This window comes from Haliotis rubra, unplaced genomic scaffold (assembly GCF_003918875.1).
Source record: "Haliotis rubra isolate DU_JTF1 unplaced genomic scaffold, ASM391887v1 Scf211, whole genome shotgun sequence".
Classification (NCBI taxonomy): domain Eukaryota; kingdom Metazoa; phylum Mollusca; class Gastropoda; order Lepetellida; family Haliotidae; genus Haliotis; species Haliotis rubra.
Genome location: NW_025766126.1, coordinates 333,182 through 394,129, shown reverse-complemented (window position 1 = coordinate 394,129; position 60,948 = coordinate 333,182). Strand labels below are relative to the sequence as shown.

General features: G+C 41.9%; 1 protein-coding gene across 3 annotated transcripts; it reads right to left on the bottom strand.

The window, feature by feature from the left end:
• Positions 1-5,703: 5,703 nt before the first annotated feature.
• Positions 5,704-44,620, bottom strand: LOC124276685. Of its 3 annotated transcripts, none has more exons than XM_046712326.1 (5): positions 44,471-44,620; positions 19,978-20,083; positions 16,408-16,503; positions 6,703-6,838; positions 5,704-6,081 (listed from the first exon to the last, which is right to left on the bottom strand). In XM_046712326.1, the coding sequence occupies exons 2-5, from the start codon at positions 20,077-20,079 to the stop codon at positions 6,071-6,073; spliced, it is 345 nt and encodes a 114-aa protein (XP_046568282.1). In that variant the 5' UTR covers positions 20,080-20,083; positions 44,471-44,620; the 3' UTR covers positions 5,704-6,070. The 3 variants fall into 3 exon arrangements, with proteins under 3 accessions (XP_046568282.1, XP_046568280.1, XP_046568281.1); XM_046712324.1 differs by lacking the exon at positions 44,471-44,620 and adding an exon at positions 25,960-26,051; XM_046712325.1 differs by lacking the exons at positions 5,704-6,081; positions 44,471-44,620 and adding an exon at positions 25,960-26,051 and having other exon boundaries at positions 6,695-6,838.
• Between the last annotated feature and the right edge of the window lie 16,328 nt (positions 44,621-60,948).

Below are 60,948 nucleotides of genomic sequence, written 5' to 3'. Positions count from 1 at the left end.
CTCGCGGTGACACGTTCCAGGTGCTCACCATGGCACAGTGTCTGCATTATATTTAAATACATTGACAAAAGGCGTTTAAGCAGAAGGGACGGGGATAAGGGGTAAAGCTCTCTTAGCGCTAAGACTGTCGTAAGTTAATGTTAATGTATGGCACTTACGACTATCTTAGCGCTAAGAGAGTTTCGAAAACCTAGGCCCTAGTTCCCCGCACAAAATTCTGGGTTCGATTCTTTGACTGGGCATGATGAATGAAACCTTTGTCCATTGAAATATCTGGATCTATAGTCCAGATCAGCGCAAATCTATTGTTTAACATGCACTGAACAATATCCCTGCTTTATATCCCCGGTGGTCTTGAAATAATGGAATGTGGACCAGGCAATCCATTGACTGACGCCACGAACATTGATCTACACAATTGGGAGACGATGACAAGCATGTGTCAGTTTAGCGACCCCGACATACGATACATGACCTTTTTCGACAAGAACTGCTTGCTGAAGATCAGTTAGAACGCTGATCTGACGAGTAGATCTACAGGGTATAAAGGTATGTGTCGTGTTGCTATAGTTACAGTATCAACAGTCGTGAGACTTAGATCCTCCGGCTGGGTGGGCGTGCGGCTGTGTCCCGGGAATAGATACCAATACGACTTGTCGGAATCAATATTTCATATACCTTCAGAGAAAACCAGCTCTGTACTGTTGTGTTCAGCTACAAATATGTATAAGGAATAGTTCAATTTACCCGCTACACAGTTTCCAGAACTCTATTCACTGGAACCCAGACCGTTTGTTTTGTCTAAATTAACTAAAGTATCCCTTGAGTAATAAATATTCCAATCTGTTTTAACAGGTTTAAAAGTGGAAGCTTCCAAGTAGCGTTAAATATCTATTTCAATTTCGGAACTGCATACTATCCAAATACTGTAGATTGCACTTACAAGTGTGTACGGATGAGCGACTTAATGATTCACAGCCGTTGTTGTATTAGAGTCTACACCGTGATGTCCGCTCGGTTGATCATCAACACTAACACTACGTATTAGAAATGGGTGTACTTTTCTGTGTAGTATGCAGAAACGAAGTCAATAGTTCATTTACTGATATTACAAAATGAATTATTTATACAATTAGTTCAAAATTTTATGATGTCATAAAACTTTAATTGGTGTCGCAAATGTTGACATTTTGATGTCAATAAATGAATATATGATGTCTTAAAGCATTTGATAATAAATCAATAACTTATTTCACTTCAAAACAACATGTTAATATAGCTAAATATCTTAATTTTTTATGTTTCTTTAATTAATTTCGAATTTGTTGTATCATTTATTTCCCCTTTTACAATAATTGTTCCCCTGATTGTGTTCCCTCGGGAGTGTGGGGAGCTTAAGTTAAATGTCATGTTGATCATATCAATAGACATAAAGCCTTGAAAGCTATCAATAATAATTCACACACAAACACAAAGCAATGTGACCATGAATTTAAATGCGTGGTATGCATGAAGGCCAATATGGCTTACCTCTAGCTCATTTACATGCATTGAAGGATAATTCATTACCTTCCTGACCCTGGGTGTGAAGAATTATTGATTTAATAAATTGGATTTTTAGATATGAATTTGCCAAATCTAATGAACCATATCCACAATTCATGTTTTTAATGTTGCTTATTCGATTTATTGATACCAAAAAGATATAAATGCATTAATTACAATTACGAAATCAAATGTGTGATAAAATATGGAATAAATACTGAAACGGCAACTCGTGAATCAGTTCGACATGGTATTACCTAATCAAGCGTTCAAAACATTTCTGGTTTCAATCTCAGACTTGTGGTTCCAGAGATTGGGAAACTCAGATCGGTTTATCAATAATTTTGTATTTCTCATGCTAATGTGGACGATAGGCAAGACAGGTCACTACTGACGTTCAATAAGAGCAGTGTTGTTTACTTATGTGCCCCTCAGGAGCAAGGATGCCCTTGTTGTGGGTTCGAATCCTTCATCGACTTGTTAGATGGTTTGGTTATTATAACCGACGGAGCTAGCAAGTAATATGTTCGTGTATTGAGTGAGTGAGTTTAAACAGGTCTTTATACCGCAGTGTTTGGGGCTGGTAACATGCTGCATGCTGGAAACCAGGAGCACGGCTGTTGTGTGACACTCTGGGCATGATATAAGGGACAATAGATACCAATACGACTTGTCGGAATCAATATTTCATATACCTTCAGAGAAAACCAGCTCTGTACTGTTGTGTTCAGCTACAAATATGTATAAGGAATAGTTCAATTTACCCGCTACACAGTTTCCAGAACTCTATTCACTGGAACCCAGACCGTTTGTTTTGTCTAAATTAACTAAAGTATCCCTTGAGTAATAAATATTCCAATCTGTTTTAACAGGTTTAAAAGTGGAAGCTTCCAAGTAGCGTTAAATATCTATTTCAATTTCGGAACTGCATACTATCCAAATACTGTAGATTGCACTTACAAGTGTGTACGGATGAGCGACTTAATGATTCACAGCCGTTGTTGTATTAGAGTCTACACCGTGATGTCCGCTCGGTTGGTCATCAACACTAACACTACGTATTAGAAGTCGGTGTACTTTTCTGTGTAGTATGCAGAAACGAAGTCAATAGTTCATTTACTGATATTACAAAATGAATTATTTATACAATTAGTTCAAAATTTTATAATGTCATAAAACTTTAATTGGTGTCACAAATGTTGACATTTTGATGTCAATAAATGAATATATGATGTCTTAAATCATTTGATAATAAATCAATAACTTATTTCACTTCAAAACAACATGTTAATATAGCTAAATATCTTAATTTTTTATGTTTCTTTAATTAATTTCGAATTTGTTGTATCATTTATTTCCCCTTTTACAATAATTGTTCCCCTGATTGTGTTCCCTCGGGAGTGTGGGGAGCTTAAGTTAAATGTCATGTTGATCATATCAATAGACATAAAGCCTTGAAAGCTATCAATAATAATTCACACACAAACACAAAGCAATGTGACCATGAATTTAAATGCGTGGTATGCATGAAGGCCAATATGGCTTACCACTAGCTCATTTACATGCATTGAAGGATAATTCATTACCTTCCTGACCCTGGGTGTGAAGAATTATTGATTTAATAAATTGGATTTTTAGATATGAATTTGCCAAATCTAATGAACCATATCCACAATTCATGTTTTTAATGTTGCTTATTCGATTTATTGATACCAAAAAGATATAAATGCATTAATTACAATTACGAAATCAAATGTGTGATAAAATATGGAATAAATACTGAAACGGCAACTCGTGAATCAGTTCGACATGGTATTACCTAATCAAGCGTTCAAAACATTTCTGGTTTCAATCTCAGACTTGTGGTTCCAGAGATTGGGAAACTCAGATCGGTTTATCAATAATTTTGTATTTCTCATGCTAATGTGGACGATAGGCAAGACAGGTCACTACTGACGTTCAATAAGAGCAGTGTTGTTTACTTATGTGCCCCTCAGGAGCAAGGATGCCCTTGTTGTGGGTTCGAATCCTTCATCGACTTGTTAGATGGTTTGGTTATTATAACCGACGGAGCTAGCAAGTAATATGTTCGTGTATTGAGTGAGTGAGTTTAAACAGGTCTTTATACCGCAGTGTTTGGGGCTGGTAACATGCTGCATGCTGGAAACCAGGAGCACGGCTGTTGTGTGACACTCTGGGCATGATATAAGGGACAAATCTTGAATTGGTATCTACGGTCATCATGATTCTGGCACGACTTAGAGAAGCAGACCTGGAGATCTCCAGACGCCGCAGGATTACCCCATCTTCCAGACTTTCGGCATCTACAGTGTTCCAGACTTGACATAATGTGAGTGAGACCATTTAGTTTTATTCCAGCAAATTCCAGCAAATATCACGGTGGGGAACACCAGAAATGGGCTTCAGACATGCATTCATGTGGGGAATCGAACCCACGTCTTCGGCGTGAAGTGTGAACGCTTTAACCACTAGGCTATCCCACCACTCCCTTTACATAATGAAGGCAACAATAGAATACACTTAGTATCACAATGAGAATTTATTAACTACACTTGGTGAATTATGGATTGGGTTTGTGCCGTGTTTATCATTAGCATCACAGTGGGGAAATCAAGGACGGTGTACTGAATAGCTAGCAACCAAACCTATGTATTTTGCGGTACCTATTCTGTAGGCAAAAAGGGGCACAGAGGCCTATACTTACATTTACTCAACGTTAGTGTTATCGTACGACTTAGACAACATTACATTTTACATATACTGGTTAATATACTCGTATATTCATATGAATAGACTCATGAAAAATGAAAATAATTATTTGTATATTATATGGTTGGGATCCCCCCAAAGTGTCCTTGAAATACTGTTTAAAAGCCATTCACAGATATGAATCTTTGTCAATTGAATCAATTCAGGGTATCCATTCGCTAGTCAGCGAGCTACGCCATTAAATAACCACCAGGCTGTCCTAACCGCCTCGCTCCACACAGACGGCCGTGTTCCATCCAGTCCCAGACAGGCATATCCAATCCCACGCCATCACTGCTCCCCAGACACATGTACCGGTACTCAATATTTTGAGACTTTGAAATTAAGATTTAGAGACAAATCCAAAACTTCTCTATTATAAGACATATGAAGTTGCTGAGAGCCTTAATGGATTTATAGGGCGGTGGTGTAGCCTAGTGGTTAAAGGGTTCGCTCGTTGCACCGAAGACCTAGGTTCAATTCCCCACATGGGTACAATGTGTGATGTGATGGCCCCCGCCGTGATATAGCTGGAACATTGCTAAGAGCGGCGTAAACCATACTAACCTCAATCAGTCACTCACTTAATAGATTTATGACACAGTCGTTAAAGGCGACGCAAGTCTTTATGCAGAGTTACGTCCCTTGGTCTCCAATTATGTCACCAGGTGTCAGCACCATACCTGTGCTCGTCGTTTCACCTAAGTAGTAAACGTGTGAGACAAGCGTCACCCCGAGCTGTCCTCACACATTTACCCCGTGTCATGGCTGGAAAACCGTTCCAAGCAGTGTCAAACCACGAGTTACACACTTCTACATAATTCTGTACCCTGAAACCTTCTGTTACACAGCTTACTCTGTGTCCTTCATCTGACGTATTCACAATCAGGCTCTTTCTGAAAGACTTCGTTCTGAGTCATATGGGCTTTCAGTCCATGTTGATCTAACTGCCAACAACATGACCGAAATATTTTCAAACCAGTGTCACTCATGAAATGTATTTAATAATGTATTAATTGATGTATTATATTATGGAATCAATGTGGTTGAGCTAAATTCCCAAAGGTTTGTTGCATAAAGATACGTTGACGGAATATTTTATTAGTGTTTGAACCACTATCATATACCATTTTTGATGATCCTCAAAACAGAACTAATCCTGTTCGTTTTAATAGGTTTTACCCATGGGTGACATGTATTTACCCTCTCTTAGTGCTGGAATATTTGATGAAGGCTCTTACAGCTACGGCCACCAAACTGCCGTTGTCATCTTTCCCCATCAACAGAAAGTGTGCATCATAAATTATGAATCACGAAATGAAGTTCTCGTTCTATAAGAGTGAAAGGCAGTGCGACACTTTAACAACAATTCACAACATAACCCATACATAGTGACGCAAAACAATGCTTTATTAACAATGACAAACTCTCAATGAGGCGTATTAATACAGAGGCTTAACGAGAGCGACAGGTCAAAGTGGGTCAAGTTCAAGGTCATCCGATGTTGTTATGACGTCGGCTGTAACACACTCCGTTCTGGACTTTCCTCTTTAGATGCAGCTTTTTGTTACTCCTATTGTTGTAGATAAATATGTATGTGAAATATTTAATGAATCGATGGGGTTATTGCGGCAGTCCTTTACTTCAGTCAGATGTACTTTCATGACAGTTGGAGAAAGATGGCGAAATATACACACGAGACAGGAAGTGACGTAATAGAGAACTGATATGTCATTAATTTGGTGCAGCCACTACCTCATTTGCGGCCTGAAATAAATAAAATACACATGATATAATTTTTATTTAGTCATGATATGAAAATATACTCATGGCAAAAATACAAACTCTACGTAAATGAGAACGAGGCTTAAATGTAACGTGTCAATTCGATATTGGGTAACAGTGAAGACAGGTCCCCAGCTGAGTAAATTTATCGTTAAAACCAAATGTCAAAGCATAGTGGTAATATGAGACATTGCACTCGCATGGTGTATCGTGATAATTATTCATGATATTTTCGAATTTATTTTGATCTCAAATTTGCTCCAAGTCCATGTCTACAGTTGGCCTAATATAAAAAACACGTCTGTCAACACCCATCCCCACCCTTATCAGCCCTGCGCCACCCGATCCACCCTACTGACACGTGAATTGATCTTCAGCAGCCCATGGTAAGAGGTAAGAGGCGACTAACGGGATCGCATGGTCAGGCTCGCTGACTTGGTTGACACATGTCATCGTATCCCAATTGCGTAGATCGATGCTCATGCTGTTGATCACTGGACTGTTTGGTCCAGACTTGATTATTTACAGAGCTCCGCCATATGGCTGGACTATTGCTGAGTGCGGCTATAAACAACAAGCAAACAAACAAATCACGCTACTGACCACTCCTCATGCATGGGTATGGGATGAAGTGGTTGTGTGACTGCCGCATGCAGATTCCCATGTACATCCTCTTCTCAACGGTCTTGCCCTGTCCTCCGGCAAGCACACTGGGGTTCAACTTGCCTTCCTGAACCAGCTGGAACACAACAATACCTTCAAGTATACCACAGACAGACACATCATAGACAATATTACTGAAATCTATATCACAGACAATATTACTGAATCCTACACCACAGACAAGCCTGTACACCCAGCAGTGTATGACAATATATCACTGAATCCTACACCACAGACAAGCCTGTACACCCGGCAGTGTATGACAATACATCACTGAATCCTACACCATAGACAAGCCTGTACACCCGGCAGTGTATGACAATACATCACTGGATGCTACACCATAGACAAGCCTGTACACCCGGCAGTGTATAACAATACATCACTGAATCCTACACCATAGACAAGCCTGTACACCCGGCAGTGTATGACAATACATCACTGGATTGCCGGGGTGCCATAGGGATTGTTCCAGTTATCATCTTTCTACCAGACCGAGATGTTTGCTGGTAAACTTTTATGTCAAGAAATATACTGACAGAAACAAATAGAGGATCACAGGAACGTTCAAGCGTTCCCTTAATATTTTTCCAGCTTTGAATACCGCTGTGGTGATAAAACCTAGAAAATAAGAAAGGAACGCTTGAATTTTCCTATGGTCCTTTATTGGTTTCTCACATGTATATGTAAAACTTATGTATGTTTCAAATAAATCTCTTTGTGATTTATCCTATGTGTATCAAAAGAAAAATGTGAGTTATAAAACTGTTTCAATAAGACTAACAAGTAACGTTGACGGTAAGATATTGTTCCATGATGCGGCTGTCGATATGAATCGTCCATAGTCGGATACAGAACAGGAATAGTGGCTTTTCTAATTAATGTATACTGAGTGAAACAAATAACAGAACACCACTTCATCGTAGTAATCCTTTATCTATTCTCAGAGATTTTCAACCACAGTGTAATACAAAGCTTGTGAAGAAACCTGGAAAAGAACGAAGGAACACTTTTACTTTCATGCGTTCCCTTATTTGTTTCCCTCAGTATATAAACAAGTTACAGATCACCCACAGTTCCAAGGCTAGTGTTGCAATACCCGTCTGCCATCATTAACTATAGAATGAAAACACAGATGTTCTTTAACCTCTCGTGAGTGGTATGTTACAATCACTGTTTGGTCTGACTATGTCAATGCAAGCGAAGGGTATGGCTCTACCTTGAAGTGTAACAGGACATTCGTCTGTCTGCAACACTGACAGAGTGTCACGAACATGAAACAGTCATGTATTATAATGCACCAATTCTGCGGTTTCCTCTTTACAACTAGTTCTATTCCCCTGAAACTAATCAAAAGCTTTTTAAATTAAATCTAGTCGAGCGACAAGACAAACTCGGCGTATGTGCAATAGCTGCGAGAAAATGGAGCGCGGTGCTAACACCATGCTGCTTTATGACATATTATCACATGGTATGTTGATGCCATGTCCCTGTGCCACGATATTAATTGACATTGCAGGCCCATACAAGCTAAAAGGGCACCGGTCGGGATACTAGACATTAACGTGATGAAGTCGCATAAAAATGCAGAGGTTTTCTCACATCGGAGTGGAATTACTTGCTCGCCGAATACAGTTAGCCTTTATATTCAACTCGTAATTTCTGCGTGAATAGTTTGGTGTCAATGGTATCATCAGGTGGCGTGTTCGTTCTGACAACTCAAACAGTTCGGCGTCGATTGTTTCATGAGGCGCCGTGTTCAGTGTGACAACTTATCACACAAGGCTCTACAGCTCCATTGTATAAAAGTGATTTGGGACCTGCTGTTTCGGGCCTTTGTTGTTTACGTCACGGATTTATGTTTGACGTATGTGACGTGTGCACATAAAACAGATCACGTGACCAATAGTCGCTCGTCTCTTGGGTATTTTGTCATTGATTTATGTTCCTATGCACACTTGTTTGATTACGATGGTGAAAAAGTCCACCGTACTGTGTTGACATGATTCTCACGGGACTTCCATTATCAGCGATAGCTGTATCGAGCGGAGCTGACGACATCAAAATCAGGAGGTTTGGTCTGCTCATCGAGCTTATTCATTGCCATCCGATAACACTTTGCCAGTTAAGATATTGTCAATTGTTTTCTCGGCATAACCTTTGGAAACCGGAAAGGTTCATGTGGCCTCACTCACAGTTTCCATGGGAGATTCCTTACAACGAAATGGAGGAAGTCAGGGCAAGGGAAACCAAAGGATCAACAGAGAACATATGATATCTTTGTTGTCAGATTACTTCTGTGAGCTGGTATAAGAGACACCGTTTGATGACACTACTTCAGCTCTACCATCGCTTCTGTGGGGGATTGCAGCATTATTTCATTAGATCATATTTAAACCATGTTACTTCCTAACTTGTCTCCAGAGCAACGGGGTCACCATGACACGATTCCGCATTGAATAAAGAATTTATAAGGTCATAAATGAGTTCTATAAAATATCTATTTCTAATAGATCACTGCATTCTCATCAACACCCCTAGGTCCCATTGGCAAAATGTGATAATTCCATCTCGTGATTCATTATGTTTCTTTCAATGTTTCTCTTTTCAACAGACTAGTTATGTACAGCTTGTTGTCGATAATCATTGCCAGCAGTGCCACGGGCTTTCTCCTAATAACTATGGTGAATACAGCCGACAGAATACAACACCATTCAAATGCTAATCTGAACGTTGTCAGTCAACACCGCTACAAGAGTATTTGGCTGATTCCATGTTTATACCGATAACAGCAATAAAACATTGCTCTAATTGGATTTGTATAGCATTTCTCATTGCTTGACACACGCATGCGTTTGCGCATATGAACTACGTACCCAGTGCAGCAGTGAACTTATATCCTAATCTATCCAAGATACTTCACTATGTAACGCGAAACTCTGTCAAAAGAAACGCAACCCCTGTCCTCAGATATGAAAAATTCGTTTGAATGAAGTTATTGCTTCAAACTAAATTTTATTCGAATGTATTGAAATGATACACGTAATTAATGAAGATTACCATCCAAACAACTGCATTTGTACGCATAAGTGTATTTTATTGCTTATTCCGTCACAACGCATGAAATGACCCTCATGGTGACTTCGCACAAAAACACATGCAAATCATGAAAATGGCAGTTAATGTAGGGGTGTATAAAAGCCCATGTGCTTCCGTATTATATTCATTCATTTGTCGCCGAAAGCTGTGTTAAAATGCCACGATTGAGTGCTGCCGACCGAAATATCGCCATTGGTCGTGTTCAAGCCGGAGAAAGTTTTGGAACTGTTGCACGGCACCTAAATGTTCACAAAACAACGATATCCCGACTTTGGAGCCGCTACAACAACTTCAATTTGACCAACGATCGCCCGAGAAGTGGAAGGCCAAGAATCACGACCCCCTTCAAGATCGGTACATCCGGGTCCATCACCTGCGTAATCGGCATGCCCTACCAACCGTGACTGCCACACAAATACCAGGTTTGAGGAGAGTGTCAGCTCAAACGATTAGGAACCGTCTGAAGAAGCGGGTTTACGTGCCTGTAGACCAGTTGTTGGACCTGTACTACGCCCCCTACATCGACGCCGACGACTCAGGTGGTGCAACAACGTAAGGATACGGACTTTACAAAACTGGAGGCGAATCTGGTTTTCTGATGAATCACGTTTTCTTTTTGCAACGTCACGACGGAAGACAGCGTCTGTATAGGAGACGTCATAAACGTTTTGCGCCCATCTGCGTCCGACAGGTGGACAGATTTGGCGGAGAAAGCGTCATGGTTTGGGGAACCATCTCATACAACCAGAAATCAGACTTGGTGATCGTTCCAGGGAACCTGACAGCCCAACGTTACATCAACCACGTGTTAGAGCTTCACCTTCTCCCGATTATTGACCAACAGACACAGATTTTCAACGGGACAACGCCCGGCCTCATACTGCACGTGCAACAATGAACTTTCTGCAGAATTCCAACGTCAATGTCTTGCCATGACCCTCTAAATCACCAGACCTCAACCCTATTGAACACCTGTAGGATGTCTGGATACTCTGGATCGACGCGTACGTCAACGTCAGCCGCCGCCACAGACGCTGCAACAGCTCGCCGTTGCACTGCAGGAGGAGTGGAGAGCCATTCCCCAGGAAAAATGAATCCGGCGTCTTATCCGTTCTTGTCCAAGGAGATGCCGTGCAGTGATTGCAGCGCGTGGTGCTCATACGAGATACTGAAAAGACGCCCCCTGGTGACAAACTGGTGTCTGTGAGATGACTTTTGAAATGACAATTTTAAACATGCCCATCTGGGTTATTATTCTGCCAAATTTCAGACTTCTGTCTTAAATAATAAAAATGCCGTGTCGTCCTAAAACTTCAGATCAAAATCTCTAAAATACAGGGGTTGCGTTTCTTTTTGACAGAGTTTATATCCGTAATAAAGGAGATTAAGCTGTTCGTTATTCATATTTCGAATTGTCATGATGAACAATTTTAATTTCACAATGTAATTATATAATACACTTATCACAGACAAATGATTTTGATTAAAAATTGTTTGTATTTGTATATATTTCGGCTTAAAGATAAAGGGATGATAAACACTAGATTGAAACATTATGATGTGTGTTGCCAGTAGCAGATATACAGAAATGAACATTCCGTGAAGTGTAAAGAGGCCTCTTAATATAAGTTCTACAAACTTGATATGGGAATACATTTAGATAGTGTCATGTTGTCAAAACAAACAAATATATCAGTGTTCTCCATCTCACACAGAGGCACACACATGGTTCATGCATGCAGGAAAGAACTAGTCTCATTTCAACATGGGAACATGGGTTGTCTTACACTTTCTTCAGTTTATTCATTTTCAGAAGCTCATCATGCGATTAGGTCGAAGAGAAATCACCGAGATCTACTAAAAACATTAGATGAAGAAAAAAGCCACATGCCATTCAACCAAGTCCAACAAACACTGTGTGATGCATTAAAAGAAAACACAACCTGCAATTAAGCGAGTTTAAGAGGCATTTATCTTCCAATTGATACCCCGAGACGTGTAGTAACGCAAACACAACTTAAGGTGCTTAAGCCATGGAGAACCCACCCATCGGTAAGTTGACAGCCAAAGACGTGAACATGTCGAAAACAGCGACAAGGGATTGTTTGTAGTTGTATCCGACATCGCTTCTGTCTCAGGGGGACTTAAGGAAACACGTTTAGTAGGGATAAGGCGATTTGTGTACCATTAAAAGATTGGGAGGCAAAGATTAGGCCAGTAAGTGGTGGATGGGAAATCTTTGGTTTCACAGACTGACATGAAGTCATGATGTCGCACGCGGGCTCCAAGGGGTTGATGAGGGTGCGAAATCTCAGGTTTCAGAGGGGGTGCCTGGGTAGCCTAGTGGTTAAAGCGTGTGCTCGTCGCTTGCCGAAGACCCGGGTTCAATTCCCCACATTGGTACAATGTGTGAAGGCCATTTCTGTTGTCCCCCGGCGTGATATTGCTGTAATATTGCTAAAAGGCGGCGTAAAATCAAACTCACTCACTCACTCACTCAGGTATCAGAAACCGATATTTAGTCCGAGCTGTTGTTCAAATGATCAAATGTGATTTCATTCAGTTAATACACACTACCAATGCACTATAGCTACTAATGCAGGTGAATGTAGTTAGCGACCTTTTGCTTCATTCATACAAAGCGTATGGTAGACGTGGTCGGTTCACTTGTCTTCACACTAAAATGACTGTTTTCTCTCAAAGCGACTGCAGCGCTGTGGCGACCGACATGATGTGTACACACGTGACTAACTGCAGTCCCTGCACTGAGATTGAAACTGTGAAACTGGGTGCAAATTTTCACATTGTTTTGATATTATTACTACTTGGAAATTGTACCATAACCACATTAAAACAATCAACTATTTATGCCTTAACCTGTTTTACAAACATTAGGATGTTCAAACAAAATTCTGAATTTGTCTAATGTGCTCATAATAGTCTCCGTGAGAATTAGAGCAGAATGAAATATCGAGCGTTCAAAAACATGATCCCTCAGCAAATAGGACATTTGCTGATATCTGATAGTGACGGAGTTGATGCACTTATAAAAGATTCTGCATTATCCTTCTACATAATGCTTCTGACGCTGATCACTGTTTGGAGGATACTTATAATTGCCAGTGTGTCTTATGATCAGCGTTCGAACATGGGTCCTTAGTCCCCAAACCGACTGAAAACCACTCGGACCCACAGATTTTGTTTTTTACAGGTCCTTAAGGCCGACAGCTTTTTATCCCCATTATTTCCATATTACAATATCGGACCTACACATTCTGATCAGGACCCGCAACTTCCTTAGACCTGCAGCTTTGTTATGGGTCTGGGTCCTTAGACCTGCAGCTTTGTTATGGGTCTGGGTCCTTAGACCTGCAGCTTTGTTATGGGTCTGGGTCCTTAGACCTGCAGCTTTGTTATGGGTCTGGGTCCTTAGACCTGCAGCTTTGTTATGGGTCTGGGTCCTTAGGCCTGCAGCTTTGTTATGGGTCTGGGTCCTTAGGCCTGCAGCTTTGTTATGGGTTTGGGTCCCTAGACCTGCAGCTTTGTTATGGGTTTGGGTCCTTAGGCCTGCAGCTATGTTATGGGTCTGGGTCCTTAGACCTGCAGCTATGTTATGGGTCTGGGTCCTTAGACCTGCAGCTTTGTCATGGGTCTGGGTCCTTAGACCTGCAGCTTTGTTATGGGTCTGGGTCCTTAGACCTGCAGCTTTGTTATGGGTCTGGGTCCTTAGACCTGCAGCTTTGTTATGGGTCTGGGTCCTTAGGCCTGCAGCTTTTCAGGCTTAAGGGCAAGCACTTGTGATATATGACTGAGTCTTGCACTTCCATCTTAGACTAAGCAGTGTTCAAGTCGGACTGATTGCCGACAGCTCCATTGCAACAATCCATGCATTTTCCCCGTTTAACATTATTGGCTAAACACAACGTCATGCTTATGTGAGAATGTTTAAGTCTAAGTTAAGGAACATTAATGGCTAAACACGCGCTTATGTGAGAATGTTTAAGTCTACTTTACAGTGGATGTTATGGAACATTATTGGCTAAACACGTACCTATGTGAGAATGTTTAAGTCTACTGAACAGTGGATGATACGGAACATTATTGGCTAAACACGTACCTATGTGAGAATGTTTACGTCTACTGAACAGTGGATGTTATGGAACATTATTGGCTAAACACTTACCTATGTGAGAATGTTTACGTCTACTGGACACCGGATGTTACGGAACATTATTGGCTAAATACGTACCTATGTGAGAATGTTTAAGTCTACTGAACAGTGGATGTTATGGAACATTATTGGCTAAACACGTACCTATGTGAGAATGTTTACGTCGACTGTACAGTGGATGTTACGGAACATTATTGGCTAAACACGTACCTATGTGAGAATGACGAATGTTTATGGAACGTCTACTGAACCTATGTGTGGATGTTGGATGGAACATTATTGGCTAAATACGTACCTATGTGAGAATGTTTACGTCTACTGAACAGTGGTTATGGAACATTATTGGTTAAACATACCCATGTGAGAATGTTTACGTCTACTGACACCGGATGTTACGGAACATTATTGGCTAAATACGTACCTATGTGAGAATGTTTACGTCTAACTGTACATTATTGTGGTTCCTATGTGAGAATGTTTACGTCTACTGTACAGTGGATGTGGAACATTAAACACGTACCTATGTGAGAATGTTTACGTCTATTGAACAGTGGATGTTTACGTCTAACATTATTGGCTAAATACGTACCTATGAACAGGTTCCTATGTGAGAATGTTTACGTCTACTGTACAGTGGATGTTACGGAACATTATTTGCTAAACACGTGCTTATGTGAGAATGTTTACGTCTACTGTACAGTGGATGTTATGGAACATTATTGGCTAAACACGTACCTATGTGAGAATGTTTAAGTGTACTGTACAGTGGATGTTATGGATCATCTGATTATATACGAAACACATTCCAGCTTCTCGGATGACTCCCTCCTCCCGTGAGAGTATTTGCCGACCCGATTTCAAATGTCTAATTCATCTAATGCACAAAGCAAGTCTAAACATAGCTGACATGGGACTGGGACATCCAGAACATTATCTGTGTACGTGAATTATTGACGACGTGACATCTAATACGCATCATTGATGGATGTGGTATTGTGTACAGAGTGGTTGTCTGATGAGACACGAAGAACGCATGGCTAGACACCCCATGACCAAGAGAATCCGAGAGGGATCGTGACACACAGACACTGAAACCCATTCAGGGGGGCATTCAGAACAATTGTATGAGTCATTATGATCTATTAATTTACGCACATCAGTTACTACACGATTCGTCATTGTGACATTCTAGAGAAACAAAATAACATAATGAACACACCAGGGAGTTGAGGACTGTTGTATTATGCCGCAGTCAATATTTAAGCCATGTCACGGTGGCCATAAACGATCGCTCGATGACACGCAGTCTGTCAAGGTCTATTGCACAAAGTGACCTTAGCTCTCCGATTGTCGTAAGTCTATGTCAAGGTATGACAGTTACGGTCACCTTAGCACTAAGATCGCTCTGTGAAGAGTTGCATACGCCCAACTAGGTGAAGTTACTTTTGAAGGTGTTCATAATTTTAGTTTGACACCATGAGTATATTTGGTTTTTACGCCACTGTTAGCAATCGTGTGTTGGGAATCGAAACAAATCGCTTTTGGTGAGACGAGCCATCGATTTAACAGTTATATCCGCTCGGCTATCACGTGCCCGTGTCAGAATAGGGCCCGTATGTAGGTTATGGCACTTCGCGAGACCTTACGTTGTTTAGTACTTCCGGTAACAAACAATGTTTTATACCTTTTCTAATGGTCTCATGGTGATCAGTTGACAGTAAGGAACCTATAATCCCTGCAAGATTAACAAATTTCCGATCTAACCATCCACAAACCATCCGATCTAACGATGGTTGTACACTTGGTCCGGTCTAGTAAAGTCATATTTGCCGGTCCAGAACCAGAGCTGGTTCTTGAATATACTGACTGACTGACTGAGTTTGGTTTTACGCCGCTTTAAGCAATATTCCAGCAACATCACGGCGGGGAACACCAGAAATGGGCTTCACTCATTGTACCCATGTGGGGATTCGAACCCGAGTCTTCGGCGTGACGAGCCAACGCTTTAACCACTAGACTACCCCACCGCCCTCTTGAATATACGCTTGTCACCGGTAACCTGGTACAGGAAGTAAGCTGGGCCCCGCAAAAGAAGCCTGGAACCAGCTTAGTACCGGAAGTGTCGCCTCCCGAGACTTACAGGCCCTTTTCGGAAGCCATTCATCACCTTCCTCGGCTCTCGTGCAAACATGGCGAACGCTGCGAACACTGTTAACACTGTGCGAACACTGCGCGTACACCTGCCTGTTATGAAAAGGTCTTCCGGTAAAGGCTCATCCATCAAGGTGAATTTACGGATGTCCTGAATACGACACGTAAATACAACTTTAGGAGAGGAATATATCTGTAGACAGTAATTGATTGTGTCAGCTCACCTCTTCCATGGCTATCAAAACTGTCTGCTTGACCATCTCGAAGTCCTCCTGGCGTGTGTCCATGTACTTTGGTCGCTTCTCTGCTGCCAGGCTAGCCTGTTGAGATAACAAAGCAAACATGTAGATATATATGACACAACGGAGTGGCAGCAAACCCTATGGATATCACAGTGGTTGTTCTATGTACAACTGGTTGTGCCACTGCTGCTACTACTAGTATTTGGTTTTTTAGTTTGTTGTTTAAAACTGCACGCAGCAATATTCCAGCTATATGGTGACGGTTGCTAAATAATCAAGTCTGGACCAGACAATCCAGTGATCGATAGCATGAGCATGGATCTCCGCCATTGGGATACGATGACATGTGTTTACTTCTAGTACCTGTCGCTATTACCATATCGTCTCCTACAAACACTACCGCGGCCATCCATTTACAAACATGGATGCCTTACATTGGATAATGACATTTAAATTGGATGAAACAGGCAAAAACCTCTACCGTCGGGGTGCACGTCACCAGTCAGGATTGTGACAACTGAAGTCTCGATCTAGTCGAAGCCTGAGGGCCAAAATAGCTCACAATGATATATACTTTGTGAAATCAGTGCTTGTGAGTGGTTTCTGCGATACCTGCCATTGACGACTAACACTGCATATACAACTGTCACCATTCATGATTAACCACAACTGACCAGTCACTATTACCAGTTATGACTTTATATAGGATACAGCTGATTGCCGCTTGTCCTATTGCTGACTACACACGACTGGCTACCACAAATATCCGGTCACTGACAACTCCAACCACTTCTGACCCTCAACTGTTAACTTTAACTCTAGTGTCGCTGTCAATAATCACTGTTCAACGTTATACCGGAACCACTGTCTTCAACAACCTTGTCTCACCACAAACTACCTCCTTTAACCACAGCTATATCAACAAATGGTTGATCTCCCGCTTTAATCCTACCTCTGACATCCAGTGCCATAGCACAAGTCTTAGGTTGGTTGGTTTGTTGCTTACTTTGTCTCGACTCTCACCCAAATAACTTTACTTGTAGTGGAGTTTGGCGCGTTACAAATTCACTTTTAAATTTAACTTTCATTAACGCCACACTCAGCAAGATTCCAGCTATATGACGACGGTCTGTAAATAATCAAGTCTGGACCAGACAATCCAGTGATCAGCACCATGTGCATCGATATACACATTTGGGAACCGATGACATGTGTCAACCAAGTCAGCGAGCCTGACCACCTGATCCCGTTAGTCGCCTCTCACACAAGTCTTAGGGAAGTCTACCCAAAGCAATAGATGTTGAGAAAATGACTTGATATCGTGAAATTTGAATTCATTTACTGCAAACCACTTTACCTATTTACAGGTACATGTGTTTGGAGCAATCCACTTTGTAATAATACATGTTTTAAAATGGAAGTCGGGTATGAAGAACATCATTCTCAGCTGCGGATACAGCACATGCTTGGTGCAGAAGTTCTGCGGGAAGGATTTACGGATTTGTAGTAGGCAGTGACGAACGATTCCGCTGAGATCCTACGATCATTCGATGACAAGAAATGATCACTCTTTAAAATACACGATGACACGATACTTGCTATACTCCTTTGATGAATGAGCATTTAACAACACTGAAACAAAACGATTATGAATTTGCCAAAAAACGTCCTTTTAACTTTGCCGAGGTGCGATGTAAAGAGTGTTGAATATGTTCTTAATGGGAAGTAAAACCGTTCGTGTGCTGATCTGTCCATTTATATAGATCTTTAATTGCTTGTAAAATACGGCGTTTGTCACGTGTAATCCTAGCGACTGATGCACCATCACATACGATCAGGATGTGATTAATGCAAGGACAAGGTAACAGTGAAACCAGTTCTGTTCTGCTGGACGCCATGCTAACTACAGGACAGGGAAGAGGGTCTGTCTCTGTGTTGACATACCAGTTACCTATGTACTAGCGGTATGTGGTGGTGTGTGGTCTTGTGCATAGAGCGCAGGTCACAAATAGGGTGAAGTTACGTAACACTGGTCACGGAGAGTCCTTGGATGGGTGACCGTGTTTGGCAGCTGGACTCCTGAGAGTTTCAGAGACTACTGTCCGGCCCCACAACGAAGCACCTATGTGGTCACACCTTAGGCAAGTGAGTTTGTTCAAAATTGCCTCTGTTCACCCAGCAGAAAATGGGTACCCGGTGGTATTAGTCATATGACTATTAACCGTCTAGCTCCTCACAGGCAGCTTCGGTTATCAGGGGTAAAATATAATGACCAGCATGTTGTATACGCTTAGAGCATGTCCCAGCGGCGTGGAGTTCAACGCTGTAGAGGTGGCCTTATTACTATTACTGCAATGTAATTAATTTACTGAGGCATTCAATTCAACTATTTCTGATTTCTTCCATTTTAAAGCCTTTTCATGACCTGATTATATATTACATATAATCGCAGGTGGGAGTCAAACACACAAAGCCATTAACACACGAATTGCAATTGGCAATTTGTGCAATGGCGCTAGTGGCATATATATTTTGCGATGTCAGAATTCTATTCCACATAAGAACATAAGAACCGTGCAGACTGTGACACTGACAACGTACGGTGTCTGTGACAGCCTTATCCGTATTGAATGATTGGTGTGAGTCCCTGTAGGCCACTCACCTCGCCCTGGAGGATCGGTGTCTGTGCAAGAAAATTGGGATAGGCAGCAAAACATTATGTCTTCACAATAAACCACCTCCCAGCAAATAATGCATAAGCGTATCGGTTGACTGTAAGCTTGTTACTGCGCATCTGGTCGTAAATATTCAATTTCAAGCGTTTTTATATGAATTATTCAGTGCTTGCTTTGTGCCTTGCTGTGAATAGAGTACCTAGAGTACCCGTGTATGTCATGTACCGTTCATCTGTTCTTTTCCTTGACATCAATTGTCACATCCTCATATATTGAATCTAAGCCGGATCGATGAGCTTATTGATTTTCTTCGATATCAGTTGTGTCCGTGTATCATGGGCAGGTATACATTACTACTTTGGTATTCATATGAATTGATTTTTTAAAACTACACAATGAAGTCTGTTGACAGATAATCAAAACTGCATGTGTTCTACTGCATGATTTACGAGAAATTAATAGCGAAAAATACTGGGCTTTTTCTCAGGAAGACTAACAGACCAACTGTGCAGGTAATCAATGGAGAGAGAGAGAGAGAGAGAGAGAGAGAGAGAGAGAGATTTTCTTTAGAGAGAGAGAGAGAGATATCAGAGAGAGAGAAAATGAGAACATGAGAGAGAGAGCAATATCTCCTGTGGAACACAGAGAGAGGAGAGAGAGAGAGAGAGAGAGAGAGAGAGAGAGAGAGAGAGAGAGAGAGAGAGAGATTCGTAGTTGAAACCCCAATGAATGGCGTTGGTGGTGACAAACCAGTACTGTTGACGCTTAATCATGGCAAATCTCGGATTCGAACCCGCTATAACCGGTCGTACCTCGCCTTGCCATGTTGCTGTGAATCGAGCCTAATGTTGACGATTTGTCCAAAGACTTAACGTACCTCATCCAGTCTGCCTTCGTCTGCTGGGAGACCGCTAGATGTTGCCACTGCTAACAAAGCGAGCAGAAGTGCGCCGAGGACGGTGGTTGTAGTCACATCCATGATTCTGTAAGGGTAGAAAGTAGGATATAAGTCGCTGTTGTATGACATTCTGTACATACCAGTGTATGAGACAGCCTAGGTGGATAGATCTGAATTCAGACCCGGAGGATTGTTGCATGTTCTTGAGAAAGTTTGCAATCGTAAATACACAACGTGTATGTTGCGTGGTTGTGACAATCAAATGCAAATAACAGAGAAATCTCCTCTTGCCGTGGATCAGATCTTCGATATACGTGAACCTTCGTTTTAACTGAATTACTGAAATGAAATTACGACTCGTATTCACAAAGAAATGGCTTAACAAAGGAAGACAGCAATTGGCGCCTGTGTTAATGCCTTCCGCTAGACTGAATCTGTTATCCCCATATTCCAGCCTAGCGCCTTAGCTACTGTTTTCCCATTAAACTGAAATAACATTTGCTTTCCTTTTCAACAAAATGTCTTGAACCTTTGCAGACAGATAATATACATGTGCCTGTAATGACGTTTAATGACGACTGACGCAAGGATCGAGGAATGAGGTATTTTCCTATGTGTTGTGTGGGTATAGTAGAAATACCACATGTTTTGAAATGGTTCATTTCTAAACTTGTAAACATTCAAGCAGATACTTCGTGTGTGTTTTTAGATTTCACATAATATTCATTCTACATGTCTCAAAATACTTTCAAACTAATGCTATTGAAAGACTATAGTTGTGAAGACTTTAGGTTAGCAGTCAAGCACCGAGTGACAATGTCTCGTAACAGCGTGAAGACACAGATGAAAGGTCTATTCATTACTTTAGCCGAAAGTACGATTGATACTAAATCACAATACATTGCCACATCACATAACGTCTTGAATGCCATATAGAGAGAATATTCCTGGTATTAAAACATATGTTTTCTAAGTAGTCCACTTTCGAGAAATACACTCAGTCATCCCGGAACAAGAAACATGCAGGTACCAAGTCATTCAAACTTTCAAATATCTTGTTTTTCATTCCAGAAACCTTCTTTCTATAGAGAGAATAAGCTCGGCTAAAGTCATAGCGTGTATTCCCCACATTATTGTTGAGGTTTAGTTATCAGTGGATAACAGGTGCTTGCACGCAACACTGTGCTGCAAAGAATCCAACAGGCTTAAATTGTAAAGTTGCTACACATTTATAACAACCAGAGGCATTGATCACCTCATGCCACCAACTTCGCCCTTCAAGATGAAAGACATTCACTTGGCTCATTAGACCAAAAGCCAGTAATAAATCCAGACTTCATTTCCTGCTCCTAACATTTATTTACAAAATTTCAGATTATTATCTTGGACTCCATGTTCTAATTACAGCCTTTCGCCGCTCTTCATTTCCTGCCATCACCGTGCGACCTTTCTCTTACCATCTATAGGTAAACGAGGCTGTTTTGAGAGCGGTCGGCGACATGCACCGATGCTTACTTATCTGCCCTTTAAAGACACCCCTGGGACTACGGGAGGTCACTCCGCCTAAGTGGGCGATCCCCTGTTGGTTTCAAAGTATGTATATTTGGACTGTTGCCGATTCGGACCTGACGTTAGCGTGAATGGCTAACGTATGTGTCATCACAAGAATTAGCTATATTTCTCGTTAGGTAGATTAAGTGAGCTGTTGGCGTCTACACGGCAGGACTTCTGGGACACTTCGGTCTGTGTTTAATCTGGCACAGTACTCTATGATTGTTATACTTGATAGTGATGGGTAATCAGATACTTAACTAGTGCATTGGCCTCTAATGGCTGACTGGTTAAAGATGAAAGATGTATCTTATGCCCACATATGGTTGTGAGGAGTTGACATGTATAAATGTTTTGATGTTTTACAATTTACATTATTATTATTCTTGCGTCTACAAGAACAAGACTATCTGAAGAAGGTGGAGTCGAGTTGTAAACCCAAGGTAACTATATGTGTAACATGCAACAATTAAAGTAAAGCTATGCACTAAGTCCTTTATGTACAAAAGTAAACCTTTCTCATTCCAAGAAAAGACATTTAAATAATAAGTATGTAAACATCGATCACCTGTTGCGTGTACACAGGCTGAAAGCAGATAAGATGTCTTCATAATTAATTCAAAGTCCTACGTTCTGCAGCAAAGCGTGACTCAAATCCTTGGGAAAACATTTCCCTTGTGTATCCATGGATTGACTTTTTGCTAAAGATACCTTATAGTCCTTGCAATTCGGCATTAATGGGTACAACAAGGACTGGTCGGCTCGGAGTCAGTATAATGTGTCTGAGTGGGGTATTCATGCTTCACCGCGTGAGCTAGCACTATAAAACCAGCTTAAGTCTGGGCTAGTACAAGCAGCCGCACATACACATACACACGCATGCACGTCGTCATATGAGCGAAATATTCTCAAGCGCGACGTAAAACCCAATTTCACCTCACCTCACCATGCAATTCACTGCTATGTAACGAAGAAAAAGGTTTGTCTCAGGACAAGTGAACTCGGATTGGGCTTGTATATATGTCTCTCCCAGTTATATGAAGATGTCTTTCTTGCGTCATTTCCTGGAGAATCTCTTTCAGCTTACGTTCAATGCGCAGGAGACCTACATCGCCATTTGCTACAACCCGGCAATCACGCGCATGGGCGGATCCAGGATTTTCGAGAAGGGGATGGGTGGGTGATTGGGGGTGGGGACTGCACATAAATCATGAAGTCCGAAGGTTAGGGGAAATGCTCCTAAGGGGAAAAAGAATTTGGGTTAGGGAGGAGGTGTGTGTGTGTGTGTGTGTGTGTGTGTGTGCGTGCGTGCGTGCGTGCGCGCGCGCACGCCCCCCCCCCTTGGATCCGCCCCTGAAGCGTGTTAAGTTTCCAAAAATGTTGTATATTACAGTAATTGGACTTAGAAATCCCGATGGCTGAGCCAAGATGCTGTACTGTATTGTCGCTGGCTTTGTATCTTTGCAGCCATTTTCAACACGATGCTCTCCATGATAACACAACACAGGCCTTCTATTTTAGTCAAACATGCACACACTCGTGCCATCTGCAAAATACCATCTACTCCAGATCCATCGTTTGGCAAGATATGATTGCATCTAGCTCATGCTAAATTTTGTTTATGGCATTTTCGAGTTTCAGATGTCTTAATTAATCAAGATGCAGAGCTGAATGTCTTAATAATAAAACCCGTTTTAGAAGGCATTGATATTGTGTTTGGATCTTGCTCCCTAGACGAGCATGGTTCGTGTCACCGCTCCAGGCTGTTCACCCACTTGATCTAATGAAGCTTACATGGTGCCTACCACCTTGCTGGAGCCGGCGTCGGAACAAGACAAGTGCTGGCACGGAACGTCGGCGGAGTTATAGTAAAACAATTACTTTGCTCCACTGATGGGAGGGATTTTGAGCCTTTGCCCCTTCATACAAATCAGCATCTTATCGTATATGTCAGACATGACAAAGGTACAGTACCTTGACACATACATCTCTCTGTCTGTCGTCGTTACATTGCAGTGACATTAGTGAGTAGCTTGACACGTGACGTCCTATCGGCAGTATTAGAGCCATCTGGCGACACAACCAGTCCTGTGTGTATCAGTATGTATGTATATATATTTCGGATGTATGTATAAGTTCAAGTTCGTGTTTAGGTATCATCAAACTATATTCAGTATATATTAGGAATGTATCACAGCCAACCAGCTAAGGTAGCTTTGACTGGCACGTTCATGGTGTGGCGTCGACTACCTGCCAGCCAGACCACGTATACCTATAGATCAACCGCACTTCCTTATACTCTGGTTCAGCTCATCCAGGTGTCTTCGACAGTTTGGTACGGCACATCGGGTTTCTTTTTCTTGAGAAGTTCAGATAAAATGATATATATTAAGAATATTAAAGCTATTCTAGTTAAAAGTAACATTAGTTTTACGGTATGCATCTGCCCATCAATAAACAATGCTCTCTCTCCCCCCTGTATGTTCGCATCGCGTTTTACACGTGCGAGCGATGAAACGCTAAACCTACACCACCAGGATTCCATATGTGAATGTCAACTATCTTTCTCCTGTCAGATCCGCTCAAAAAAGGTGTGAGTGAGTATGGTTTTACGCCGCTTTTAGCAATATTCCAGCAATATCACGGCGGGGGACACCAGAAATGGGCTTCACACATTGCGCCCATGTGGGTAATCGAACCCGATCCTTCGGCGTAATGAGGGAACGCTTTAACCACTAGGCTAACACCGCCTCTCAAAAAATGAATTTTTTGGGGAAGATAAATATGCTGTGTATAAGTATGGAATGGCTGAGCAGTTCCACAACATCTTACACCCACTCAGAAACACCAATGATTTATACTATTCACACTTTGCTAAGGATCAAATCATGGATTCAACAGAAAACTATGATGTGGGGTCAAATTTGGTTTAAATATCTAAACTTATTGTAAGCATGGATCCTAGTTTTCAGTATGTCATTTCATCTTGTGGATCCCATACCTGCTATTGGCAGGTGTTGTGTTGACTGATGCCATGAAAGCCATTTTGATGGTTTCTCATGTATCAAGTGCATAAGGTTAGATTAAAGTAACTGTTTGCCCTAAGAGGGGTTACCATGTTATCATTTATCCAGTATAAAATGGATACAATTTCAAATTATGAATCTAAATTTAAGTAAAGTTGTGAATTTTTGTGATCCTTAGCAAAGTGTGAGTAGTATATTATGGTAGACAATACGGCAGCGGTAGACAATACAGCAATAGTGGTCCTATGTATGGTCTCGCGTCCGTCTACTGTCGTAACATAACTAGGTATATGTTTGTTGTTTAACGCCGCACCCAGCAGGTTTCCAGCTATATGACGTCGATATGTAAACAATCGAATTTGAACAAGACAATGGTGTGACTGACATCACATACACCTGTCTGCTCAATTGGGATACAATGACATGCGTCAACCAAATCGGCGAACCCTGTCTCTTATGACAAGTATTGGTTGGTGAAGGCCACCTCTAACCCGGACCTTCAGGGGTATAACCGTTTATCCTATAACAAAGTAATGAGGAAATACCCCATCCCGACACAAATCCGAGTATTGCCAAGATCTCTTTTGAATGATGATGGGTAATGCCAATCCGTCAATGTCCAACAGTGTGGCGTGCTCAACTGACAACTACCCGTGCAGATCCGGGTTACACTTGATCTTCAGTAACCCATGCTTGTTAGAGGCGACTAACGGGGATCGGGCGGTCAGGCTCGCTGACTGGGTTCACACATGTCATCGTATCCCAGTTGCGTAGATCGATGCTTATGCTGTTGATCACTGGGTTGTCTGGTTCAGACTCGATTATTCACAGAATGCCGCCAGTGGATGGAATAATGCCGAGTGCGGCATAAAACTAAACTCACGCAATCACTCAGACTCAGACTCGTTTATTCAATACTGCAGGCCATATGACCTAGGGTACAATTACACCAGAACATATTATTATACACCAGAACATATTATTTTGTTACGTGGATGTGATATAATAAACAAAACTTATAATTAAGAACGGCGTGCATTAAATACATGCTTCAATATAATGATAGTAATTTGATTGTCTGTGGATTTTGTGAAGAAATAAGTTTGATGAAGTTACATTTGTTTGGCACAACAGAGGTTAACCCAGGTAAATATTTCATTCGAAGTGCAGAATATTTTGGACAGGAAAATAGTATGTGAACTTCATCTTCGATGTTGAGATCCATGCAATGTTCACAGCAGATGGTATAGTCGTACTGTTGTTTCTCCTTCCTGTATGCATTTACCTTCAGATTGTTCAATGCTATTCTGTATTTACAGAATGCACGTACCAAAGACTTGTCTTGTAGACAGGTAATATGTGTTTCTGTGTTAAAATCGCTCACCTGTAGACAACTCCCGAACTATTTCCAGCAGACACGGAAACATGCAGCGTCCAAGGCACAACGAGAACGCAGTACATGTGAAATGTTGCGTTCGTTGGTTTGGACCCATGTTTAAGCATGTATTTCATGAATGTGCGTCAGAAACAAATGTAATTATTTGTTGATGCCCACGGGAATAATCGTCTGTTTGGCTGAGTTGCTACTTGGCGACTCGACCAACACGTCGATGTATCCTGTTACACGGGGTTTCTCCATGATCAGCTGTGAATGACCAGACGAGATTTGAATACCACAGTAACGATAAAACTTTGACGTTTGGTTGAACTCAGATATATTTTATGATCAACTTCCTGCTGGTAAAATGTTTTTACGAGTTAATGTGCTCGTTTCAGTTGTTGATGGCATGGTGCTGGATACAGCATGTGCGTGCTCAGCGTTCAGTGCTTGGCTTGATTCACGTGGCACCAAGCTCGATATGTGATAACGTGTTGTCTCATTAGCGTGGATACTGTAACCAATGGAACTAAATCTTCCGTTAAATGGATTGTTCTTTGAAACCTGGTACTAAACATGTAACATTATATCATGAATTGCAACAAAGTAGTAAGAATTGTGTATTAGATCTATAACAGAGCTGGAAAAGTGTGTATTGTATCCATAGGAAAAGCGGGGGGGAAAAGAATTTTAGGATCTATAACAGAGCTGTAAGAATTTTGAATTGGATCCATAACAGAGCTGTAAGAATTTTGAATTGGATCCGTAACAGAGCTGTAAGAATTTTGAATTGTATCCATAACGGAGGTGTAAGACTTTTGAATTGGATCCATAACAGAGCTGTAAGAATTTTGAATTGGATCCGTAACAGAGCTGTAAGAATTTTGAATTGTATCCATAACGGAGGTGTAAGACTTTTGAATTGGATCCATAACAGAGCTGTAAGAATTTTGAATTGGATCCATAACAGAGCTGTAAGACTTTTGAATTGGATCCGTTACAGAGCTGTAAGAATTTTGTTTTGTATCCATAACAGAGCTGTAAGAATTTTGAATTGGATCCATAACAGAGCTGTAAGAATTTTGAATTGGATCCGTCACGGAGCTGTAAGAATTTTGTTTTGTATCCATAACAGAGCTGTAAGAATTGTGCATTATAGACTTTATCCAAAACTACATGTGCTACAAACTGTATGACAAGAACCATGTGTAGCAGATGTTATATAAAACAGGAACCGTGTATATATAGGACTTTATAGGACAGAAACTGAGTGCTACAGACTTTAACGTGTGATATTCCTGAGAGGAGTAAATATTGTTCAATATTCCGTGATTGATTATATCTAAGGTGAATGTTTAATCTTAAGGATAATGTCGAGCGACAGAGCCGTATAATGCCCGAACTAAAGGGAACTACCTTCACGCAAAATATCCATCCAAATCATTACCCAGACGTGATCACATTCTGATCATTGTGGACAGAACGTCAATGTATGTGGCCTTTTCACAAAACCAGAAACCCGAGATAACCTCACCGACTGTGATATTATACATGGTTCAGAAGGTACATATATTTAACCCAAAAGGTGCAAACAAGAATACAATGGATCCAATTTGGGTGCGATGTTGTTGTTTATGCCGCAATATTCAAGCTATATGACATACGGTCAATAAAAAACCCTGGGTCAAATAATGCAGTGATTGAAATCATGAGCATCGATATGTACAACTGGGATACGATAACGTGCATAACGGAGCCACCGAGCCTGACCTCCCCATCCCGCCAGTCGTCCCTTAACGCCAAACATGGACTGCTGATGATGAAAGGCACTGTATCACACCACATTTCTCTAAGAATAAATAATTTCTCTCTCAATAATACTAACTATCAGCCATCAGGGAAGCTACCATATGATTTATCCTAAAGAATGCGTATTTAGATTACAATATTAAATTAAAACGTTGGAATGAATTAATGCAACGTTGCATTAAATCGACTCTCCTTTGGAGCGCTCTTTCCGAATATTCTACGCAAAACTTGTGATTTTCACAAAGCACTAAGGTGATCGTAAGTCACTAAGGTAACCTTAGTGCAGTGTTGGAGTTAAGGTTATCCTTAGTAAAGGTTGCCCCAGTTCGGCATACCACCAGTTTTCGATGTACGGAGCAATTGTTCTCATTCCATATATATTAAGTGTTCTCTGTTTTAAGCTGATCGCCTCGACGTTTCAATTAGCGATTCAGGCAAGGGATAATAGGTCTTTTATTGCATCAGTAGGAAGTTAAAGTGAGTGCATATGTCCCAATATGTATAATATAGGCCAAAATATCTTCGAAAATGTCTGACATTGTGCCTTTGATAAAGCTACCGTATTCTTTAGTGGTAATACCCATCTCCAACATGTACGACTTATATACATTTCTCAATGGGGTATCTGCCCAGCGCTGTAATGTGCAAATCTTTGCTTTGATGTCATCATGATGTCATGTACCTGAAGTAACACTCAGATGCCTGCTGTCACATCATGTACACACGGACTATCACACTTTACACGTTCATCCATGTGCAGGACCCAGCATATCCTCGTCACTGAAAGACTAAGCGTACGTGACATTTCTCCCTACTTTAGACGTGATGCTCTGTACAGCTGCTTGATGAGCATTTATTTACTTGATCTCAAGCTCCTTTATCACAACAATTCGCCCAATCCACATTTAAGTTGATCCAACATTTCTATTTCCTGGTGTTATTCACCACACGACTTGTATATCCACGCCAGTGTCTGCGAATCACGTACGCCACACACGTCACAGCCAGTCGTCAGTCTCGCGGACAGTGTTATCTCAAATCCCATTACCGCCTGTCTGTTTAGCGAGAATAAGCTGACTCTACATGTTTGCCGTTCTATCCAATATGTCGAGTTTATTGTGTGCATTAGCCTATGATGTGATCTAATCATTTATCGTTATCTCCTCTGTGGTGGGTGATTAGTCATGATTAGCATACCAGGAGGATCTTCCGCTGGAATGGTCTTACTGTGTTAAACTATTGCAGTGGCGAGAAATACAAAGCTGTACCTGAAACATCTCTGATGATGTAGTGAGTGAGTGACTCATTAAGATTTGAAAACAGTTTGAGTTATATCCCGGCGTATCAGCTGACCGTTACAGGGCTAATGGGAGGGTTGCAGGTCGACTGCGCCCAACGAGTACGGGTTCAGGGCCCACCATACAAACGGTGAACAAATCCTCAAAACAGAACTCAAATACACCATAACAGAAAAAAACTTCCAAAACTGCAACAATTTCCTCTATAAACGAAACAACACACCTGTAATGGAAAACTAATCGTTTAAATTGGAAGAGAAACGCGCATATCAGCTACAAGAGCGGCCGAGGAAATTGTCTCAGTTTTGGAAGTTTAATTTCCTTTTTTGGTGATTTTTGTTCTGTTGGTGTGTATGAGTTCAGATTTGAGGACTTGTTTACCGTTTGTATGGTAGGCCTGGGGTTTGGTGTTGGCAAACGCAGAAATGGCAAGTCAGGGAGTAGGTTATATGATAGCAGGTTTCTGGCACAAAAACAGAATCCAAATACGAGCAGTAAATTCTGGTGCTCCGACGACCTGGCCACCTGTTGAATTCTGGGGTACTTTATACTTTCATGATTTTGTTAAAAAGACTTGTATGCTGTGTACAGGCAGATAGGACATTCAAAACGCTGTGATAAACGACACCAGAGTGACATAGAAAGTTTACTTTGAACCTGTATGTTCTGCTGTTTCTGTTATTTCTGGTTTGAAATTTTGTTAACCGTTAAATTCCAAAGTAATTGTACTGGTCGTGTAAAGCGAACTAGTGAATCTGCAGTTAGACTGTGTGGCTTGGTTAAATGTGCATCGCTGCTCACAATATCGATCACTAGATCTGTCTAAGCTCAGTTATTGACATACCGCCGCCTCGTGGAATGTTATTAAGTGCAGCGATAAACAACAACAAGCCAAAACTGTTGACAGGCCTAATCAATAACGGTTATAACGGTGCTTTTTAGTGTTTGCGTTTTTACAACAGAAATGAATATGTACGTCATCTTACACCGAGTACCTACACACACAAAGGCTTTTGCGTCTGGTTGTCAAGGTAACTGTTTCAATAATGTATGCGGTTGACATTTTGTAACATTACGTATATCTTAGACATATACCTGTCTCTTCCTTTGTCAAACAGTTTAATAACATAACCAGTTATTTTTAAATGGTATTGCAGGTTTAGGGTATACATTGTGGAATGTAAAGTAACCTTTCGTGTAAATATGAGATATGCAGTCAAGATAAATATATAGAATATACATGTATATGCATGTTCCATAACGCCTTCATGCAAGTGGCAGCCAAGTATAGGTACTTTCAGCAACAAACTGAATCGACAGTTTCGGTATCAATGAATGAATTAAACATACAAATTGTCTGGGGGTTAGCCTGTATGTAACTCTAGACAATTCCGACTGGTCTGCTGCATGCATGCAGAGCCAACTGCTTGTAGACTACAGGCTATAGAGACTCTCCACCACATGACGAACGCCAATACCTTGTTCATGCTCATGTCCTTGCCGATCTCTTAGCATCTGTTGTCAGCCTGTGCTAAGGTTTGGGAGACATGGAAGTCAACGTGCTAAGGCACTTTTGATATTTGCTCCTCTCATCTCGACTCCAATGTTTGCTAAAATATTCAGATGGATTTCCTAACAACCTGTCCAGACCCGCAGTCAATTTAGTACTTCTGTTTTCATCTCCAGGGCCCTTATTCTCGAAACGATCGTAGCCCTAAGAATTCTTAACTTTGATCGTAGGCAATGTGTTAAGAATGGGCTTAAGAAGTTCGTAGGGCTACGAACGTTTCGAGAATAGCTAGCCTGGTCTCTATCGGTTTTCTTTCACACACCAACTGCGCCGATAAACAAACCTCCGAAGCAGTTTTATCTCCAAACGACATCGCTACCACACTTCACGTTAACAAACATGGAGGCATTGCTCAGAAAGAAGAGAAAACTATTCCCTTAAAATCCGGACAATCTCGAATTTCGTACAACCCGGGTTTCTGTACCATAATATTATTGATTGTGGTTAAGATAGTCGTTGAACAGCACTCTTATAACTATCACCAGATTTAATCAATAACGTTATTTTCACTTTTCAAGGACTAGTATCTAAATAATACAGACCGAGCTGTCAATGTTGTAACTCATGGACAAGGAACATTGGGGACGCTGTGAACGCTAGGTGCAATTCCCCAAGGTCTTCGGTGAAAGAGCAGCACTGTGTGCGTTCTACCGGCGGGCAACAACCGAGATGAGATGCTCAATATAAATGGATGTTTTGGTATGTGGTTATACTGATGACTTGCAGAAACATAATTACATAATTACATTAGGCAACAGTGAATGACCCAATATCACTTCACCAGTGTATACGGGTCCATTTGTTGGAATGCGTTGTGGGTTGACAAAACGTTCTGGAACAGTGGTAAACGGCCCGACATGCTTTCTGAGACGAGTAGTAATAGGTTACAATGACAGAATCTTGTCAAACATCTACTACAGCCAGAGTGACGCTGTTACAGTAACACGCAAATAACATCCTTCTATACTACTGCAGGGTGTTTGTGAACATGATGGAACATGACAAGGATACTCTGCAGCTGAATATATTCAGTTGATGTCATTTTAACCTCAAAGCACATCTTTAGATGTCATTTTAACCTCAAAGCACATCTTTAACTGTAATATGGACAGTTGATATCTTTTTAACCTCAAACCACATCTACAACACACCCTGGCTATATATTTCAGTTTCCGGTAGGGAAACAACCCTATTATGAATGCGCCTGAACAGTAGGGAGATCTTCCCCAGACTAATGAGTTATCGTAAAATTCCCGCAGAGGTGTCAAGTAGGCAACTTGCAGACCGAAATTTAAACCTAATAAAAACTCTGTGGGTTTCCGACTGAGCGTGTCTCGGTTATTAAATCCTATATTCCCCACTACAAGGCAATGCGCCCGGAAGAATAAGTTTGCTACAAATGGATTATTTCTGGCTGGGAGGAAGTAGCTTCTCCGACTTGATGAAAACGTAATCCGTTTAGGTTGTGGAAAAGTAAATAAAGGATACTTTCTTCCTTCCTGTGAAATATCTTTGTTTGGTTTCTATCAAAACTAGTTCTTAACAGATTTAGCCACAGCGGTTCGGAATGGTAATGTTCCATTACGATATCACAAAGCTCTAGTTATTATTCTTATCTGTTTGTTACAATACAATCAAACCTACCTCACCCCGTGAATGACGTCAGAGTGCAGGACTGATATAGAGCCAAGCTTCAGGCGAAATGAAATAGTAGCTACTTTTTGAAGATCATTTAAGTTGGGAGAGCTGTTTTGTTGAAACAATACTATCCTATCAGCAGTGGCGGTCAGTGCAGTGTATATTTAGATAGGCATAAGTAAGTTCAAGTTTGTTCTGTGCTACTTTTCTCCTCGGGCACAGCTGAGTAATGTAGCCTTGTGTCTAGTCTGTCTCACAGTCCCTGAACCATCTTACTTTCCCTACTGCCCAGCCCTCCCTCCAATGTAGTCTGTCTCACAGTCCCTGAACCACCTTACCTTCCCTACTGCCCAGCCCTCCCTCCAATGTAGTCTGTCTCACAGCCCCTGAACCACATTATTTTCCCTACTGCCCAGCCCTCCCTCCAATGTAGTCTGTCTCACAGTCCCTGAACCACCTTACCTTCCCTACTGCCCAGCCCTCCCTCCAATGTAGTCTTTCTCTCAGTCCCTGAACCACATTATTTTCCCTACTGCCCAGCCCTCCCTCCAATGTAGTCTGTCTCACAGTCCCTGAACCACCTTACCTTCCCTACTGCCCAGCTCTCCCTGCAATGTAGTCTGTCTCACAGTCCCTGAACCACCTTACCTTCCCTACTGCCCAGCCCTCCTTCCAATGTAGTCTGTCTCACAGTCCCTGAACCACCTTACCTTCCCTACTGCCCAGCCCTCCCAGCAATGTAGTCTGTCTCACAGTCCCTGAACCACCTTACCTTCCCTACTGCCCAACCCTCCAAGCAATATAGTCTGTCTCACAGTCCCTGAACCACCTTACTTTCCCTACTGCCTAGCCTTCCCTGTAATATAGTCTGTCTCACAGTCCCTGAACCACCTTACCTTCCCTACTGCCCAGCCCTCCCTGCAATGCAAAAGCCCTAAATGATGCAATCAACATTCCCCTGGTTCAGGATCTCCCAACTCACTGGGGCTCTTTTTCAGTTTAAATGGGTTTATTTGTTACTATCAAAATTATATATGTTCAGGGACTAAGTGTTAGTCTACCTTGTTTCAGTCCTATGATTCTATCTTCCAGTTGTTAGGGACAGGCAGCAGAACTGATGTTCTAGTACAACTAGTTTTACTTTACTCACCATGATGTCATGAGTAATATATCTGTATTGTCCAAACAAGGAATGCTGCTGGTGCAATGTAATTTGACCGTGCTGTGAACAGGGGGTTACTTCAACTTTTAGTATAATAATAATGAGTGACTGAGTGAGTTTAGTTTTACGCCGCACTCAGGAATATTCCAGCTATATGGCGGCGGTCTGTAAATAATCAAGTCTGGACCGATCTGCGCAATTGGGAACCGATGACATGTGTCAACCCAGTCAGCGAGCCAGACCACCCGATCCCGTTAGTCGCCTCTTCCGACAAGCATGGGTTACTGAAGACCAATTCTAACCCGGATCTACACGGGTTGGTAAGTAATGTTAAGAACGATGTGAGTTACATCAGCATGCAGCGTGTTATTATACTCTAGTTGTATGGATTAATGACTACGGTGTTAAGCCACTTCCAGCAATACTCCAGGAACATCACGGCTCATGTGCGAAATCAAACCTGTGTCTCCAGGTGACGAGCGAACGCTTTAACAACTTGGCTACCTTACCTCTTCTGTTTACTCAGCATAATTAATACAGATTCTTCGTTTCACTGGAATTAATAGTCTCCAGTTCATTAATGGTGAATGTTTCAATATAGTATTGTGGTTAATTTTTAATTCCAATTAGTATACCTTGTTCCACATTGATGACAAGGTGGCTCCGAGCATGTCGTCTAATTATCACTTCCTCACAACGTGTACATCATGCACAATGTATCTCATTCTAAATGGCATAGATGTTTTAATGTGATGTACATAGGATTGTTAGTGATTATTCAGTAATTTGACTGCTTTATTGTATATGTTACGCTCATGTAATACAGAGTCAGTCATACATTATGTATTGCATAACGTCGGCTAAATACTGCGAACAATGTCACTTATTTGTTGTATGCTCATTACATGTAAGGTTTGGTTCTACGACATGCATTGTATATATCATAAGGAACAGGGGCGGTGGGGTAGTCTAGTGGTTAAAGCGTTGGCTCGTCACGCCGAAGACCCGGGTCTTCTTCTTATTGCGTGGTGTCGGGTGTGCAAGTTGAGCTCGAGGACATTTCACGATATATGACACACGTGCTATGACATCATGGCCATGAGATCACCTGGAACTGCGTAGTGTCGGGTGAAGAAAGTTGAGCGCGAGGACATTTTACGGAATGACACAAGTGCTATGACGTCATGGCCATGAGATCACCTGGAACTGCGTGGGAGAATCTGCCCATGTAGTGCAGGGAGACAACAGTGTTGAATAAACCATGAAAGTATTGCAGGTACAATGACAATCAATTCAAACATGTTATTGTCAATGAAACTGTTCAGTCGTTCACGTGATTAAGTTTGGCACTTCCAATGAATTCAATCAAACATATGGTTTTGCAAGCACTGCAGAACGGGATTGAGTGTATACAGACACAAAGACGATTGAAACGGGACTATCTGGACCCTTAGGACAAAGGCAACGCTTTGATGTAGGACCAATTAATACCTACTTCGTATTCGGCTTGAATACCAGAGGGCATCGCGCATCACATCCCTCAGCTGGAGATGCAGACTGGAGCCAACCTAGGCCACATATTGAAGTTTGACACCAGGAATTTTTAAAACATCAAATATCGATGTCATGACATGTCTGAGAATGAACTCAATACATTTTGGTTTTCATTATCAGTACTCAGAACCGGCGGGCCTCTAGCCTCCCCGTGGGGCCTTGTTCAAGACTCATGAGATCACGGAAATGAAAGTGAAAGGGTTCTTGATTCTCTCCCCTTGGATAGAGGGGGCGTCCGCCTGAAGAAAAATGGCGTCAATTAGAGGTCCTTTGCCACGACATACCCATGGGCAATGGGATGGGGTCGAAATCATTGACAAAACAAGGAGATATAAATAATAATATTTCATTTATTCCAAATCAGGGTGTGATTGAGAGCCTAATTATAATATAATTACTGATTCTAAATATTATAACATTTACTGGGCATTTCTGAATCGTTCAATTCAGTGAGAACTTTTGTTCTTCTTTTAGGTTATACAAGTTCATGGCAGACCGGTACCGCCATTGCGAAACTAGGCTTCAGGGAAATATTTCATTTCATTATTGAGACGTGTATGTACAAAAAATCGCATATTTCAATTAGAGTTTTACATTGGAGAATTTATGCTTAAGAAATCAACACGTTAGCATCACGTGTCATCAAGTAACATTTCAAAAGGATCTGCTTTCTTACTTCACAATCTCCACATTCCTTTAATCGATCAAGGTCATTGATAGATCAGCTGTGCATATTTCTAGGAACTAATGACAGTAAAATATGCCAGCTTTGTTTTTTTAAATTTAAGAGACATAATCTGTTTGACTGGCATCAGCCCAGGGTCCTTGCTCCCTCTAAACGCAGCCAAAACAGCTAATAGGAAGCCACCAGGAACGTTTCAGAAAAATTGACGACTCCCAAGCATTGCAGCTTTCTGCACGATCAAGAGCTTTAGAAGGACTGTATTCCTGGCAGCGATCCCGAGTACCCTCCTAATGTCAGTCAAAAGATTGGTAGGTACCAAACCTCAGGCAACAAGAGAATGGGGAGACGGACAACTCTGTACTTGAGACGCATGAGTGACAATTTCATAAGCGGGCTTTGCATATTTGTCATGATTTTGCTGAATCTTGAGAATCACATCAGTGTGAATAGGGACAGCGAATTCAGTGACATAAACGATTACATTATATTCATATAGAAACGACAAAGTCGGGTTTATTGACCTGTACGTGACTGAGAGCCCATCCAAATTATGTTATAATTATCCCATTCCATAATACCGTCTACATATCCTTGTTGTTTGTGTTATGATATTAATATAACTAATGGCTTTCTAACGCTACGGTCCGTGCTATTGAGAAGGGTAGATAATGAGATCAGTCAGTCATGAAGATATCTGATTCAAACTTCCCCTTTTGCCACCATGTCCCTGGTGCCTGATAAGAACGCAGCAACGATATAGAACCCCGCACTAATACACGTCATCATCATCATCACTATCATCATCATCATTCTCTGTGAAGTATACTCTTAACACCGAGGCTGTCCTTTTAAACCACGTTTGGCATCACTAAAGTATAACTAGCTAAGAGCACAGAATATCACCACGTTGCTAAGAAGTAAAGCTTCTGCCTTCAATCTAGCTCTGCCTGGAAGACATTGAGAGATTGTTTGATAAGATTAGACCTTTTCTTCTTAAGAAGTCAGCAATACGGCTGTTGTTTCTTTCCTTCTCTAGACTCCCGGGAGCATTGAAGTGCCATGGATCGTTGTCCACTACAATCAGTGTCAGTGTTTATTGGCTTTATCGTCAGCTGAATGGCTAATATGCCTAATAGGTCCCAGCAATATCTGTTTGTGACTACTGCAACGGTTAGATGGGCAAAACCAGAGAAGAAAGAACTTTCATACGTTTTCCTGACTAGCTAAAGTAATTAGTTTTCAGCTTAGCAGTAACCTATACAACTGCATGATAAAATTTCCATTTATTTTCCCGGTAGAATAATCTCCATATGGAATTTCCTATTTCATTAATGGATTCATAGAATCCAGACTTCCTTTTGATTGGATCGCTTGACGGATCTTGTTTGAATTCTACCTACTGCATTGACACGTCGACTAATATTCACAACACCATGTTGAACTTAATATGCCTCTTGTATAAAATGACTTGACAGAAGTTACCGTGAGTTGCTGGAATGACGTTTTCATGATGACATACTTCACATATCTGTTTTCAACATCACTAGTAAGTGAGTTTAGTTTTACGCCGCACTCAGCAATATTCCAGCTATATGGCGGCGGTCTGTAAATAATCGAGTCTGGACCAGAGAGTCCAGTGATCAACGACATGACCATCAATCTGCGTAATTGGGAACCGATGACATGTGTCAACCAAGTCAGCAAGCCTGTTCAACATCACTATGCTATGATGTCATTCTTCACTTCAGCTTTTCCTACATATAAATTTGAAAACAAGGAAAGAAAAACATGAAAGACTATAAAAACATATGACATAGATGTTCTTCCTCGGTAACTAAACAGGTAGGCCTCGCACAAGCCATATCATCCGTACAAGCAGTATATGGTATAACAAGATTCTTTTTCAAAAACAGTTGTATAAACTTTGGTAAGCATTAAACATGTATGTTCTTGCATGAATTAAATGCTCCGGTCCATTGGCAGTCAGAACAAAACGGTCATAAGAGCAGATCCTCATACAACAGGTTATATTTTTGTTTAATTCAAATTCATCATCTGGATCAATGTCTCACATAACATGATTTTCCAAAGTACACAGATATATATTGCTCGTGTTTTAACAATCAGGCAGGAAGCATGTTCTCCAGAACTACTGGAGCGTGTACTGACCGTCGGCCCACCAACCTTATCTCCCTTAACAAAGTGGAACACAATGTCATGTTCCAAGTCATGTTCCGACGCCACGCAGTGTAAGTTCTCTTACTTTGGGGGACGAGTGGGTTCTAATATCAGGAGGGGCGGTGGGATAGACTAGTGGTTAAAGCGTTCGCTCGTCACGCAGAAGACCCGGGTTCGATTCCCCAAAACAGGTACAATGTGTGAAGCCCATTTCTTGTGTGCCCCGCCGTGATATTGCGGGAATATTGCTACAAACTGCGTAAAACTAAATTCACTCACTCACTCTAATATCAGGCAGCCCCATTTTCACAAAGTATCAGTGAGTTGTCTGTATTGGTTCAATATGCAATACGCCACCTATATCGGAGGGGGTGGTCCGTGTACCTGCTAAAGTCATCATTTGCCACACTATCCTAAGTCTATGCTAAAGTCATCATTTGCCACACTATCCTAAGTCTATGCTAAAGTCATCATTTGCTTAAGATCACTTTGCAGAACAGTGTCCAAGACTAATGTATCTGTACAGTCTGCGCATGACCAGTAGAAGTCATGTGTTCAGTATATTCATTCATTTGAGTATGTCACCCCAACACCATGTGTAAAGACAGCGTTAGAGGATCATGGACATGTTTGGATTGTAGGGCTAAGAATTTAACGGAAAAAAACTGATTGGCTGACTGAGTTTGGTTTTACGCCGCTTTTAGCAACATTCCAGCAACATCACGGCGAGTGGAAAAAAAAAAAATCCCGACATACAAAGAACCATTCTTGTGATTGAAAACAGGAAATAGACCTCAACATAGCAGCGTCTAAAACAGTCCTGAAAAAAACAAGAAGATTGCAATCATTCCTACTTGTTTATGCTGTGTTGTATACTCTTGGGTAGTAAGGGCGAGACTCCTCCTTATTCAACACGTCGATAAACTGTTCTCTTCAGCCTGACTACACCACAGTTAAACCGTTTCACGAACATTACAAACTAAAAAGACCAAAGACAAAATCAATGAATAATTTAGTTTCAAAACCACAAACGTGTACGCAGGACTCGGTTGACTGGCGCACACAGATGAAGTCAAAACCCGTACGTTTGAAGTTGTTGTCTCAGAAACTAGGTCAACCGTTCAACAACACAAACGCTCTGACAAGATGCTGCAATCTTCATGTCTTGTGGTTTTGTATTCTTTGGTGCCAATGTGTGTGACTCTGAAGGATGACGAAGACACCATCCCACATGTTGTTTATGCTGATGCTGCAGGCGATGACGTCAGAGTGTGTCACGCCACATTGTCACCCGAGTCGACAGGTGTGTTGTCTGTTTTAGAAACGGAGCAACACCATGCATTATTCGATACTTTTATGGTTTTAGGTTCTGTGTTCATATTCAAGATGTAGATGTAACAAAGAAGTACAGGAGTATGGTGCCAGGATATGCTAGTTCATAGTGGCACCCATGAGATTACTGACGCGTTGTCACTGACTCAAGAGACATGTGGCACTTAATGTCATCGCAACACAGACTGGTAAGTTGTGGTTCCTAGTTTTAAATATACACTTTTGAGATTTGGAGTCGAAGTGAAATATTTATTCTAATAAAAATACTTTGATGTGTTTGTCAATTGCTATTATGTTGATTTAGTCATTTAGTCTAAAGGTTTTTCCTAGGGTAAGTGAGCACCCCTTGAATATGTCCTAGCGAAACATTCTGTTTCTACTCAAGTACAGCAAACAATTGCACATCTGTACACTGACACCGGACGGGGTACCCGTGTATCTCCATCCTGCATGACTCGTAACACTAGTGTAGGCCCATTCGTGTTGGGATATAACAGCGGAGTACATACATACTAATATTTTTATAGCGCCAATATCCAGTTCAGCTGCTCAAAGGCGCTTTGTTTCCCTCGATCATTGGATATCAATCTCAACGGCACAATGTATTTACAACTCTTGCAGCCATTAGGCGCACCACGTTAATGTGGCTTTCCCATCCTTACGAGGTACCCATTCACAGCCGGGTGGACTGGGACACATAGTCACAGTACTTTGTTCAAGTTTACTGCACGTTGCTGTACCCGCAACTAGGTGTTTGGACGTATTCATGTGGCCACCATCTGGTAATTTACCAACGGATTCGTGGGTTTCTTTTAAGTGCACAGGGTTGTGTACTGTACACTAGGGGTTGTGACAACACTTAAAGAGTCTACACACAAAGTTCACTCCAAGGTTTTCACACCCGGTCACAGGTGGGCTCGATCCCGGCATCTTAAGCTCGCTGATCATACTCACTCACTAAAGGGGCTAGTCCCGATACACAACGTAGAGGACACGGTACCTTATTGTACGGAATGTCTTGTCATTGTCTGTCTCCACCCACTCACTCTCTGTATCACCTACAACGGTTTACAATCTGTCTGAAGAAATGGTGGAGCGCAGAAAACATACCAAATTGTTGGATCTGTTTGTAGAGGTAGAATGCTATGAAAAACTAATTCCGAGGAGCGAGAAAACACGCACCTGGTTTTCTCAAACGCCGGCCCCTTCATCTTACATCATGTCCGCCCCCGTCTTGTCACTATGTGGATCATTTACTACGTAGACCTGTAGTAATGTGACCTGCTCTATCTACCGTTATACGTTCCGTTAACCCAAGATACAACAATACATTTAAAATATGTCAAATGGGATAGTCATAGCATCATTAATCACAGTTACCGTTCGCTGACATATTCATAACTTAATTATCAATACAACAGATTGTGTGTTTCACACAAATTAAATAAGCTGCACTATAATTCATGTGACAACTGCCGAATGCTACTATTTCCAGTATTTGAATCCAATTTTACAAATTGCTTTCAAAAGCGATTGTATGCTCTCATGTATGCATACGTGAACACGGAACCAATCTTCATCCTGCTATTTGTCAATAATCCTTAGAAATACCATTTGACAGCATTACACCTACACTGGCCCTTGTGGTGTGTCGTGGGATACAACCAAAGGGCTGGTTGTACGAAGGTTTCATATATGTAAATGAAACACCGGTTAGTGATGTTTTTCTACAATAAACCTTCAAGGATTAAAGCGTAAATAAATTATGATCACAATACCAGCAACTACAACATGCGAACGCCAGATATACCATTATACCACAGAGTATAATACAGACAAACACCATTAACAACTCGACACCAGTAGGACCACCGACACCCAAACTATTAAGCACTGTAAACATTGGATCAGCTGAAATAGTACAACTGCATAAAAACAAGTACTCGAAAAACACACATAAAGAATGCAATTTGATGCGTCTATCCTAAAAACATGTCAAGTGTAGTGGAAGTCATGTGGATGCATATCTAGCTGTATACAGATTAGTCACGTGATGGCAGACTACAATACACCTTCATCACCAGCTTTTGTACAGTCATGTTGGTGTTGTCTGTGAAGTCTTTGTGCGTTGTTGCAGGTGAAGGCGTCACTAATTAATGCTGTTATTAGGAAAGGTAACTGACATCCGAGTAGCGGATGCATTTCTATATAAGTTGTTACAATACAGGACGGAAGCTTGCCTAGAGAAGGACATTAATTAAGTCTTGTGACATAGGCAGCCAATGGACACACATGGAGAATATTCTTATTTACAAAATATCCATGACTTTCTTATGTTACCTGGGCTAAAGTTGCAGACACTCAGGCGCACTTTCGCCTAAAATTTAGATTTAGTTACAGATATTTACGACTTAATGCCTTTACTGAAACTTCTCAATGTATCCGTTAATAAGGCTGCTAATTAACACAAGTTCCATGGAGCTGATCTGGATTTTATTTTGTGAATTCCCTGAGTCTGTTTCATCAAGATAGCTGTAGGTGGTGATGTCACTAGTGCCCGTGGAATTGTCTAGATGTGGTCCTATCAACGGTTCAACCAGTCTGACTGCGTGAACGGCTTGAGTCGGACCGATGACTGTAACATCTTTCTGTAACGTTGACCAGAATCCGGGAGGGCGATTTATTAGTAGTTTGTCAGTAGACTGAAATGCTGGCTTCTACAGATCTACAGGATCCAATGACAAAACCTTAGCTTAACAAATGCCTGAACGTCCCCAAACCCAGCGTTAGCCATTCCATACACCAGACGCCCAAACACTGACATGGCCAAACATGGTCACCTTTCTTGTCTCTCAATTCGCCTCGTGCCCAATTTCCACTCTTCGTCAATAGCAAATAATCCCTATCAGGACAGTGGCTAGACTTCTTAATTTTTGCTTGAGATAAAGCTACTTTATGTGACGGCCTTGCTTAAGGCAATGTTTGAACGCTTTCGTCAACACTTAGTGACAGTGCTAGTTAGCTGCTAAATTTGTCTGCCTTCAACATTTGGCGGCACAAACTGGTGATTCTATGTATTTGGGAGTGTTCAATTGATCATTCAGTGCCTAATGTTATAAACGTACATACAGTTGTTTTGTCATCAGAATAAACATCATTAACTTTACACGTGACACTCCTAGGAGCAAAAGGTATAGGCCCCATGTAGTGGAGACGTTCGTCAGGCTATAAGTATAAGTACGAATCGTTCAATTGTGTTAAATCTACGAATTACCAGTTACGGCCAAATCCGGTACGAAATGGCATACTAACTGCGTGTGGAATTTCCGAGTGCGGCCAGAGTAACTGGTTCCTGAAGACGTGGCAATTTTCCTCAAACGTCAAAACATATTCAATGATTAAATTGGCCTGCTCCATTGTCCTTCCCACAGGGATTCCACTAGTTCCAGGCCCGTCTAAGTTTCCGGGCTTCCCATTTCAAAGGCATTCTGTCAAAAAGTGTAGTTTTAAATTCAATTGAGTGATTGAGTTGACAGTACCAAGAATCCTCATCAGATTTGATCAAGGGCAACGTGGTTGGGCAAGAAGGGGGAGTTGCTGATGCTGACCAAGATGAGTGAAGGAACAGTGATGGTTTGATGATATCTCTGACAGTCAGTGCTCATCCTCGGGCCACGGAGGTAGAAGCATTCAGGAATTCAGGACTCTTTCAAGAGAGCTCACGACAGGCGAGAATTTGTCAAGCTTATGAATTTATTATGTGTTTAGAGTTTGCAACAATATGCATCAAAATGGAAGAAAAACAAAATTATCTTGCATGATAGCAGAGTGCTTCAGACCACATGATGTACATACATCCAGCGGACTGATGATCAGTTGCAACTAAATTGGCATTGGGTCAGTATGAGCTGAACCTCAGGAAAGATGCAGTCTAAAACTGTTAAGTAAACTAAATGTAAATCATGCATTATGAAAAACAAACATGGAGTTCTGTCCGTTTATAAGTGTAAAGAAGTAAATCTACAAAAAGGGATTTACATGTTATCAGTGTTTCAGTGTCTATATCATGTAAAACTAAACTCCCTCACTCATTCATGTATTGCCGATGTAGCGCTTAATATTAACTCACTCACTCATTCATGTATCACACTCGTGACAGGAAATATAAGATGTTATCATCTCAACTGAACATGGATAAGGATATACTGGTTGCACGGGCAATCAAGTGATATTTTTCATTTCCCCCGAGTAATAACAAATTAGACAAAAATTAGGAATTTATTCGTTTCTACAGAAATTACATTCATTATACGTCGATATGCGTTCAGATTACATGCGGACTGATTTCAGTTTTTGTTTTAACGATAATGTGCTCACATAATTTAGACGCTTTTTAATAAACAATTTATGCAACATTTGACTTCAATATGGGTTTGAATGTCACTACAATATTGGTATATCGATGACAGATACGTTGCCATGGCATCGGCACATGTTAAAATAGACTATCTTTCTCACAGACTGGAAATGCCAAGACACTGAAGCTACACATAATTTAAACATATATAATTTAGAGAGTCGCAGAAAGAACCCGGATCGGCTACAGTACAATTGTTGGCTGTCGTACTGTTGTCAGTATTGATTCGCTGCCTTAATCATTAGTTGCATACCAGCGTTTGTAAGGACAGGTAGAATTTGCAAAATTTCAATGAACAAAGTTTACAAATTTCCTTTTGAATATGATCAGTATGTTTATATATTGTTATTTTAAGGATTCTGTATGTACATATATGAGAAATGAGATACATAAGATGCAGATGTTTTACTCTTCAACTTAACAATTTGATTCCATTTTTGTCACACATCTTACAAAAGTAACACCCTTCTTCGATAAAGTAAAAAATATAATACAGTTTAAACTGACCAACAAGTTCAAGGAACTTACTTTCACTCGAATGTCGTTCCATCCCACAATCAAATAATGATATGGTTTATGGTCTTTTATATCATCGTATGTGTGTACAAATATTTGCAGAGGTTTAATCACGAAATGCTATTAAATCTCGATTTTTACTTGATTGTCCGAAACAGTTGAATACAAAAATATTTACATTTTTTACTTCAGGACCACAAGTGATACTTTAAAAGTGCTGCGTTTCAAAAGTCTTCCAGTTCCCATTCCCTAAACACTTGGCGGACCGCGACAGTTCTTGAAACAACCGTTTCGGAAATTCCTTTATGTTAACGAGTTACAGGGGTACAGTCTATGAAACCAAGTAAAGTTAACTTACCTATCACTGTTAGACCAGGTACTCCTTGCTGGACGCGGAAGCTATGCGGGGGTGCCTTCTGGTCGCTTCAAGCGCTCGCTCCTTGCTCAACACAAATGAACGCAGCACAATCAGGCGTTGCTTTTGTAGATCGGAGTGGAGACGCATAAATATGTAATCAGTCTATCTACTTACTACTGCACGTGCAGGCTCTGTATACAAGGCGAGGGGCGGAGCATGTATGCGCACGCAGCTCTCCGAGCAACACCGGAGAATCCTCTTCACTCTGGGTGTATTGATTTGACGATGAACCGTACAACGGGAGTGTGGTGAGAGCGCAACGGAAGTCAACGAGGAAACGCATTCAAGGGAAGGAACGTTGCGGGGGCGGACATGCGAATCAAGCCTATTGGATACATTAATGTATATGATGGTTGGTTTAGTTTAGCCTGTAAGATTACAAGGAAAGCTTCTGACAGATTGAGTAGTTCATGAGCCCAAGTTGTGTGGGCCTGACTGTTTGACAAAAACCTTTCCCAAATTAGCACCATAAAGAAGTAAAACATGGGTTAAGGTTTGCCAAGGAAAGCAGCTTGACGACTGTATCAACACTGTTTGAAATATTGTCCGCTTAACGAGGTCTGGTGTTTATTCCAGAAGCTCACAGGGTAGGTATTAGTGTCCTGTCTGGCAGCCTCAGTCTTCTGATACACAAGCACTTCTGACCTTTCACCTTTTACAACCGGGTTTGAGACACTTCAACAAAACATTGGATTTTACAATCAGTAGCAGATGCACAAAACAAACAAAATGAAAATTGGCAGTGACAAGGAAATAGAAACTAAGCCCTATATTAAAGATTATATTTTTTTTAAAATGTCTCCACACACAGGACGATTATATTGGAGGTCACTGAGCAGAAAACAGACCCCGGAATCCAGGCCATTTCTGCAGGGAACAGGAGACAGTCCTCGCTCTATATTTCCTCTCCTTAGTTTCTTAACACCAAAATACCATCTAATGTCGTCCCTGGGAGACCAAGAAGCGAGTGTAAGCATAACCAGCCAATCATGTGGCATGTGTTGAAGTGTCAGATCAACACGTTCTCTCCTTGGAGAAAAATGGGCCTTCAGCTTGTCACGTACCTAATTTGTGTCCTCAGAAAGAGACGTCGATAAACACACTCTTCTTTAAAGAACATCGAAGTTCATCGTTAAAAGTAATTTCAAGTAGTATTTTTATTCCTTATGATGATTCGGTGTGTGGTAAAACTGCCGATTCCTACGTTTCCGCTTCAAAGAGACTGACATGAGCATGATGGAAACCAGTTATAATCATCGTTATTTGCACTGAAAAGGCCACAGTCCTATAGTACATAAAGTTATGCTACATTTGAGAGGAATTTAGATCGGGTAATCATAGCATAGTAAATGAACATTGAAATATTTTAGAGAAGAACTGGATTTTTACTACTTAACAGTGAGGAGAATATTATCAGATTTGGATGGACATAGTCATATCTTTCAATATCTTTGGTTCGCAACCAGTCATAAAATGGACATATTAGGAGGAAATGTAATTCATCCTCTATTTCGTTTAAATTACAAAGTGTACATAATCTATTTTCTCTTGTTACATTCATATATCTGCCTCTTTCAATCAACAAATCATGAGAAGAACATCTGCATCGTGCCAGTGCTATTCTAAACTGTTTTACATTAACACAGGACAGATATGATTCAATGACTATGGCATATTTAAACACTGAATAATACATGCATTTGTTTAATAATGCCAACTAGTATCTTTTAGTCTTGTCGATTGTATGAATAACGTAGGTGATTCGACGTATTGTGCATTCCATGTAATTCCAAAACCAATAGAACATAGAAAGTTTTTTACATTAGTTGCCCAGTTGATTTGTCCATTTTTATCATATAACAACATCATATTATAACACTTCTTAAATAAGCGATTTGAAGGCATAATCAACAGTTTTAGCCAGTATTTAATAACTTTAATGCTTGTAAGAATGTGCATTGGATACCTAACGCATTCATCCTAAATCACTGCGTTAATAGTGTTAATTCTAACTCCGAGGAATTTTTGCATGCATACAAATGTTGTTGTTTTTCAATTTCGTCAAATTTTGTTATTCCCCAAATTTCGGCTCCATATGATAGAATTGGACTTACTTTGGCATCAAATATTTTAAGGAATGAAGAGTAGTTAATATTACCAAGTACACTCAGCTGTTATATAATTCCAATTAATGATTTTTGTCCCTATAACGCTGCATATTTTACATGCATCGTCCATGACAGGCCACTGGTTAAATATAGTCCCAAATACTTATAAAAGCCAATACACTCCAGCTTCATACATTTATATAACCAGTTTTCCTATTCAGACAATTTGCCTCATTTTTGAATACAACAATTTTCGTTTTTTCTCTATTTACAGTTAATTTCCATTTATCGCAGTATCTTTCAAGTTCATTAATTTGATTCTGTAAGCCATTAATCTTACATCAAGTTGTAAGTCAAATGTTTCTGAGAAATTATGATTACTTTTAATACAGGCCTTACATTTTCATACATATTGCATAATTCAGTTATAATTCATTTATCCCAACTCCTACTGATGTTTTGTTTGTGTGCGACGGAGTAGACATTGTTCCAGTTATAACACCCCGTGCAATCTTAACATGATGTCATGCAGGTCTTAGAGGTTGACCACGCGAAACCCCAAATCAGAGCAAAGGCATGCAGCCTAAAAGACCATGTATATTGATCAATCAGTATCAGAGAGTGAAGTGCATTCTCCGAACAGTTCAACATGAATCTATGCAATTTATAAAAAGTATATATCGAGACGAAAAATATTCCGATGTATTTGTGTACAGTTGTACAATATACGGGGCCATGTTTCTCAAGTCTTAAGTCAATAAGTTGAATTATTTACTAACTTTGAACCGATTTGGCCAGATGATAAATGTATCAGGGCTTTAACTGATTCTTTGTTGGAGGAGATCGTCTTTTCTAAAGAGATACCGAAACTTCACCGACTGCTGTCTTCTCTTGGTACACAACGCCATCGGCCAGCGTATGTGGGTAAGTTAGGAGTTTGATATATTTGTGACCAGCGACTAAGGGACGCAACCCTACAAAAGTCTTTACTCTGGCCTCCAGAACCTGCCCACCAGACAATGCCCTCTAGAACCTATCCACTGAAACCTGCCCTCCAGAACCTGCCCTCCGCACAATGCCTTCTAGAACCTGCCAACCGGAACTTGCCTACTGAAATCTGCCCACTAGAACAAGCCTACTGAAACCTGTCCTCCAGAACCTGCCCACTGAAACCTGCCATCTAGAACCTGTCCACCGGAACCTATCCACTGAAACCTGCCTACCGAAGCCTGCCCATTGAAATTTGCCCACTAGAACACGCCCTCCAGGACCTGCCCACCGGAACCTGCCTACTGAAATCTGCCCACTAGAATCTACCCACTGAAACGTGTCCTCCAGAACCTGCCCACTGAAACCTGCCATGTGTTTGTTTATAAACATTTGTGCGCGCTTTGAGCATGCCCCTTTGTGGTATGGAGTATTGCGCAATATAAGTACCCTTATTATTATTATTTACAGATTAAAAATTGTATGCAGCAGAGAGGGTTCGGGTGATCCTGGCACAGTCAGGCTGGTAAGGCTCATCATCAGCTCAGGGCCCTTGCCCCCTCTACACGCAGCCCAGACAGCGAATGGGACTTCTCCCAGGAAACGCTGCCTAGTCGAACCCACCAAGAACTTTCCGGAGAATATGAAGGCTCCCCAACGCTGCAGCCTTCTGCATTACCCAGAGTGTCAGAAGGGCTGTACTCCCGGTGGAGAACCCGGGCACTCTCCTGATCTGCGCCAAGAGATCAGGAGGTACCAAACCAAGGGCACCGAGAACAATGGGGAGCCTGACGACAGTGTACTTGGGATGCAAGCGAGACATTTCAAAGGCGAGGTCCGCATATTTATCATGCTTTTCCTTAATCTTGCCAATCACATTGGTGTCAAAAGGGACAGAAAATTCAATGATATAAATAAATTCATTGGCTTTATCAAAAAGACAAGATCAGGTTTGTTAGCTGGAATTCTTCTGAGGCTGTATATGGGCCTATTCCACAGAAGTTTGAAAGCATCATTTTCCATGACGCCCTGGACATGTTCAGGGTCGTACCATGGATGGACCTCGGAGTCAAAGCCACAGGCATGTCGGAGACGGTAGTAAAAGCAACGAGCCATGCCATCATGTCGTTTAAGATATGCTGTTTGTGCCAAGGAAGGGCATCCACTGACAAGGTGTTGGACAGTCTCTGTAAATTCATTGCAAAGTCGACATTTCATGTTAATATTCTCTTTAAGAATCACATTTAGGGGATTACGAGTGGGAAGTGACTGGTCCTGAGCAGCAAAAAGGAAGCCCTCAGTTTCACATTTAAGACCAGCCGACTTCATCCAGGCGAAGGAGTCGGTGGGATTGCTATTCTGTTCAACACACTGCATGTACACACGATGCAATGGCTTCTCAGAAAGCTTATCCACAAAAGACCGACTCTGGGCAGACTTGGTAAAGGACTTCACCTGGTTTACTCCCATCGCTGTACCGTCCAGCAGTACATTGCCTTCATGTTTCGAGCATTTAGCTCTGAGCTCCAGATTTTCTTTAAACGAGATTTATACTCGGCCCGAAGTTTTCTTGAATCTGGGCATTCTGGAGCTTGTCTCGAACTTGCATTCCAAGATAGGTGTAGGCCTGATCTTCCACAAGATGCTCAATAACTCCTCCCCTTGTAACCTGACCGATCCATCATTAGTTACCTTGCCACGTTTCAAATGAAGAGTATTACATTTGTCGAGTCCAAATGTCATACCAATATCATTAGAAAAGGACTCGACAAGGAGAACCTGCTCTTTCAAATTGGAATCTCCTTTGGCAAGGAGTTCGATGTCATCCATGTAAAGGAGATGAGTAAGAGGTGTTGGGGATCTGTGCTGAGGAGGTCCGGGATGGTAACCCTTCTCTTTATTGAGCAGAAAGCTCAAAGGATTTAAAGACAGACAAAAAGCAAAGGACTAAAGGAATCCCCCTGAAATATTCCCCTTCTGATTGGAATAGATTCCGAAGTCTGCATTATGCCCTTGTGAGTACATCTCAAGTTGAGTTGACCAGCAACTCATTAAAGACTTGAATAAATCAAGTAGTCGCTCAGGGAGGTCAATACAATGAAGAGACTTCAGAATCCATTCGTGAGGGACAGAGTCGTATGCTTTTTTGTAGTCTATCCAGCACATGGAGAGGTTGCGGTGATATGTTGTAGCCTCTTTCCAAAATCATTTTCTGTACAAGAAGTTGATCCTTGCACCCCAACATCCCTTTCTTTGCCCCTTCTGCTCTCTGTAAATGATATCATTGGAAGAGCAGTAAGATGACACGAGGTTTGTCAAACACCCTGTGAATATTTTGTATTGTGTATTCAAACATGTGATAGGGCGGAAGTTTTTGGGATCAGTCAAGTCTCCTTTCTTGGGGAGAAGTATTGTGCGACCTTTGCAGAACCATGGAGGAACATCACCTGTGTCCACGAGAGTATTGAAACAGTGCAGTAATGGTGTTTGGACACAGGGGAACAGTTTCCAATACCGGTTTCGAATGCCGTCAGGCCCTGGAGCTGTATTAGATTTGGACTTTTTTATAACACTTTTTAGGCAATCTGGTGAGATGTAACAGACAAACGACCTAGTTACCTTCTCATGCATTGCATGGTCATAATCACGGACCCATGGTGCCTCAAGGTTACAGTTGCCGGGTACAGACCACAACTGTTTCCAGAACCTTTCATTGGCATCCATGGGAGGCCGTTTGTCATGTTCACCATCACCTTTTGTTTTCAGTTGCCTGTAGAAGTGTTTTTCATTATTTCTAAAAAGTGTATTTTGTTTGATGAATTTATTTTTCTTTTCTTATTTTTTCTTTCTTTCAGTCCAAACCTTTATTTTGGCCTTAAGGGAATTGACAATTTGGAGAAGTACCTTTTCTTTTGTTGTCTTGTATTGTAATTATTATGTTTTACAGATTTAAGATAATATGCAGCAGAGAGGGTTTGGGTGATCCTGGCACAGTCAGGCTGGTAAGGCTCATCATCAGCTCAGGGCCCTTGCCCCCTCTACACGCAGCCCAGACAGCGAATGGGACTTCTCCCAGGAAACGCTGCCTAGTCGAACCCACCAAGAACTTTCCGGAGAATATGAAGGCTCCCCAACGCTGCAGCCTTCTGCATTACCCAGAGTGTCAGAAGGGCTGTACTCCCGGTGGAGAACCCGGGCACTCTCCTGATCTGCGCCAAGAGATCAGGAGGTACCAAACCAAGGGCACCGAGAACAATGGGGAGCCTGACGACAGTGTACTTGGGATGCAAGCGAGACATTTCAAAGGCGAGGTCCGCATATTTATCATGCTTTTCCTTAATCTTGCCAATCACATTGGTGTCAAAAGGGACAGAAAATTCAATGATATAAATAAATTCATTGGCTTTATCAAAAGGACAAGATCAGGTTTGTTAGCTGGAATTCTTCTGAGGCTGTATATGGGCCTATTCCACAGAAGTTTGAAAGCATCATTTTCCATGACGCCCTGGACATGTTCAGGGTCGTACCATGGATGGACCTCGGAGTCAAAGCCACAGGCATGTCGGAGACGGTAGTAAAAGCAACGAGCCATGCCATCATGTCGTTTAAGATATGCTGTTTGTGCCAAGGAAGGGCATCCACTGACAAGGTGTTGGACAGAACCTGTACTCTGAAACCTGTCTACTGGAACCTGCCCATTGAAACCTGCCTACCGAAACCTGCCCATTGAAATTTGCCCACTAGAACACACCCTCCAGAATCTGCCCACTGAAATCTGCCCACCGGAACCTGCCTACCAGAACCTGTCCTTTAGAGCCTGCCTACCAGAACCTGCCCTCTAGAACATTTCCACGTGGTACAGACACCAGATATCTCACATCGTCTGGTGGTACAGACACCGGGTATCTCACGTTTTGTGGTGGTACAGACACCGGGTATCTCATGTCTTGTGGTGGTACAGACACTGGGTACCTCATATCTCCTGGTGGTACACACACCGGGTATCTCATGGCTTCTGGTTGTACAGACACCATATATCTAATATATTCAGGTGGTACAAACACCGGGTATCTCACGCCTCCTGGTGGTACAGACACCGGGTATCTAATATCTTCTGGTGGTACAGACACCGGGTATCTAATATCTTCTGGTGGTACAGACACCGGGTATCTCATGCCTTGTAGTGGTACAGACACCATGTATTTAGTATCTTCTGGTGGTACAAACACCGGGTATCTCATGTCTTGTGGTGGTACAGACACCATGTATCTCATATCTCCTGGTGGTACAGAAACCGGGGTATCTAATTTCCTCTGGTGGTACAGACACCGGGTATCTAATGTCTCCTGGTGGTACAGACACCGGGTATCTAATGTCTTCTGGTGGTACAGACACCATGTATCTCATATCTTCTGGTGGTACAGACACCGGGTATCTCATGTCTTGTGGTGGTACAGACACTGAGTATCTCATATCTCCTGGTGGTACAGACACCGGGTATCTAATGTCTCCTGGTGGTACAGACACCATGTATCTCATATCTTCTGGCGGTACAGACACCGGGTATCTCATGTCTTGTGGTGGTACAGACATCGGGTATCTAATGTCTCCTGGTGGTACAGACACCGGGTATCTAATGTCTCCTAGTGGTTCAGACACCATGTATCTCATATCTTGTGGCGGTACAGACACAAGGTATCTCATGTCTTGTGGTGGTACAGACACCGAAATATCGCACGTCTTGTGGTGCTACAGACACAGGTATCTCACCTCTTGTGGTGTTACAGACACAGGTATGTCACGTGTTGTGGTGCTACAGACACAGGAATCTCACCTCTTGTGGTGTTACAGACACAGGTATGTCACATCTTCTAGTGGTACAGACACCGGGTATCTCCTATTGTCTGGTGCAACAGACACCGGGTATCTCATTCTTGTGGTCGTACAGACACCATGTATCTCACGTCTCCTGGTGGTACAGACACCGGTTATCTCATGTCTTGTAGTGGTACAGACACTGGGTACCTCATATCTCCTGGTGGTACACACACCGGGTATCTCATGTCTTGTAGTGGTACAGACAGCGGGTATCTCACGTCTTGTGGTGGTACAGACACCGGGTATCTCATATCTCCTGGTAGTACAGACACCGGGTATCTCATTCTTGTGGTGGTACAGACACCGGGTATCTCCTGTCTTGTGGAGGTACAGACACCCGGTATCTCATTCTTGTGGTAGTACAGACACCGGTTATCTCATGTCTTGTGGTGGTACAGGCACCGGGTATCTAACAACTCCTGGTAGTACAGACACCGGTTATCTCATGTCTTATGGTGGTACAGACACCGGGTATCTCACGTCTTGTGGTGGTACAGACACCGGTTACCTCATATCTTCTGGTGGTACAGACACCGGGTATCTCACGTCTTGTGGTGGTACAGACACCGGGTATCTCATATCTCCTGGTAGTACAGACACCGGTTATCTCATGTCTTGTGGTGGTACAGACACTGGTTACCTCATATCTTCTGGCGGTAGAGACACCGGGTATCTCACGTCTTGTGGTGGTACAGACACCGGGTATCTCATATCTCCTGGTAGTACAGACACCGGGTATCTCATATCTCCTGGTAGTACAGACACCGGGTATCTCATATCTCCTGGTAGTACAGACACCACGTATCTCATATCTCCTGGTGGTACAGGCACCGGGTATCTAACATCTCCTGGTGGTACAGACACCGGATATTTTGTGTCTTGTGGTGGTACAGGCACCATGTATCTCATATCTTCTGGTGGTACAGACACCGGTTATCTCATATCTCCTGGTGGTACATGTATCTCATTCTTGTGGTGGTACAGACACCGGTTATCTCATATCTCCTGGTGGTACAGGCTGGTGGTACAGACACCGGGTATCTCACGTCTTGTGGTGGTACAGACACCGGGTATCTCATATCTCCTGGTGGTACAGACACCGGGTATCTCATATCTCCTGATGGTACAGGCACCATGTATCTCATATCCCCTGATGGTACAGGCACCATGTATCTCATATCTCCTGATGGTACAGGCACCATGTATCTCATGTCTTGTGGTGGTACAGACACCGGGTATCTCATGTCTTGTGGTGGTACAGACACCGGATATTTTGTGTCTTCTGGTGGTACAAACACCATGTATCTCATATCTTCTGGTGGCCAAACACCGGGTATCTCATGTCTTGTGGTGGTACGGACACCATGTATCTCATGTCTTGTGGTGGTACAGACGCCGGGTATCTCACGTCTTGTGGTGGTACAGACACCGGATATTGTGTGTCTTGTGGTGGTACAGGCACCATGTATCTAACATCTCCTGGGGGTACAGACACCATGTATCTCATTCTTGTGGTGGTACAGACACCGGTATCTCACGTCTTGTGGTGGTACAGACACCGGTATCTCATGTCTTGTGGTGGTACAGACACCATGTATCTCATTCTTGTGGTGGTACAGACACCGGGTATCTCACGTCTTGTGGTGGTACAGACACCGGGTATCTAATATCTCCTGGTGGTACAGACACCGGGTATCTCATATCTCCTGATGGTACAGGCACCATGTATCTCATATCTCCTGGTGGTACAGACACCGGTTATCTCATATCTCCTGGTGGTACAGGCACCATGTATCTCATTCTTGTGGAGGTACAGACACCGGGATCTCACGTCTTGTGGTGGTACAGACACCGGGTGTCTCATATCTCCTGGTGGTACAGACACCGGGTATCTCATATCTCCTGATGGTACAGGCACCATGTATCTCATATCCGCTGATGGTACAGGCACCATGTATCTCATATCTCCTGATGGTACAGGCACCATGTATCTCATGTCTTGTGGTGGTACAGACACAGGGTATCTCACGTCTTGTGGTGGTACAGACACCGGATATTTTGTATCTTCTGGTGGTACAGACACCATGTATCTCATATCTTCTGGTGGCCAAACACCGGGTATCTCATGTCTTGTGGTGGTACAGACACCATGTATCTCATGTCTTGTGGTGGTACAGACACCATGTATCTCATGTCTTGTGGTGGTACAGACACCGGGTATCTCATGTCTTGTGGTGGTACAGACACCGGGTATCTCATGTCTTGTGGTGGTACAACAGACACCATGTATCTCATATCTTGTGGTTGTACAAACACCATGTATCTCATGTCTTGTGGTGGTACAGACACCATGTATTTCATGTCTTGTGGTGGTACAGACACCGGGTATCTCCCGTCTTGTGGTGTTTCAGACACCATGTATTTCATATCTCCTGGTGGTACAGACACCGGGTATCTCATATCTCCTGGTGGTACAGGCACCATGTATCTCATTCTTGTGGTGGTACAGACACCGGGTATCTCACGTCTTGTGGTGGTACAGACACCGGGTATCTCATATCTCCTGGTGGTACAGACACCGGGTATCTCATATCTCCTGATGGTACAGGCACCATGTATCTCATATCTCCTGATGGTACAGGCACCATGTATCTCATATCTCCTGATGGTACAGGCACCATGTATCTCATGTCTTGTGGTGGTACAGACACCGGGTATCTCACGTCTTGTGGTGGTACAGACACCGGATATTTTGTGTCTTCTGGTGGTACAGACACCATGTATCTCATATCTTCTGGTGGCCAAACATCGGGTATGTCATGTCTTGTGGTGGTACAGGCACCATGTATCTCATGTCTTGTGGTGGTACAGACACCGGGTATCTCACGTCTTGTGGTGGTACAGACACCGGATATTTTGTATCTTGTGGTGGTACAAGCACCATGTATCTAACATCTCCTGGGGGTACAGACACCATGTATCTCATTCTTGTGGTGAAACAGACACCGGTATCTCACGTCTTGTGGTGGTACAGACACCGGTATCTCATGTCTTGTGGTGGTACAGACACCATGTATCTCATTCTTGTGGTAGTACAGACACCGGGTATCTCACGTCTTGTAGTGGTACAGACACCGGGTATCTCATATCTCCTGGTGGTACAGACACCGGGTATCTCATATCTCCTGATGGTACAGGCACCATGTATCTCATATCTCCTGGTGGTACAGACACCGGTTATCTCATATCTCCTGGTGGTACAGGCACCATGTATCTCATTCTTGTGGTGGTACAGACACCGGGTATCTCACGTCTTGTGGTGGTACAGACACCGGGTATCTCCCCTCCTGGTGGTACAGACACCGGGTATCTCATATCTCCTGATGGTACAGGCACCATGTATCTCATATCCCCTGATGGTACAGGCACCATGTATCTCATATCTCCTGATGGTACAGGCACCATGTATCTCATGTCTTGTGGTGGTACAGACACCGGGTATCTCATGTCTTGTGGTGGTACAGACACCGGATATTTTGTGTCTTCTGGTGGTACAGACACCATGTATCTCATATCTTCTGGTGGCCAAACACCGGGTATCTCATGTCTTGTGGTGGTACAGACACCGGGTATCTCATGTCTTGTGGTGGTACAGACACCGGATATTTTGTGTCTTCTGGTGGTACAGACACCATGTATCTCATATCTTCTGGTGGTCAAACGCAGGGTATCTCATGTCTTGTGGTTGTACAAACACCATGTATCTCATGTCTTGTGGTGGTACAGACACCATGTATTTCATGTCTTGTGGTGGTACAGACACCGGGTATCTCCCGTCTTGTGGTGGTACAGACACCATGTATTTCATATCTCCTGGTGGTACAGACACCGGATATCTCATGTCTTGTGGTGATACAGACACCGGGTATCTCATATCTTCTGGAGGTACAGACACCGGGTATCTCATGTCTTGTAGTGGTACAGACACCGGGTATCTCATATCTTGTGGTGGTACAGACACCGGGTATCTCACGTCTTGTAGTGGTACAGACACCGAGTATCTCATGTCTTGTGGTGGTACAGACACCGGATATTTTGTGTCTTCTGGTGGTACAGACACCATGTATCTCATATCTTCTGGTGGCCAAACACCGGGTATCTCATGTCTTGTGGTGGTACAGACACCGGGTATCTCATGTCTTGTGGTGGTACAGACACCGGATATTTTGTGTCTTCTGGTGGTACAGACACCATGTATCTCATATCTTCTGGTGGTCAAACGCAGGGTATCTCATGTCTTGTGGTTGTACAAACACCATGTATCTCATGTCTTGTGGTGGTACAGACACCATGTATTTCATGTCTTGTGGTGGTACAGACACCGGGTATCTCCCGTCTTGTGGTGGTACAGACACCATGTATTTCATATCTCCTGGTGGTACAGACACCGGATATCTCATGTCTTGTGGTGATACAGACACCGGGTATCTCATATCTTCTGGAGGTACAGACACCGGGTATCTCATGTCTTGTAGTGGTACAGACACCGGGTATCTCATATCTTGTGGTGGTACAGACACCGGGTATCTCACGTCTTGTAGTGGTACAGACACCGAGTATCTCATGTCTTGTGGTGGTACAGACACCGGGTATCTCATGTCTTGTAGTGGTACAGACACCATGTATCTCACGTCTTGTAGTGGTACAGACACCGGGTATCTCACGTCTTGTGGTGGTACAGACACCGAGTATCTCATATCTTGTGGTGGTACAGACACCGGGTATCTCATATCTTGTGGTGGTACAGACACCGGGTATCTCACGTCTTGTAGTGGTACAGACACCGGGTATCTCATATCTTGTGGTGGTACAGACACCGGGTATCTCATGTCTTGTAGTGGTACAGACACCGGTTATCTCATGTCTTGTAGTGGTACAGACACCGGGTATCTCATGTCTTGTAGTGGTACAGACACCGGGTATCTCACTCTTGTGGTGGTACAAACACCGGGTGTCTCATTGTCTTGAGTGGTACAGACACCGGGTATCTCACTCTTGTGGTGGTACAAACACAGTGTATTGTGTCTTCTGGTGGTACACACACCGGTTATCTCATATCTTCTGGTCGTACAGACACCGGGTATCTCATATCTTTGTGGTGGTACAAACCACTACTGACACCGGGTATCTCACTCTTGTAGTGGTACAAACACAGTGTATTGTGTCTTCTGGTGGTACACCCACCGGGTATCTCATATATTCTAGTGGTACACACACCGGGTATCTCATGTCTTGTGGTGATACAGACAGAGTGCGCGGGACATGTGGCGCTGCACACTGCTCCCAGCCAGATAACACGGGTTTTTCAGCGTTCTAGTGTTTTTCCGTCATTTGCCTGATATTTCTATCTCAGTCTACCAATTATACAAATTGAATACAAGATTTGATTGTCTTTGTCTTACTGTTATGTCTTTATGATTATTGAGTCGTAATTTAATACAAATTAGGTTTACTAACAATATTAATATCTGATTGTTTCCTGTAATGATCATTATCCTTGGTCGGAAATCGCCTAGTCTGGTTCAATTTCCGGACAAGTGACCCCATCATCGACATTTACTAAGTATGTAGTAGATGGAACTAGCTTATCACGTATATGTGCTTAAACATATGATGCTGGTTCAATTAAAGTGTAATTACTTGGCGAAACTCAGTTTGGCTGTAGGTTCAAATTGTTTGAAATAAACTAATACTTGAAATGATCTTCCAAAAACCGATACAGGGCTATTTATATCAGCTGTACTACTCACCTCGTCAGTAATGGCTGATGTGGTTGATAATCTACGAGGTGTCTGCAGATAATTATTACCCATACGAGTAAGGAGATCCCGTGTTATAGCTTGATGTTATTTGCACAATGTGCAATTTAGTATATTCTCGACGTTGATTGGTCGATCGTATATTTGTACATTTTCACTGGAAGCGGAACTATTTTCACACCACTACGCATTCATAATATTTCATCGATTCATTGATGAATTGACCGTGCTGTTACCGCACTGATTCGAGATTTTAAAATAGAAAAAAAACCATACAGGATTTCGATTTTGATGCTAATTTAATGTTTTATTTCATACTTCATTAACAATATAGCGTCGTTCACTTAACAACATGTTTTGTAACAAAATATTTTCTAAAATTGATAAAATCGTCTTCTTCTTTTGTAAACAAACATGGCTACCCAGTTAACTCCAGTCAAAGTCAATGACCTGGTCAAGGTGGTCGGAGACATAACTGGACGTGTAACGAGAATAATACAACCACTAAATTCCTAAACACTGAATATGGTGAAATAGAAGCCGCAATTAAGGTATAGGCTGAAAGTGTTGCCGGAAACGAAATCGAGCGAATCGGCTTCTTACCAAAGTCCCCACTTGCCTGAGAGTGTCATAAATGACTTACTGCAAGATGATTTTTTTACACCTTAATCGAAAACAAAACTTTAGACAGGTTTGTTCCTGTTTTTGACCATGACATTGACAACTTTTTGGCTGCGAACGAAAACTGTTGTCGACTCTGACTCGTAAAATTAATGTTCGCTTAAGCTCTGGACAGTGAACATTAACTTCACTCAGGACATATTTCATGTAATCACTCGGACCTCGTGGGTTATTCTCTAATTATTGTCCCCCATCGTGACCCTTCACATCACAGAGACCATCATTGGCCTGCTGTTGTCACAGTCAGCGACCCAGCTCGGTCACAAGTCTCAAGTCACCTGCTCCCACTATATGTAAATGAATTCGGTTATGGAAGTAAATAAAAGGGAAATGTGTAATTACTAAATATCTCCATCCATGCATACGTGTCTTTCACACTATTCGGAAACCAGCCTAAAAATACGCATACGGATCTTCACGGGGAGACAGGCATGGTTACTGAAGATCAATTCTAACCCGGATTTTCACGGGGAGACAAGCATGGGTTACTGAAGATCAATTCTAACCCGGATTTTCACGGGGAGACAAGCATGGGTTACTGAAGATCAATTCTAACCCGGATCCTCACGGGGAGACAAGCATGGGTTACTGAAGATCAATTCTAACCCGGATCTTCACGGGGAGACAAGCATGGGTTACTGAAGATAAATTCTAACCCGGATCCTCACGGGGAGACAAGCATGGGTTACAGAAGATAAATTCTAACCCGGATTTTCACGGGGAGACAAGCATGGGTTACTGAAGATCAATTCTAACCCGGATTTTCACGGGGACACAAGCATGGGTTACTGAAGATCAATTCTAACCCGGATCTTCACGGGGAGACAAGCATGGGTTACTTAAGATAAATTCTAACCCGGATCTTCACGGGGACACAAGCATGGGTTACAGAAGATCAATTCTAACCCGGATCTTCACGGGTGGTACAGGTACAGATCGTATGTCGTTATCACTTATTGGGAGTACATGTTGTTTTTCGAAATATTTGATATGTACGATACACATGGGGAATATGGTACTCATCTCTCTCTCATTTAATATAATATTTCATGACTGGAAAATTTACCCATGTCTTTATTCAATTAAGTAGCTTTAGAAAAGCACACATCACATCAGGGAAACGTAGAAAAGTGTCTTCCAAATGTCTTCTGCTTGTGTTTCTTAGTATTACTTGTATGTCTTGTGAACATATATTGATATTAAAGTATTTTATGCCAATTGCCCTTACTGACTGATTTTCATAACTTTATAGACCCTACTGCAGCGCGATTAGGAGTAGTTTGAAAATATAACTTAGCATGTCACATTGACAATACTAGCGGTCCAAAGGCGTGCAAATGAAAGTTTTATTCACGTTTAATAATATTTTCACATTGACATCTAAATCCATAGACTCTCCAAAACCGGCGTGGATGATATCTTATGTGTAGTGAACATTCTGAACAACAAGCTGGCTAAAATCTCGACAGTTTTGTGAAAGTACGAATCTTGGAACAAAGCGGATATTTTACCAGACAAAACAATAATTTATTGATAGCTCTGAAAATGATGAGAATATTTGAGCCTTTTTGTCAATATAACATTCCCCAAGTTTTCGAACGATCTACAGTTAAATAGTATATATAATATATATACGTTATGACAATTGATCATCCGACTTTATATCCACTGTTTGTGTGACGTTTACATGTACAGAGTGATTGAGGGGGTTGTCACACCAGACGGAAACATGACGCTCGATGTATTCAATTCATCAACTTTTTATCGACTTGACACTGCCACTGTGTCACGGAGAGAGGACTAGTCTATGTCCTAACAGAGACCTGTACAACCTAGCCCAGCATTGTCCACCTCCATGGATTCACTCGGTCCCAGACAGCAATACAAAATGAGGTGTATGGTCCTGTGCATAGAGCTCAGGTCACAAACCTGTTGACATAAAGCA

Excerpts from the sequence above, each read along its gene's own strand:
- LOC124276685 (XM_046712324.1), bottom strand. The coding sequence starts at position 26,036 with ATGTACTGCGTTCTCGTTGTGCCTTGGACGCTGCATGTTTCCGTGTCT. Across the intron at positions 20,084-25,959 it reads AGTTCGGGAGTTGTCTACAG|AATCATGGATGTGACTACAA; the intron begins GTGAGCGATTTT and ends CTACCCTTACAG. Across the intron at positions 16,504-19,977 it reads ACGAAGGCAGACTGGATGAG|GCTAGCCTGGCAGCAGAGAA; the intron begins GTACGTTAAGTC and ends TTATCTCAACAG.